The sequence below is a fragment of the Anguilla rostrata genome, chromosome 16, assembly GCF_018555375.3.
Source record: "Anguilla rostrata isolate EN2019 chromosome 16, ASM1855537v3, whole genome shotgun sequence".
Classification (NCBI taxonomy): Eukaryota; Metazoa; Chordata; class Actinopteri; order Anguilliformes; family Anguillidae; genus Anguilla; species Anguilla rostrata.
The window spans coordinates 12,225,500-12,297,588 of NC_057948.1; the positions used below are offsets into that span (position 1 = coordinate 12,225,500).

At 41.9% G+C, this 72,089-nt stretch overlaps 1 protein-coding gene and 2 long non-coding RNA genes across 6 annotated transcripts; 2 read left to right on the forward strand and 1 right to left on the reverse strand.

Moving 5' to 3' along the window:
• Nucleotides 1–3,857: 3,857 nt before the first annotated feature.
• On the reverse strand, nt 3,858–15,174 carry nr2f2 (nuclear receptor subfamily 2, group F, member 2). 3 transcript variants are annotated; one of them, XM_064313718.1, is made up of 3 exons: nt 14,543–15,174; nt 8,901–9,428; nt 3,858–6,455 (listed from the first exon to the last, which is right to left on the reverse strand). In XM_064313718.1, exons 1-3 carry the CDS (start codon nt 14,580–14,582, stop codon nt 6,181–6,183), a joined length of 843 nt encoding a protein of 280 aa, XP_064169788.1. In that variant the 5' UTR covers nt 14,583–15,174; the 3' UTR covers nt 3,858–6,180. The 3 variants fall into 3 exon arrangements, with proteins under 3 accessions (XP_064169788.1, XP_064169786.1, XP_064169787.1); XM_064313716.1 differs by lacking the exon at nt 14,543–15,174 and adding an exon at nt 10,448–11,748 and having other exon boundaries at nt 8,901–9,446; XM_064313717.1 differs by lacking the exon at nt 14,543–15,174 and adding an exon at nt 10,448–11,746.
• LOC135242580 (uncharacterized) lies at nt 13,288–26,744 on the forward strand. Of its 2 annotated transcripts, XR_010326399.1 has the most exons (3): nt 13,418–14,065; nt 25,543–25,756; nt 26,195–26,744. It is a non-coding gene; the product is annotated as an uncharacterized LOC135242580 (long non-coding RNA). The 2 variants fall into 2 exon arrangements; XR_010326398.1 differs by having other exon boundaries at nt 13,288–14,065; nt 25,543–26,744.
• Nucleotides 26,745–41,933: 15,189 nt separating this feature from the next.
• Nucleotides 41,934–45,228, forward strand: LOC135242087 (uncharacterized). Its single transcript, XR_010326215.1, has 2 exons — nt 41,934–42,439; nt 44,984–45,228. It is a non-coding gene; the product is annotated as an uncharacterized LOC135242087 (long non-coding RNA).
• Nucleotides 45,229–72,089: the final 26,861 nt, after the last annotated feature.

A 72,089-nucleotide genomic window follows, 5' to 3' on the forward strand; every position in this document is an offset into this window, starting at 1 on the left:
CTTAAAATCATGCCATAACCTACTCCAGCTTTTAAAAAAATCATTTTATTTTACACGAGCCTTCTGACAGCCTAGTCATACGGTAATAGGAATCAGAGAAGTTTCAAACACATTTTTTACCACTCCATTTTTGAGACACCTAGAGGAGTTCATAGTGAAGCAAACCCCTGCCCCGCTATACATCCCCTTTGTGTTAAAGTCGGCCGAAGGTGCTGGGAGGTCCGGGAAGTGACAGTTCTGTGAATAGCGGGTAGATGGCACAATTTTCTAACATTTAGAGAGAGCGAGGCACAAACCCTGCGAGCAGCAAGTCCATTTAAAAGCACTTTATTTAAAATAACAAAGATAGCTGACAGTCAGACAGACCAAATGTATACATCTCAATGAAAAGTCTTGAACGGAAGGAGCTGCCGATCAGCCGTGATATGGGTTTCTTGCCCAATGACGGATTCAGCTGAAGTCTTCGTTTGAAACAAGCCAGACGCATAAATACATGCATTTATTGCAAGTAGTGTTACAAATAGACAGAATAATAATAATAATAATAATAATAATAATAATAATAATAATAATAATAATAATAATAATAATAATAATAATAATAAATTGGAGATCGGTTCCGTTGAGTATAGTGTATGGTATGCAACCAGTATTCCATTGCGATATGATGGGACCATGTAGACTTGCTTTGTTCTGCACCGGCTCAACTGTTCGACTTGATGGGAGAGGTCACGACTTCCAATCTCTTCAGTTGCATCTGACAGTTCGTGATTGGCAGAGAACAAGCAACGGTTTTAAAATCTGGGTAGACAGGAGGGGCCGAGCAGCAGCAGCAGCAGAAGCAAAAGCAGGGACATCCCAGGCTTTGCGCCCAATGGTACACCATTTCCTTTTCCCAAAAGGGCCGAAAACTCAGATTTCCTGTGTGAAATCTAGTAAAATGTACTTTTTTCCTGATAACATACTTTTCACACCCCCATTCATTCATTGCCCTAAAGATATATTAGACACATCACATTACATCAAAACGCAGGTAGATAGCCTACTGTATTAAACTTGATAGCCAATGAGACCTGCTGGTCTACCATAATACAGAGAGCACGTGACGCCCGATCAAACCCAACGTGTGTGTGTGTGTGTGTGTGTGTAGGCATAAGTGAGTGCATCAATAAATTAAAAATAGAAAAGAACATTATTTAGAGATTTAAAAATGTGCGGGTGTTGTCAGTTGAAACATATACATCTGTAATATGCATACATTTAAGTCAAATGCGCCCAAACGTCCAAAACATATAGGCTATTTTACAAACAGTCATCGAAATATAGCTATAACAACAGTGGCACTATTGACCACGTTATAAAATCTACAAAGATTGTATTATGGTTTCCCTTTTAATCGGTTATTGTCATCATTGGGGCAACATGAGCGAGTACACCCAACATTTATTGATTTTCTTGATAAATTGTCCATACTGATAAAGGCTGAAACGATACAAACTGAATTATAATTTTTTTTACTTTTTTTGTTTTGTTATTTTTTAAATTTTTTTTACATACAATGGCCTTTCGACCATTGACTAACCAAAGTGAGTCCAATAGCTTCCAAAAATATACCTGATAAAAAGAGAAATGAAGACGCTGTTACATTTATGTACACCGGATTGTCAACGTATACATCTACACACGCTCAGAGACAAATCTCACAGTCCATGACGGTGTGACAAGAAATCCACTTTGCGTGTTCCTTTCACATTGCTCAAATGTGTCCCAGTGTTTATGCCCCCCCCCCCCCCCCCCCTTATAGAAAATAAATAAAAGTGACACGGTACAGAGGGGGGCTCATTAGTTCGATGTCCAACGGTAATAATAAACAGAAGTGCAAAATTATAGTGTTCAGTCTCAGCACACGCTCTGGCAGCTAAAATCAACCCTGCCTAACCGTGATCCAAATTGCAGCGAACTTACACCGGCCGTTTTCTTGCTAAAGGAACGCTTCCTAAAATAAGAACATTAAGTAAACAAACAGAAGTTTCATTCCCCGTTTAAAGGACAGTCAATATGCAGCCAACGGGGATTTTAATATTTTCTTATTAATTCATGTTAAAACTTGCTTGTATTCAAACAGAAAAAATTACACATATGTATTATTATTATTATTATTAGTAGTAGTAGTAGTAGCAGTAGTAGTATTATTGCAGTTTCTAAAACGAATTTCTGACAGTCTTCATGAATGTTACATGAGCGAAAACTTATTTACAGTAGGTCTACCCATTTGGCACTGGGATGAATTGGTGAGTTGATGAATTGCTGAGGAATGTCGCTCAGAAAATCGTCGCTGATGTAAATAAGATAATTCTGTCGTCACGCACAACCATATATCATTTGCTCCTCCCCAACTTGTTACAGCAGCGCTCAGTACAAACTGCTAAAACTCACTGCGGAATTATATTCCGGCGACTTTCACCACTAATTAAACAGACGCATCGCAGGGCGCCTCTGAAATCAGAGAACTGAAGCGGGGGAGGAAACCATCTAAAGCGAGATTTACTTGAATAAATAAATCCTGACACTCTGACTAGAAACGTGCCCAGGAGAACCATCAGATTAATGCTGGCGCTATCGCATTCTTATTTGCAGGAAACAACCTTCGTTGACATGATGACGATGATGATGATGATGATGATGATTATTATTATTATTAAAAACAGAAACAACAATATAATAATAATAATAATAATAATAATAATAATGAAAGGAAAGCAAGATATTATTTTGCGAAGATTACGAAAAGGTAGGAAATTGTGTAGCCATAAACCGTTTGAACTGTTCTCCGGTTGCAAAGGCGACCCAGTCTTGCCTTCATTGACAAAGGCCTGTTGTGTGACAGGTGATGGTTACAAATGCTTATTTAATTACAATAAATATAGACTAAAATACCTGCTCTTGCAGTAATTGTTTTACTCAGGGCCTATTTCTGTGTGGAAGGAGGTGTATGTCTTTAGCAATGTGGTTTCTATTACGAAGAACCGCTTTGCTCCGGGGAACCGTCACTCGCGCTGCAATGGAAGACGCCATATTGACTCAACTAATAGGACGCAAGTCAAAAGCAAGCTTCAAGGCATACACTCACACGCCTGATCTCCCATTACAAACAATTCGGGGTTCACATGCAGGTCTGGATGGGAAACCATAACAGAGAGGTTGTACAGCTGGAGGACCACAGCACGATTATTATTAATTATATTTCCATTCGGTTTGTTGAAACTATGTTTCTCAATGCAAGCTTTCCTTCATAATCAATTTCTTCAACTGCAAAAACGAGGTATAGCTATAGGCCTATCAGCTAACAACAGTAAACAGCGACACATTCGAAAACTACACAAACCAAAGGCTCGGTGTTGTAGCCTACCTCTTGAATTCGTGCGTCACTAACACAACACAATGTAGCTTGCATTCGGGAAATCACCAGTAGCATAGCAGTCAATGCATATGACTGTTTTTAATCATTTTAGCAAAAACGCGAAACCCCAGTTCCAATTCCACTCATTTCCACTACCTAATTTTAAATATGTGCATCTCCCATCACTCTCTCTATCTCTCTCTCTCTCACTCACACACTCACTCACCTCTCTCTCTCTCTCTCTCTCTCTCTCTGACACACACACACACATGCACACACACCATTACCAAGTCCAGGCCCAGAGTCCACATTCTCTGGCACCCCCAATCCACAACACCACCCCCCTCCCCCCACACACATAAACACACTAACACATACAATTCTGTCCTCATTGCAAAGAGGCACAATTGTTTTCAGGATAAACACAGAATAAAAAAAAACGTCAAATACCTTTAGATTTCAAATTCATAAATTATAATTTAATACCAAGAACAAATTTACAGCAGAATGCTTGTTTACAATAAGCTAACACAAACAAACAAGAATTGTTTTCAACTATAAACTTCCACACACACTCACGTATATCACTTGCAATTAATAATAATAATAATAATAATGATAATAACAATAAAAAAGTATCTATACGTTATCAATACCCTGCAGTAATATATTTTTATATATTTATATATAAAAACGTGGGTCAGTTGTTTAAACTGTTCATAATTACAATCATGTATCATTCTCTGGTCCATAAGTGGCTTAGAAACAGCCAAAGATCACGGTTCAATCAGCTATATAATGATCCCTTTTTATCCAATCACAACATGGAGTCTTAAGTGTTGAAGAGAAGCCCCAAATCAAGGCCAAAATTGCAAGCTTTCACGCACACAAGGCGCCTGTCACTGACCGAAAAGGAGCGAAACACTAAAAAAGCTACCCCTTTCCACACCACCTCACCCTGTTACGTCTCCTTATTTAACGCTTTGTTTCTTTTTAAATACAAGGGCTATTGTACTGAATGCACAGATTATATCTATACAGTCAAAAAAAACATTTATATATATACCAAATGTAAAATAGGTTAGCGACCTGTGGCCATGCATTCACAGTCTAAATACATAGGGAAAAAAACAAACAAAACATTTTTGTAATATGTATATACATTAAAAACAACTTTCAGTGCTACTAGCTAAGTCTGTCACTCAGTTTGAAGACATTTTGAATTACCGAAAAAATGGCAACCACAGATTTCCTTAATCACATGTACTCTGTAGAAAATAAAAAATAAAACTCATTGAAAAGAATTGACCTATATTTACAACAATACTGTTTCTAATTGCTGTCATTTTAAATGTGACACACATAATCATAAAACTGACGTTTCAAACCTAACAGTGTTCCCAAGGTTTTTTTTTTTTTTTCTTTTTTGACATTTTTATTACAAATTGATAATTTCCCGCTTCACAGGCACTTAATGCTCGACATGTACTGGGCATTACTCTACGTAATACACTTTGACATTTCAGGGGACGTAATACTGTTACTAAAAATGTTTTAGCTTTAAAAATGAAAAAGTAAAGTGACCCTTGACGTCAACGCGTTTTTTAGAGATGCAAAATTATATATATATAATTGATGATGGGTGTTGGATCCAAGGGTGTAGGCGAGTATAACAAATAACTAAATAAAACCCGCACTATATCACTCTACTAAAGCGTAATCATTTCTTATTGCAATTCACATTATCCTTCTCACTTACTTCAGTCCTGTTTTCATGAAATTCATGCTAACCGTTGGATATCATCCTTGATAAAATATTTGAAACTAAAACATCTAAAACATCAGTCCTTGACAATAAAATAAAATAAAATAAAATAAAAATAGTTCAGCTGGACTACTCGACGACAGTTAACTGTAAGTGCCAACATTATCTCAAAGTTTTCAAAGGCTACATACTGATCGTAGCCTACGCTACAAACGCATTGCAAGAACAGAATTAGAAATGAACAACGATCAGTCTGCACGGTTGTCACCTGAAAAGTTTGTAGTGGAAGGGTCTCGAGTCTCTTAGACCCAATGCCCGAAAAAGCGAAATTGACGAGGAATCTTTTATAATTATACATATTGTCATATCTACTGTCGCAGTAGCCTGTTTCATTTTTTTGGGTCACAAACGGTCATTTAGAGCTCCCCTAATTTTGCCTTCATCAGAAAATTATGGGTCACCATTAGTTAGTTACGCAGCATTAAGCGTTGTATATCGTTTCTCTATACTGTTTTTGGATTTAGTTTTAATTCTTGAAGAACATATTTTTACATTATTTTACTGTTTCATAAGAATTCATGGTTATATTAAATACTGCATACTACATAATCACATTAGCCGGTTTCGAACCAGAAAAGAGAGAAAAAAATACAAAACAGCTATACATACATGGACACAGGACAATATCATTTGGAAAATAAAACTTTTTTTCCTATATTTCTCCAAATTAGCCTTTTTTAAATGCACTGTATTGTTTAATTTGCCTCGAATGTTTACCAAAAATCTTTTTTTTCTTTTATTAACAAAAATGATAAGTAGCAAGTTGTCCAGAATGATACGGGAGCTTTTTACGTGGATTGCGAAAGTTCACTGAATGTCTATTTTTTAAAATTCACAGTCACTTTTGAAAACGTCTTTCTTCCAATACGTAAACTTCGTGTAACAGTCTTTTCCCTTCTAAGAAAAGCGCTATTCTAACTATTGTAGCCTCGGTCTCCTCGTCCCCTCCTCGTGCTTATTGGATTGACATGTAAGGCCAGTTGAAACTGCTTCCGGAAAGCAACATGTCTCTGATGAGGGTTTCAATAGGGGTTTTACCTACCAAACGGACGAAAAATAATTGCTCTATGACTGAAGACGAGACTGTGCGGAGGGAGGGCAGGCGCAGTAAAAGCTTCCCAAATCGAGTTGGCTGGTTGGGGTACTGGCTCCGGACATACTCCTCGAGCGCACACTGAGACTTCTCCTGCAAACTTTCGACATGGGCCACATCTGAGAGACCACAAGCATCTGGAAACGGGAGAAAAGATGAAAATGTCAGGCCAGACACTGAACTCAATTCTGAAGCAGCAATGACACTAGCACACACACACACACACACACACACACACACACACACACACACACACACACACACACACACACATATATATATATATATATACACACGTGTGTGCGCGCGCCCGCGCCTGTGTGTGTATATGTGTCATACCACGGGTATGCATTTTCAATATTACGTTTAACACTGATACGTAATGCACTATCAATGCATTAAATTACGCATTCAAGTATTGATTGCTGGCGCGCTCGCTACAATTACAATTTCATGTCTATTTAATTACACTGTGGATACCTTCAGTCACCCATATTTATAACTAACGACAAAATGTTTTTTTTTTTCCAATTCATTTTCAAATATTTTTTAATATGCATTAAGAATTTGTATGATTATTCTCTGCACGTGTTGTTTAAAGCAAAGCGCGGGTTATGTTTTAAATAGGTTATTTTTCAAGATGATGATGCAGTGACGATCATATTACCAACGGTACAATTCATATCGTTCAAATAATACCAAAATGGCAGCAGTAGCCTATTCTGAAGTTAGCGACTCGACAATTGAGTTCATTCAGAAACAACCAGGCAGACATCTATCTCTCTCTTTCTGATCTTTGGTCATTATTCTTAAAAGATCTGGAAACAGTGTGTCCAAGATCCAAAATAATAAGAACGTCTTCGATTTTGCCGGAGCAGGACGTATTCGAGGTTGTGACCTGACCTCTGCTCTGCATTTTAATTTCGCTTAAACGACTACGACAAAACCCCAGGCAAGCCCCCTTTGAGAGAGAGTACGTTCAGCGGTGGTCTGGCACACTCATATGAATAGCTGTAATCACCACTAAATATGGCCGACGCATATTTGTAGCAGAGCAAGCCATTTTTCATGTTTTCATTCACATTATTCTCGCAACGCTTAATAGAATAGTTTTATGTCTTAAAACATCTCTCTGTCGTTCTACCCACCCCCCTTCTCTCTCACACACATACACACACACACACGTATATACACGCACACATTTTAGTAGCTTTACCTAAATTTAAAACTAAATAACAAATAAAGCCATTTAGTGCAATGATTAGGTGTTAAATGGAAACATGCAAATGACCCAAAAGTAAAATAAAATAATAAAACCTATGCACATTCGAAGTGAACATAGTAATATAAATGTATAAAATACGAAATACGAAAATAAGTATAAGTTACACTTTGAACTTGAACTTGGAAAGCACACTATCAATTCAGCGTCGATCCTATATGTATACATACACACATACCCATTCGTGCACACGTGTGTCTATATTCTGTAGTATATGTCGTCATTTGCGTTTCTATTTTGAATTATATTCCCATCTTTGATTCTGTAATGTAATAATAAAAGGGGGAAGCTAGGGTCATGACCGATTTCTGGAGTGAGTCCAGGAAACCCCTCAGATCCCCAGATCACCCTAACATAAACAAGGACGGGATTGTAAAACCTTTTCCCACATTTACTGAAAAATTCTGTTTCCTGGTTTCAAACATTGAAGATCTGACGCGTAGTTAGTTAATAAAGCTTCACAAACTTCAATGATATTTGTTTTATATACAATCCGAGGCCCTCCTCGACTGTAGCAAGGCACGCTTTAAATACATAGGAAACCGAGGGAAAGTCCTTTCCTCCCATCCTATCTCTTTCTCCTCCCCCAAACATAGCATCATTTATAACTGTCATTTCGGATAAATACAAATTAATTGATCGCGTATAAAGAAAATACCATGCAATGTGAAAAATGCATTTAATGATAACTCAAATAATTTCCAAGCGCGCAACCGTGAATAAAGTCTGTCGTTGACCCTATATCAGACCAAGTTTGACAGGCCTGGATTATTTTTCGAAACATACACAAAAATATTTTAATTATTGCTCATACAGTTGTAGCATCTGTTAACACTGTCACCATACATCAAGGTTTTCACTGCTCATTTAAAATAATATTTTAACGTCTCATAATATAAACGAGTTGTTACAACCGAAGTAGTGTTGCAGAATATAAGAACAGGTAATCGGTTAATTATTTTATTTTTATAAGGTGCAACACCTGGAAAATTCGCTTTTAAATGTAAATACTTATTATCAGTGCTGCTTATGCTATTTCATTGTGGCACGTTTTTTCAGCACCCACAATGCAAACGCTTGTCAGCACCGTTGGTATCACAAGGCAAAGGTCACTCATTTTTATTTATACGTAGCCTATATGGTATTACATTCTACTGCATTTTTAGCGTGTAATAAATAATACCTACATGCATAAATATCAAACGCTTTTGACAAATTTGTCAACAACAGCACGCCTTGTCAGGACACTGTTCGACCATATTTATTTATTTACTTAAATATTCACAATTCCACTGCTTACCTGAGGTGAAAAGCACAATAGCTTTTAAGCAGCTGTATTCGGCGGAGTCCACGTGCAAAGCTTTCAGCTTTTCCACTTGTTCCTGGAAGATCCTTATGTGGTCCATGAAGGCGACAACTCGATCCGCGGACATGGGGGAGGCGTGTAGGCCCGCCGCCGCCAAGAGTGGAGCCACATGCAGCGGCATGGAGCACTGAGCAGCGTTGAGCACAAACAGCTCGCTCCAGGTCAGCCTCAGAAGGGCCACCTGGTCCGTAATTTGCAGGTCGGGAAAGAAGGGAATATTCCTAGCCCACTCCACGGCGCTAAAGAGCATCCGGGCAGCCAGTTCGCAAATGTTCTCGATGCCCATGATGTTGTTTGGCTGCATACATTGACTGCCATATCGGGACGTCGGGTAGGGCTCCGCTCGCAGAAGAAGAGAGATATATCCGGATAGGTAGGAATGGCAGTGCAGAGGGTCCCCGTTTGTCAAGGCGAACTGACCGTGGTGTGGCTGCGTCGGTGGCATCCGTCCTCTTTGAACAGCTGCAGTAAAAAGAGAGACTGCAGATATTGATGCCTGAATTCTACACATTATTATTATTAATAATAATTACAGTAGCCTATAGCCAATGTGTGCACGTATAGGAATATAGAAGTGCGTGCGTGTATGAAGTTAGAACCTGATTAAAATAGACACCAATTTAGTAGCCAAATAGGAAACGCTGATCAGCGTGTCCTACTTAAGTCATTTTTAATCTGAATAAACATCACGTTCCAAACAAAGGATTGAATTACAAGTTTACTTTTGCATTTTTGCGTGATCTGTTTTTTAGTTTGATACGAGTTTCACACTCATATATACTATTTTATTACGATAAACAATTGCAATCAGTACTCAATATTTAGTAGAATTGCAATTGGTGCTCACTGAACGCTAGCACAAAGAAAGCAAGGCAGTTCCTGCAAGCTAACGCTCAACCCACTTAGCTAGCAAGCTATTCAGGCAATTCTATACTCCAAATCTGCACCTCTGTGACTATTTTATGAAGCTAAAATGCAAGGCATTGTTTATATGTTTTACTCGGGCTCTTTTTTACTTCGGCGACCAAAAAGATGAAAGAAACATGACTCCAAGATCACTAACGTGTGAATTGAAACACGATGTCTCCTAACTGCTTCGCCATAACAGCGCGGCGTATCTGTACTTGTGTTATTCAAATCCAGATGCACGTATCTACGTCCCCATTAACGTGACCGGGAAACTGACTGGACAGTATAATTACATCACATCACTACAGCCGCACGTTCACAATGAATCAGTAACAATAATCGGAAGCAAAATGCCTTTTAAACAAAATACTTCATTCAAACGATTAAAGGCGGCATTTATATGTTCCGTCGTCCGCACATGTATAGGCTAACGAAGGCGGTTCCTCGCGTGTTTCAGCCCGGGCGCCTGGAGTAGAGTCGGGAGAAAAGGGAGACACAGTAGCGGAAATAATACACTAGTTCGGTACGGAACACGGACAAAGACATAAACAAGAAAACAAAAATCCCAATACCTTCCCGTCGCATGCCGACTTTGAGGCATTTTTTCAGGCGACAGTACTGACACTGATTGCGGTGGTGCTGGTCGATAGGACAGTTCCTGTTGGCACGACATGTGTAGGTGAGGTTTCTCCGTACGCTCCGTTTGAAGAAGCTTTTGCACCCTTCGCATGTGAACTGGCCATAATGTTTACCACTCGATTTGTCCCCACAAACCACACATTCGATGTGCTGGGGCTGTTGTTTTTCCACCTGGCTCGTCTGGTTCGTCGGCGTCGACTGTGCGGTATTGCTCGGGGGTCCGCCTTGGACCGGCGTCTGAGGGGTCGGCGGCGCGACCTGCGAGCCTGCAAGGTTCAGCTGGCCTGGTTGAGGAGTAGGGAGGGATAAAGGTCCTACTTGCGGGGCTTGCGAAGAGAGGGCGCCCTGGGTTTCGGCCACATCGTCCTGGGAACCTCTCCACACTACCATTGCCATATCTATCAGTCAACGTTAAGAAACTTTTTGTCTCCCGTTTTTGGATTCGTGGTGCCTTGATTGTTATTCGGAAAGAACAGAGTAGCCGTTGGCAAGAAAAGCGAAGATAAAAAAATCGGTGAACTGTCGCTAGATTGTCGGTTGAAACTTGCGCAAAATAACTGAAAACACCAGTATCTCTGCCTTACGAAATAAAAGTAGCCTAAGTACACGTTTTAAATCTGATGCGATAATGAGCCGAATCGCAGCCGTGCGCTAAGAGGCCAAGCCCAGGGGCGCTTGCAGTCAGCCATTCAGATACCAAACACGAAAAACATAAAGAAAATAATAAAATTATAATAAGATATCACGGCTGGATCACAGTGGACGAAACCGTTCACGTTGAGCGATGAACCAGATGCACAAAAAAGAAACAAAACATAACATGAATAATAAGGGAAACGCTGAAAAGGTACCAGCAACGAGCGATCCCAAATTCCACAAAAAGTCCTGAAGGAAACCATCAACTGTAAAAAATAATATTGCTGCTTCTTCCTTTTCTTCTTATTGAGGTAGCTAGCTTGCACTAGCAGCCGCACGCAGCTGAAGCCAGTGCTGTAGTCAGATATGAAGTCAACTCTCCGGCAAGCAAGAGAAGCGCACTGGTAATAATAATAATAGTAATAATAACAATAAAAGATCACAACCTACAGAACCTCCTTCATGCGCGTAAAAATAATAAGAAATAGAGTACAGAATCAAAGTGATCAAATATGTTAAAAGGGGAGGCTAGGAAATGATTGCGATTTGTAGGAGCTGGGCTGGCGGAATGCTTTCTCTGTGATCAGCTCACTGAGCTCTCTATATAGTGAACTTTGACACGACTGCTGCAACTTAGCACACGTTACCATGGAGATAGGCTGCCATATAAGGAAAGTGACTGTGTTTGACTGGTCAGAGCACACGGACCGCCCCTTGAACCCCATTGGTTGGTCGGCACTTGTGCTACTTGGTGCTTTGCCAAAGCGGGGGAAAGGAGGGAGGGAGGGGGAGGGGGAGGGGGGGCAGTTGGAGGGCGGATTCTGCTTGGTCCTAAAGAGAAATCATTAGGCCGTACAGTAGAAAAAAATCCCTTCCCATATTGTAAGCATTTAACTAACATATCTGTTCAATTAAAGGGAAATAAACACTAGCAACTAGTGTTATATAAACACTCATTTTATTTATTTTTTAAGTTGTACTTTAGTACAGGAACGCTAACTAGAAATGGTAAATAGGAAAATATATAACTGAATGGTGTTGCCATAAATTCAATGTTTTTTTTATTCTCTTAGGCCTACATTTCACATGTAGAACTACTGTAGCTACACGTAAGAATAGATGTATCTTACTAATTATTCTGTTTAGCTGTTGCGCAGTTTATTTGCCACTAAGTTTTCCAATTTCGGGAAGAAGATACTAGAGATGTATTTATGCAAATTTAATATCAGTCTTATTTCGTATTTTATGTTGACGCGTGCCTGTGTTTGGAACTGTGCATATTACGTATTTAAATTCTTAAACAGTGTAATATCCTATATTATGTCCCACTACTGATATGTCATGGTCAAATTACAAACAATAGGCCTACACTTGAACTATAACCTGCACAATATTTGTATGCTTTTATGAAATCATTTACTATTTTATTAATCTCGAATGGTTAATCATTTTATGTTATGGTAAGCAAATCTGAATTGAATTAGGCTGTATAGTATAATAATAATAATAATAATAATAATAATAATAATAATAATAATAATCCTATGCAATTTAGCAATGGAAAATGCACGCGGGCGCTCGCTAATTTGTAATTTATTAACTTAAAAGCCGTTTTGATAAACATATATCCACTGGAAAAAAATAACTTTTATTGGTCAAAGAATTGATTGGTGTATCTTTTGCGTTATCCACAGACAATCCAATGCAACAGTCCGTATATATCATCAATTTACTCTTCTACTTAGTCAATAAGCCTGGAACTGAACATGAAAGGTTGAACTGAAAATAATAATTAATAATAGCATTGAAAGCAGATGCTCACAATGCATCCGCTTGTAAGCTGTGCGGCTTAAAAATATGCATATGCACACACTTAGAACCAAAACGTTAATTTGAGCACACGGAACACAATTATGACACGCATGCAGTGCTTGTACAGTAACATTGACATGGAGTGGCCTACAGTTCTGGGTACAATGCGGAAACTTAAGCTAAAGGAGATACACATGTCCATTGCAAGCACATCGTGTGATATAAAAGTTGGGCAAGACATATATGATATAATTACAATTGTATATCTTTTAAAACTTGTGATATAACTGCAGACTACCACAGACTAACTACAGACTTCATTTGAAGGAAAATAAATATATTATATCCACGGACAAATAAAAATGCTTTGATAAATCTGTTCTAGGCGTGGTGGCCAGGCACATATCCGAAATATCTGTTTCCACAGTTTTATTTTGGCGAATGGGTATTCTTCCTTTCGGAGAGCAAGGATTTCCCCGATGAGGAGCGAGTGTCTCCTCTTGTGCTACTGAAGCTCCAAGTCTGTGCAATTTTCAATCACAGGCTTGCGGTACTTTGAAAATCTCCGGGGGTTGTCAAGAGTTTCGTCCACTGAAAAATTTAGAGGCAAATCCGAGCATATGCTACCAATGAACGGAAAAAATACCGAATGCGGGATCTATTACAGTATCTGGGTGCCCCCTAGCGTATGAATAATTTCTGCCTGGATTCCAGCTATAATAGAAAAGCCATCTTAAGGGCAAACGGGCTTCGATGTCTCGTCGGGCGCCAACACAAAAGTAACGTGTGCCCATTTTATTCTGATTACTGCTTTAGGATTTTCTTGTATTTGGCTCGGACGCCGCTGAATTACTCGGGTGGGTCTTCGCCATACCTTTTCGTCTATGTATTCGGATGCTCACCGGAGTGTTTTTTTGTGTTGTCAGCCTATTGTTCTAGGTAGCCCAACCACTGCCTCGTTCAGCCTGAGCGCTACACTTTTTCATCTGGTCATGTCCCCGTTCCTTCCCCCTTTAACCAAAAACTGGCTGTCAATAGAAACATGTGCTTTCCTTTAATTAAACCTTCTTCATCTGGATTCTAAGTTTGCTATGATACCAGCGGTGAGTACAGAGATTTTGTACCACTTGTTTGATAAATGCAAGCATGCTTATCATCGTTTTCGTACCCGCATGATCATACATAGGTCGTAAATAATGCTACATTTAGCACGGGACGTAGCCTAACCGGAACTGCTGCAATACCAAAGTCGTCGAAAAGTTATAGAATGAACCTAAATAAGTTATGGTTTTGCTAAATGTGGTTTAATACACTTTTCTCCGGCCTTACCTTGTGGAGAGACATCTCGATGGAAAAAAGCGGCGCACAAAACGCACTATCCCCAGTGGAGTCGTTTTCATTTAAGGACTGCAGGTTCAAACATTACTGAACTCTTTACGTTAATGCGTTGCAGTAACAATGTAGAAAAATCACATCGCACCCCACCTGTGTTGGACTCCAACAAAATCGATTGCTTAGAGACATTTTAGGCTATGTGTGTGTGTGTGTGTGTGTAAACTTTGGTTTGATTACAAACGTACCAAAAGCATATGCTGCCGACTCGTCTTCTGCACGATACATCTTCTCTCGTGATAACCAGGCAATATAATGCACGCGGTCCTCTTTTTTAATCGTTTGTTTGGCTGGAGAATCTGAGTTTTTTTCCCACTCGACGTAGGTTATTTATGAAAGAAATCGCTTCATATTTTTTTAAAAAAGAGAAAGAAAATCGAGCAGACACATGTCAACTGTAGGCTACACACACCATCATTTCCAAAACTGAAAAAATATACATCAGCGTAAGGTGTTTTATTGCTCAGATCTCCGCAACTTGTCACAAGCGGTTCATTGGTGTCCTTAAAAGCAGAGATAAAGAAAAAAAAAAAAAAAAAAGAATGTGCATATTCTGCTTAGGGAGACAAAGTCCAGAGGAAAATTTAAAAAAGAAAGAAAAAGAAAGGGATAGCAAAAAGGGTCTGATCACTCTGATACGTTTTCCTGCTCAGCAAATCGCGCTACACCGCGCTACAGCCTCGCATGTGCTAAATATGGGGGGAGACGGAGGGCGTGCAGTCATTGTAGACACTTGTCTGTATGTAAGAAAACCCATCTTGTTAGCTTATATGCTTTATCGCCCGCTGACTTTTTAATAAATAAAAAATCCGAGTAGAGAAGGCTGAATATAGGTTTCCATTACTTTCCAGTGACCGCACATTACTGAGGTGAATCTCGAGTTGTGGGTGTTGAGAGGTATTTTTTTCTGGGAAAGTACATAAAAACGTAAGTAATCAACTTTATTTTATTAATTAGGAAAGGCCTGATTAAATCCACTCCTGGTAATCCCATTACATATTTGTGATAATTAAGCACACACTAGTCCAACGTATTATGAAAATCAGCCGTATTAAAATAATAAAATGAGCAGGTAGAGGTGTAGTAATAATAAAACATATTAGTAAGCAAGATTTGACAGTTTATATTGATAGTGGATTCATTGTGTTTTTTTTTTTTTTCTTGATTGCAGTTTACTCACAATAGTAACTGTGTTTTAAAAGTTCACAAATATGGTGGACTATCTACTTACCTTTACAGTGGTTTGTTTGCACGTGGGTTAAAAAAAGACACCATTAAATCAGTATTTTAATATATAAACATTCATGGATAAGGTCAGAATAGGGGAGTGGTATGGTTACACATACACACACACCATAAACATGAATACATTCAGAATTCCAGGTGTTTCACACGTGGTCTTCGGATTTTTTGTTAAGTAAATGTTCTAACCGCGGCAATATTGCCAAGAGGTCGACTTTTGCCATCGGACCCTTGATGGAGAATGCAGCATAGGGGGGGTCATTAAAAATCGATTTTTATTTGTCCCGCCTTGTCTTTTCGCATCAGCGCCTTTCAAAGGACACCAAGGTGCTCCCTCAACCTAAAATATATCTATTTTTTAAACTGCGCAACACGTTTTCGGCCCCTAATTGATGATAAAAAGTTTGGGACTGCAAATCCACATATGAACAATGAGAAACTAAATTAAATATTAGTGATGACCGCGCACGCATATATGCAGTGCTGTATGTTGAGTAAAGTTGAGGGATATGCAAACATTGGTTGTTTGGACTTAAAGTCTGGATAAACGTGAAGTGAGGACTGGACGCGTGAAAACTCCACGCAATTGTAATTCAATTGCCAAGTAATTAATTGCTTGAAACAAATGGCTATTATGTATTTGCCATATATAAATAGAACATGGTGCTGATCTGATATTATGATCACGGTAATCATAATAATATTAACAAAGAACGAACACTCGAATATAGTGTTCCACGTGAATGATGGAGGTAATCATTTAGTTTGATTTACTTTAACCACAACACTAAACATGTATACACTGTACAATTCGGGCGTTTTGGAAATGTTTTCTCGAGTGAGAAAATAACTTTCTCATCTCATTTTCCCTGGGCCCGTGTAAGGGTTATATAGAGAGCTCTGCAAACCGCCACACACAAAAGCGCACACCCATTGATGTCTCCATTGATTAGAACTAGAGGCAGACATGTCACTACACTAAATATTTACTGATCACATTCAAATTGCAAGAATTTTAACGATTTTTCCCGTTCAGAGTGCAGAGCAAGGGAAACGCTTTTTATTGTTTGTAAAGCAAAGCGCACACTCAAGAACACGGTGCTCAAAGATGTGTTCTAATCGGGATAAATGGAGTTAGGCGAATCGATGGCCAGTGATTAGGAGAGCCAGTTGTTGACATCAAGGGGGTGCTTCAACAACTAACCGCTTGTACTCGAGGGGTTCCGTTAATATGCAGGTAACGGAATTTAGGAATTTAAGGAAAACGTGGATGAATCTAGAAACATACATGAAAGAAAAATGGATAAAAAGTATCGATTAAGGTACTGACATGAAGCACATTTCTCGCGTCGTGACGCAGGCTATATTCCTAGGAAAGAGGACACAATGCACAACCTGAGGAATTTCACTTGAAATGTAATGAAAATACAGTTATCCAAACGTGTGGGATGGGCGAACTACTTCCAAAACTGGAGATTGCGCATCCCTGTCATCAGTGACAGACGCGCGGGCGAAACAAGTGGCAGGGGCCATGACTGACAGGACTGTAAGGCGTGCCGGAAACTGTGGGTTAATTAAGAACGTCGACCATCTCCAGGGTAGACATTCAGTATCGATTAATTGGGTGTAGGTAGGTGAGTCTCGAGGTATTGGGCGAATGAGAAGAAAGTTCAGTTACACTCACAATGCTCCGTTTGACTCGGTCTTCCAAGCGGAAGATATAGAGACCCGACCGCGAGGCCGCTGAGATCCTGGCCCGATTAACCCTTTCAGACCCACACCAGAGCAAAGGTTAACCAGTCTAATCAACTTTAAGAGACTGATTGAGTCAAAAGACAAGAGAAAAAAAAACAGTAAAAGACGAATGAATTATCCGTTCTACACTCTACATCGCATAACCAATTGGTTTCACTTAATTGACCGTATAAATCTATCGCGTTCTTTCTGTCTGTCCATTCAGGCACACGTATCTAAGACTAGACCCGTTTGAGGATACTGCATTCAAACGGTGCACATTCATTGGAGGCAAAAATTCGTAGGCCTTACTGAAACACAAGACCGCAATCATACACACGCAGGCACACTCTGTCTGTCTGTCTTTCTGTCTGTCTGTCTAATTGCAACTGGAGAATTTTTTATGCAATATGTTGCTTAAATTAATCAGATGTGCGCGCGCACGTGAGGGAGAGAGAGAGAAAGACATAAAGATTCCCATCGATTTAAGTATGCTAGTACAACTTCTGTCATTGCTAATTAGTAGAATGTTTTAAATACAGTAATACCAGTATGGACACCAAATGGAATTTTAATAATGGTGAACGTTTTGTAGGCTTGTACATATTTTAAATGTGCAGTCACACTATGAACAATGCATTTTGTGCATTCCAATAATCCATAATTCGAATACGCACTTCCTACTTCTTCTTCTGATTTTTATATATATACATTTTTAATCAAGGTTACAACAATGCCAACCTCATAAAGTAGCCTATAGCTGTAGGTTATAATGGAACAATGCCATTCTTAATCCCTGGGAAGCCACATAAATGAGACATAAGGAATGCGAACTGCGGTGAAGTATAATTATAGATCCAAGGTAATTCTATTTTAGAACCGTTGAAAAGGGACTGGTCCCAGAGGACAAAGGAAGAACGTATCTACACATCATTAATGCCACCGCGTTCCTTTCGAGTCTTGGTGTACATTTAATAGTTCGATTGGTGTGCAGAAATAATCACCAAAAACTGAGGATCTCAAAGTAATCGGCAACTAGCTATCTGCTCTCTGTGTTAAGCGCCGTTACGATGATCAGACGGTGCGCTTTTAAAACTGCCGGTCGGGACTGTCCAGGAATATTTAAGCACGTCTACGGCGATCTCTCGGTCCCTGGCAAATACTGAAATGCAATTGAAGTGTCCCCTGAGTATTACACAACTAAACTCGCGTCGTGAGTAGACTAATGAGAAAAGCCGGGCTGAGAATCATGTTTGAACACAATGAACCCATAATTCTTAAAACGGACTACATAAAGCCTAAATAATAATACTATGACAGCCTAACTCATATCGACCAACATATGCATTACATATTCGTGTCCATCGCCTTTCGCGTAAAAAACAACTCTAAATGCAATGTAGCCTATCATAGGTTTGTCAAAAAACGGTCTTCAATAGCTGACCTTCGAGTGTGTAACATGGCACAATATTGCTACGCGATAAGTAACTTCATTAAATAACGAAACGCATGCAATGTACATCGGCTATAGATTGGAAGAAACGTAGGCCATATATGGGGTAGCCAATCAATTAATATTTTCTTACGCTTTATTTTCACGCTCGGCACAAGACATGTCAAGTTGAGGAGTGAAAGATCATTTGAAAAGGTCGCTCGGAGGTGCAGTTTACCCTTATTGTCTCCGCTGTCAACGCAGGCCATGTCAGTCGTAGCGCTCGCAGAGTTTTGAATTCTAAATTCAACATGTAACAGAGGTGTAAACATATATTACATATTAAGTTGCTTAAAGGGGGAAAAAGATGCACTTGCGCACTGAGCTATTGAAACACTTGTCAAATTCAATCCAGGAGCCAAACTCATATCCTTTGAAGAAATTTCAAGTTGACGTACTCATTTCTGAGGAATCACATCGTATGCCACCAGTTCACACGGTTATTGGGCAAAATAAAATGAGAATAATTAATAGAGCTTTACCTGCATCATTATATCAGTTGTGAAAGTCAGGCATATACTATATTATATTATATGCACTCACATATTACAATGGGATGTTTGCATTTAAGGCAATGATTAGCCTGTATAGCTGCTGCATTGATGACGTTTTAACACAGCATTACAAAAGTCACCTGTAATTTGAAGACTTACTCAGAATTAAGCTTTAACAACATTTAACTGGCAACACAACGCCTTCACATGTCAAAAGACTAAAAAGAAAAAAAGAAAAATACAAATAAAAAAACACAAGGAAACAGATTCAGATCTTGTGTATTATACAACAAAATGGTGCACACACATATACTGCATATTGCTACTGCTTCTGCTATTATTATTATTATTATTATTATCAATAATAATAATAATAATAACCAACTACTACAATGACAATAATAATAATAATAATAATAATAGTAATAATTCCTGAGAGGAAAGTATTTAATCAGCTATGTTAAGAAAATATGTTCTCCATTGTGGTTTTAAACTGATCTTTGAAAGTTGGATTCAAGCAGTTCCTTTCAAAGTAAGGCAAAGGTATTTGTAGAAATATTAAAAGCTGGCTGCTAATTATAGAGGGTTTTTTTTTGTTAAACCACCCCCCCCCCCCCACACACACACAAACACACACACACACACATAGTGAACTTTCTAAAAAAAAAAAAAAGATCCCTCAACTGAAATCTCTAGGCTATGCTTAGAGTCTCCGATATCATTTACAAGCAAATTGAACAGGATTATGGTTTTATTCCACACAGAACCCTGGCGGTTTGCCCAAATATGTTGTAATTTGTTCGACATTACTTGCAGCCTTTTTAAAAAAAGGTGGCTGGGTGTGTTCTTTTGAGGCTGCACAACACTTGAGGAGATGTCTCCCTGACAGAGTGGTACGGCCTGACGAGTACCACAGGACTGTTACTGAGGAGAACCGCAGGCGTTTCACTCAGGAGAACCCCGGGTCTTTTGTGAGTTCATCAAGAGAGTCCCTGTCAAAAGATTAGGTGTCTCGCTGCTGTCAGTATAACAATAATGTATTCATTACCCCATATAGCATAACCTCCTCAGTTCACTTTACCTTTTCCCCTTTAAAATCATCGCTTTGTGACACCACACATATGCACACTGATATACACGTAAGCCTATCAGCCATTAATGGCATGTGGCTGGAGCCCCTACTGCAACATTTCACCACTTTTAACTTTTAATTTACGTTCAATGAGAATTAGTCCAGTGCAAATTGTTACAGCAGGAATATCTGATATTTGAATGTGATTTGCTAGTGCTGGCTACAACAATAAAGTTAAAAATTTTTTTTACATAGTCAGCATAAACAAACAAGAAACTATGCGACACCGCGGTCCATTTATTTAGGATAATAATAATATACCAAATTTCCTTGACTCCATTTTCCATATATATATATATAGCTGTAGTAAATTTTCCTTGCCAGCTGTATCACTTTTCTGAAATTAGCAGTAGTGAAGTAGATAGATATATGTGTACTTTGGTGAAGCTCCATGCGTGTTTGTGTCCAGAATGAATCCAGAAAAATATTAATTCTAAACCTGACTGGTGTAGCACACCAGAGAATTAAGTGATGTTTATTACAGAGGATAAGTTGTTGATACTTGGATTTCCATTTCAATCTCTGGGTGTAATGAGATGCGATGTGTTGTGTTTACCTTCAAATGGGACTTGTTTTGGAATAAGATTAAAAAGAAGTACCTCATTTGTTTTTTGAAATGGTCAAGATCTTTACATATTAACCCCTTTATGAAACGGTACGCGGTGAGTGGGTCGGGGCCGTCCATGATGCAGAAAGCTGGTTGGTTATTATTTCATTATTTGAGGAATAAAACGTTTGCTCAAAGCAAATTGGCAATGCACACAGTAATTTTAGCCGTTATTTATGTTTCCTGTTAAAACAAAAATCCCAACAGATAGGGGCTGTGAGTGTGAATATGTGCGTGCGATAATGCCCTTACTTCTGCCGTGCTTTCAGCTACGCAGTGTCTAGGTTGTCCTTTTTAATGACACGCACAAGGGGACTGCGACAGTGTTTCTGTCCTACTGTGCGAAGGGTTTACATTTTTTACACAGTAAACTAAAGAAAGAAACTATTTTTCGACTATCCTTTTTTTGTGCTTTTTTGTTTAAATAAAACGCTGGCTACCGCAGTTGGGCACTTACAAAATAAGCACAAAATGTGCCAAAAAATCTTCCCTGCCTACCATGTTGAAAGGCAAATCTCAATGGGGAAAAATGAGCAAAGTCAAACTCACGGTAAACTTTTTTTTTTCTATAGCTCAGTACAGCCTATGATTATTTTAATACAATAAAGGCCCCCATTTGCATGTTAACAATTAATATTTTTTGTGATCCATTTATGTTAAGGTCCACGACCGTGCTATATTTTGAATATCCATACGCTATACTGCATAGTGCCGTGTTGAATTGTTTATTACCCTAATGTATCAAACTACATACCAGAGCTAGCTATCACAAACCACCTAGGGAACATTTAGTTTTTGTTGTTCAGCTAGGATAACATTAACCAGATGCTGAAAACTAAAGTGGTACATGGTTCCAGAGTGCTAAAACACTATTGCTACATCACAATTCAGCACACACACATACTGGATCATGCCACAGATTCTGTGAATAGACTCTTTAATAAATTCTGAGTGAAAAAGTGTTTTTTCAAAAATAGCCTGAATATGGCATATCAATTCCACTTGGTCATAAGCGGATTAATCTCACTGATATAGCAAATGTCTTGTGGGAAATCCATGCCATAACAATCTGATTTCCTTCCAAAAGCCTTAGCAAACCTCACGTTTGAACAAACAGTTTAACTCTTAACACAGTCGCTTCATCTGTTCATCAAATTTTAAATGATAAAGCTCAGATAAGGAAATGTTACAGGGTACACTTCACAAAAAAACTGTTTCAGTCACAGCAAAAGTAGCTGTTAACGATAGCCGAAGCTCACTGCGAAATGATGAATCTATATTCAGTGAAAGTCAGAGAATTGTCCAGGAGAATTAGCTACACTCCTATTTGGTAAGGAATCATGTAAGCCGTCTATTTCTGAGGGCAGGAAAACTCACCAAAACAATTCTCAAACTTTACTGAAGCTGGAAAAAAAAAACAGGAAATATTTCCCCTCTACCTCATAAGGGTGACTGAAAATAAACCCAAACAGAAAATCCAATTTGTCTGGTTGGGTAGATTGTAGAGTTAACTTGAAAATAACTTAAGCTGCAACAGACTCAGAGGTTCACAGAGGGCTTTTACTTTTAGGATGTTTATCCAATGAAAACTAGGAAATCTGCTCACATAACTATGAATTCATATATATATAAACATGAACAGCGATGTGGTAGAACAACGCATATCACGATTTTTTCAGGCAGTGATGTCTGGGAGTTTTTCAGTGAGAAAATATGTGTTCTGTGAGAGGGCCAAACCTCAGCGAGATAGACTTGGTTCCGTGAGAAATAAGAACTTTTAACGGACCGCGAGTATGCAGATCTGCTGTCGTCGTTCTGGCAATGGTCTGAACTGTGTTATTTTTCAAAAGTTCAGATGTCCTTCCTGCTCCCTCGGTGAGCGGGTGACATCAGCGCAGTGCCGAGCGGCATGTCGTTCTAAACCCCGTCAAGCGGTCGTAATCGCGTGCTCATTTGGCGCGTTCTGTGATTCGTTTTTAATCGAAATGCGAAAACCTCATTTGTGGTTTGTGCACATGGTTCCTCTTCGTACGATGTGCATGTATGGAAAATGCGCGCGTCCGTTTGCGTGTATCCACATCCAGTATGTGTGTACACAGGATGTTTGTGTGTATGTGTATCTGTGTGCGAGCTTGTGTGTGTATTTACAGCATAAATGTCTATGTGTGTGAGTGCGTGTGTATGTGTGTGTGCGTGTATGTTTGTGAGTGAGCGTGTGTGCATGCGTGTGTGTGAGCTTGTGTGCGTGTGTGTGAGTGAGTGTGTGTGCGTGTGTGTGAGCGTGTGTGTGTGTGTGTGTTTGCGTGCATGCATGCGTGTGTGTGAGCGTGTGTGTGTGTGAGCCCGTGTTCATTCAGCAATGTGGGTTTCCCTCTCCGCTCTGAGTGTCTGTGTGCCCCCAGGCCTTCTCTCGGAAGGCAACAGATCTGAGATAGCTCAGAGTTCGATTCAGCCATGATGGATTATGGTGTCAATTTAAACAGCAAAGGATTAATTTGTTTCAATGATTTCTCTTCAGGCTGAGTGCCAAGCTCTCTTCTGCAGTCTTCAAACTCTGTGTTTCTTTTATACTGCGGCTTGCGCTCTACATTGATGATAACGGAGAGAGAGAGAGAGAGTGTGAGAGGCAGGACAGGTGTACAGGTGCACGCTTAAAGTTCCTGCGGGTTTTCATCCCGAATATATAGCTCCTTTGAAGTTTATGACGGACCCAGCGTGCTAAGTAGAAACCCGCTGTAAGCTGGGGTACGTTCAGTCATTTTTGTTAATGAGCGATATGCCACACGCATCACCGGAACAGATGCAGGCTAAAGAGCCAACACAAGGAACTCGATTCAACCCGTGAGCACACACCGATTGGCCACCAGATATATATGGCCGTTGCTTTTCGTTGTGGCTGCTTACCATTTTTATGCTTTTTTTTCTGTTCAAGTCGTGCTAAAATAAGAGATACGGATGCAATAGCCGCAACACAAATGTAATTTAGAAACTCAGAAGAAAAAGGCAAGAAGGCTCACAACACTTAGGAAGTCACCGCTGATCTGAGAGGCGATTGGAAAGACAGAACTGGGTCATGAGACTTACTTGCCACCCAGGATGACAATTGCCGAATATAAGAACTTGCTCTTGACATGAAGCCTCTTCGGCTTTATTTCTTTGGAAAAGTATGTAAGCCACTCTGCATAAGAGAGGCCTGCTAACTGTAATGTGAATGTAAAAGTCTGCAGAAATTTCCTTTGTCCATTGTTCTGTTTCTGGTATACATGGCAGTAGTACAAAATGTTTTTTTTTTTGAAGAGAGAAACAGATTTGCCACTTAGGATCTATTAAACAACGGACTGAAATGAATCTAATTCGCTGTCAGCTAATGCTGACTGCTGCTTTGTCTGTGTCTGCTTCCTGTTTGGTTATGTATGCTGAAATTATTTTAGGAGAATGTCGTCAGGATGTCAGTGCACGATTCCCTGTTTTGACAGAAATGTTTGTGCGAATTGGTGTGGAATACAGTCAGTCTGTACACATTACAGGACAGAAAGTAGCAGTGTTCGAAGTACAGATTTTTGTCAGAACTCAGTCTCTTTGTTTCTTAAACTGCTGCCATAATATAATATGAAACTGGTTAAAATATGAGAACAACTTCAACATAAGCAATATTTCTTCAGATACAAAAAAAAAGAAATATTGTTTAATAAGGTTTGGAAAGTTTTGTATTGGAAGTAACAAAGAGAAAATACATATATTTCCAAAAAATCTGGCTTGTGTTTTTTTTTTTTTTGCAGGTCCACTGTTTATGTTAAGCTTTCATAATGAGGATTCCTAATTATGCAGCATGGAGTACAGCATCTCGTGCAGCAGCTCATAACATAATCTAATTCCTTTGATTTAGCAGAGTAATAAAACTGTCAAATAGACATTATTGGCTCCCTGTGACCAGACAGGTACTGTATGTATGGCTTACTTGTGCAACTCATTCATATCCCTTAATATTAAAAGATAAATTAATTTAAAAATCCAAGGGTTTCCACAAAAATTCAACTCAAGTACAGTGCAGTCGATAACAATTTTATTCAGGCTTGATGCAAATGCAGATCTGTAACAAGCGAATCACACGTAAATATGCAGCAAGTGAGTTATCTACTTACTGTCAGCACTCTCGAATGGAATCCAGTGTTCGAGTACAAGCAGGGCAGGGGGAGTGAGTGAGTGAGTGCGAGAGAGAGAAAGAGAGAGAGAGAGAGACCTTTGACACTCCTTTATTGCAACCAATCAGAGTATCTGCAAGGTCTATACATACACTTAAAAGCTAAATAAGAACAAAATAAACAGGACAAGCAAAATCAAAGAAAAGAAATAGGGAGAAAGAAAGAGCGACTACTAGCACTAACTGAGTGAACTAGCACTAATATATTGTATTCCCTGCCAATTAGCTACCTACCTCGCTAGCATTCTCACCAACTGTAACTGTCGTTTGAAAATCTGTTTTGCAGAGCGGCAAAACCTTCCGATGGATCTGACGAGAGGAATGCGCTTGGCTTATGGCTGATACCACGGAGCGGGGCATGCGAAGTTTAAAAAGCCCAAGAGCCTGTGGGCTTGGACAGCGGGGAGGCAGAAGAACATGTCTCTAGGCTCCTGGAGATCATTCTCTGTTCCTTCTCTTTCTCACCCTGCTGCTGTCACACTCATAGCGGCTCTTCAGATGTAAAAGCTTCCCTTTCAATTAATCAAACGTCTTCAGTACTTATGAAGCTGTGATTCAATCTAGGCATTTGCTATAATATTTTGATATTTCAGATTTGTACCTTTTATCAAATCCTACAGCCACACACTCACACCCACCCACACAATACACCCCCCCCCCTCACACACACACACACAATACACCCCCCCACCTCACACACACACACACACACACCTAGTGAACATGCAAAATACCTTACAATCAAATCAATACTTGAATAAATATAAAACACATTTTGTGCACGTAAATTAAGGATTTTAGTTACACATAAAAATGTAATTATCATGTTTTGCAGTGCTGCTTCTGTGTGTGCGGTGGACCATGCATGTGTTTTGCACTCATTATAATTGTGTTTAGATTGTCTCTGTCTGTCTGTCCGTCTTCTTCTTTCTCGGCAGTTGGTCGGGAGACTCCGCCCCCACTGTGCGTAACGCTGGCAGCGGAGCGCAGGCCCCGCCTCTGTCTCTCGGACGTCTGGGGCGTCCAGACAGGAGGCGTCGCGCGGGGCGGGCGGAGTCACCCGCTGAAATATGCACGCGGCGAAGATTGATGGGCCGCGTCCGCGCTCGGAGAAGCTCCACTTGGCCGTAAATCCGTCCTCTGACACCGGGGCGAATGACGTCGCTCGCGCTCGGGCGTCTCTCTTCGGATCGGCAGCTTCAGACGGCGCGTCAGACAAAAGCGAGTTCTTTTTGCTCAAATTAATAAATGCTAAATATGGAATCAGGGCATTACTGTATGACATATTAAATCACTGTGCTGGTTATATACTCGATTTAAAATCACTTTATCGACATGATTATGTTCAACCAGGTTTTACAGAGAAAGACAAATCCCTTTTTATGACTCTGAAGAGGGTTCATAAACAATGATTTAGCATAGTGGACTCTTGATTTAGAACAATGAACTCATAGTTTCTTAGCATTTAATAAAGCATGCGGTTATGCATTTTGTGTTTGTGTGTTTTTTGTGTCTTGTTTTCTTTTTCATTAATTGATAGCTACATAAACGTTGCAAGCTAATTTTCAGACCATGGTGCTTAGTGATCAATAATATTTTCATAATAAATCCTTGAGCTATCATACATTTTAAGACAATTATGTCTGTCAAATATAGACCAGCAACAAACCAGAAATTGTATTGTCTCTTTAAAAGAAAAATGAACAGTTGCTCTGAATCATTGGCATGAAGTAACAAAAATATGAAATTCATTTTACTTGGAAACTCTAAATCTTTGCATAAATCTTTGTATTTATTACAAAATTAAATCTGACATTTTTACGGCTATGGGTGGCCAGGGTTTCCATTTGTCTGCAACAGTGGGGTACAATGAAAGGCATTATTTTCCACAACCCCCCTCCCCCCAAGCACAGTTTTGTCTGGGTTTAATCAGGGGCCTCTGGACTACATTCGAGTTATTAGGAAATATAAATATTTTCAAAGGTAATCAAAGAGCGGAGCATGCAATTGATTCGGCCTTAGGATCAGATCTAATTGGAGGCAGTTTGTTGCTAATGACGACCAGAAGGAAACAGGTTGCCTCTTGGTGTGTCTTGTTATTAAGTTGTCTGCATACTTACCTCATATTTAAATAATAATAATAATAATAATAATAATAATAATATTTTGTAATGCAAACTACTCTGGAACTCTTGGCCACTGGTAGACTAATGCATCTGAATCAGAGACGTTAACAATCATTGTAAAACCACAGGCAGAGCAAAAGCACTTGTCAGGCTCCCATGGCTACCCAGGGTGCTAAAGTGGTAAAAAGGTTTTTTCCCCCGCTGACCTCTGACCTTTCTCTGATCGTCAACTTGGCGTGTATCTCTGTATAGACCACGTGCACTGCAGAAAGCTACTGACAAATACATATTTACAGGTCTTCAGTCCGGCACACCAAATGCTAGGCTATCCAGTACCTTTCTCCATCACTTGAGTAAGTAATGAACTACTTACAGTGCCGGCAACCGATTCGGATTGGCAGACAATCCATCGCACATTGACATCGATCTATGGATCATTACTATTTTCCAATACGTATGGAGAACAAATTAATCAGTTTAAAGTGAAACGTAGTTCCAATATGTATGTATGTAGGCATGCGTATATATAATATCATAAGTATGTATATATATATATATACATATACTTCTGATATTCTGATTGCATTATAATGAAAATATTGAATTATTTTATACTAAATTCTAAGGTTATTATCTCTACTGCATGGGTTTATAAAATTCTCAGTGAACTCAGGTCACTGCAGGCAATCTTTCATTCAGTTCCCTGGTTTACAAATCATCATCTCTCTGTGAAGGATCGCTTGCATTAGCCCTGCATCAGAGAGAGTGCTTCCACTTTCCTGAAATACACCTGAGTGCATCTGAAAGTTAGGGCTGCCTACCTTAAACTCACTCAGGCTAACTATGCTACCAGCGTTCTTTGCACTTTCCTCTTAAGTATTAAAGATGCAACTATTGTTGTTCAACTTACTGGACAATGCTGCCCGGGGCAACGTAACTTTTACCGCAGTGAAGTAATTGAGGTGGACAGCCATTCTAGGATTTGATCCACCAACCTTCAGGGCACAAGGCCAGTTCTATCTCATCTCTGGTCTCCACCATGGATCAAAGGTTGAGGAAAGTTCCCAGTTCTTGACCACTAGAGTATGGCATCCACCACTAACTCCGAAACATTTTCTTTACAAGGCATCCCTGTGTTGACTCTGGGTTCAGAAAGAAAGGCCCTGCATTTCAATATTAATGATGCATGTTCACAACGTGCGTGTATTTCTTCTCCCTCAACCCACAGCCAGTGAGTTATGAGCTTTTCACAGTTTGCATGAAGTAAGTGTCTTGGCTATGCAGGTAAGTTTTGTGATGCTGGTAGAGAGTTCATAAACCTGCTGAGCACACAGTCAGACAGCTGACATGAAGGAAATCATCTCCTAACTTCATTTCCCATAACCCCTCAGGGGACAGAATAGTTAGCTACCATATACTAATTGTATTGATTTATAGAAAAAAATACAATATTCAAACATAAATCCACAATGATATACAGAAGTGCTGCCCAACCCTGTTCCTGGAGATCTACCGTCCTTGTCGATTTTCACTCCTACCCTAACAAAGCACATCTCATTCAACAGCTACAGATCTAATCGAGCTGCTAATTAGTAGAATCAGCTGTGCTAAAGTAGGGGTGAAATAAAAACCGACAGGATGGTAGATCTCCAGAAACATGGCTGGGCAGCCTTGATACACAGTATACACCTAACAGTGTATATATAAGTACACAAGGTTTGTTCCGGGGACTACTACAACTTAAGCTTATTTATATGTAACTTGGAAATTAATGTATAACTGAAAACATTTTCAGTCGGGAGAAACCGTGAACCTTATGTAAAAGGCAAACACAACTCAATATTCAAGGACATCGACAAACACAACTTAAGTGTAGTTAAACACTGGACATAATTTCTATCATATATTGAATAATATTATTACAGCATACATACTGCATGCGTTGCGAGTCCCTTCCAAGTCCCCACTCATCTCCTGTTATATGTACAGTAGGAGGAGTGTATGAGGAACATAACAAGCGCGAGACATAATGAAGTCTGAGCTGTTGCGATATCTGAACTCAACATTGTTCAGTTCACATGTGAACCGTCATCCCTGAAAACCATTGTCAAACAAGATTTGGGATCAATTCCCAGATGGGGAGTAGTGTTTACAAGATCCTTCCAAAAACCCACCTGCAAAGCACTGACTACCGTCCGACACAAACCCCCCCCCCCCCCTCCAGGTCATTACTCTCTTTACGACTGCTTTCATAACCCATCCAAATGTCTCCCAGTACAGAGATTGTATCGGGCCTGTCAATCAGAGGGGTGGTTGCATCACCATTTCTGTTCAGACAGAACCCAGACGGCTATCCACCTACTACATTCCTTAATTACACTCACATTCCTGTCAATACACACGACACTTCTATGACTTTGACAAATGAATGCAATTGTTAATTTTGGGGACTGCTTACATTTATAGTGTTGATATCTGGCTGCTAATCCCCCCCCCCCCCCGCTCTCTTAAAGTGCCATTGCTTTGTATATATGTTTCCCCAGGATCTGATTCATTTATGAGTTTTTTAATGCAACTGTTTACATGTTAAATGTTTCTTATTAACATATAAAGATTCAGCTAATGATGACTGCAATAATTTCCTTCAGTCAATGCACAGGTAATCACACAGTCACCATTTGTGCACAAGGTTGACCTTCACTGACTGGCTGGGATAGTAAGTAAGTGGGTGTGGCGTGGGTTGATGTGCACATAAGTCATGAGCTAAATTAATTTGTATTAAGTCTTAACGGGCTTGAGTAAAGGAAATATTCCAACGTTTATTTTTATAATTGTCAGAAATTAGACTTAAAGATCCTCTGGTGAGCTGTCACCTGGCTCCTGTTTGAAAAACAAACCCGTTGCATAGACAGAGGACCCATTGGGTAGTCATCGTTGGGTTGGATGGTGGTAATATGCAAACTGTTTCCCTCCTCATTATTCTTGATTGGTTGTATGACTGGCTTGATTTTTAGCGTTAGTTTTTTCAATTTCCTGGACAATATTAAAAACAAGGAAAACATAATATAATTATCATAATCATAATTATAATAATTACAACTCCACCTCTCTCCCAGTACCCAGAAATGGTGTATTTAATTTGAATGTGCTCCAATTTATGAAACATTGTCACACTGGCAATACATAGTTTCCATGAGCACAACTGCAGAATAAAAGGGAAATAAGAAGCATTCACACAAAAATAAAAAAAACCAACAGACCGTTTTGGGGGGTTGATTGCTGGCCAATATTGACCAATAAAGAGGAACAAAACTCAAGTGCCCCATCTGACTGATGTATACCACTGCAATAAAACTCAAACCATGTTCTCTGTCATATTCGGCACATGAATATTCCATGAAAGCTAATGGCGATTTCATTATTGATTTTGAATCTCATCGAAAACGTGCACAATACCATCCACATTTCCACAAAAGGCAAAATGTTTTCAAATGTCTTTTTCCAGCAAAATAAAACAAGCAGCAGACGCGTTCAATGGCCAGAAAGTGTGACTGAACACCTTGGGTTTAATCTCCTACATGTATGTGTGTAATGTTTCTTAACACGCTGATATCCCTTAGTGCTCATTGCTTGGAGGCTGTCCAGCAGTTCATTAAAAATGCTTACAGGCTTAATTTGACTTTATCCTGCTAAGGAGATTAATGATATCAGGTGCAGTCTTAAACCTCTGCTGAAAAGCTCTTATTGCATGTCTGATTTTGCACTTAACTTTCACTTCAAAGGCAACAGTCACATTAAAAGAAGATAATTATATATATATAATTTATTCCATAATTATTCCAGCATTTGTAATAGCAGAGAGAAAGAGAGAGAGAGATGCTTTAAGGCATAAAACCTTTCCATTAATCTTTGCAAAAAAAAGTGAAATGTGAATAAAAACATGAAACGTTACATGCAGAAATGACTGATCTGCTGAAGTCAGTCTGTTTTTGATCTGGTCCTCCTTTAAAAGTCTCTCTCTCTCTCCCTCTCATGATCATGTTCCAATTCAAATGTGCTTTATTTGCATGCTCACACCACATTGGACTAGTATTGACAAAGAAATATATATATACTGTATATATATATATATATATTGTCACGGTTTCTGTGCAGGTAGATCATTTTTCTGTGCCTGCACCGGCTCAGTGGTTAGCATTCCGATTAGCCACTCGGCTAATCGTTATTTTGGGGTGTGGGGACGATTCGTTCGAGCTTGCAGATTAGCCACTCGGCTAATCGTTATTTTTGGTTCCTGTGGGAGGATTGTTCCTGCTTGAACATTCCATGCATTCCTGCAGGGTTACCTCTGATCGGTTTCACCTGTGGGTTGCTCACATCTTCCGCTGATTACCAGCCACACCTGTGGCTGGGTATTTAAAGCGTCAGTAGGCAGTGGAACGGTGCTTGAGTGTAACGTGTTTTGCTCTAGCCAGTTCCCTGTCGTATTTCTGAGCAAGGTGTAAGGAATATAAGAACAAAGAAATTTAAAAAGAGTTCTGACTTCAGTTTGTTTGTTTTTTCTTTTGAGAAAAAGGTATTAGGACGGTATAGGTCCAGATTCTGAGGCTGGCGGTTTTAAGGGGTTATTGTGTCACCGTTGGGGCACAAACCTTTCTGCCCCTTACTAACTAGTTTCCCCCTGGTTTTAGTGGGCCTCAGATCGTCTTTTGTTTGTTTTTTTGAAAAGACATTTTCTTATTCTCTGCTTCGGGTCGAAGTTGTTTTTTCTTCTTTTCTTTTCCCTGTTCCTTTATTTTCTTTATATACTCCTTCTTCCTCAGTTACCCGTTTAGGGGTTTATTCATTTTTTGGGATACGTCCCTTAGGAGTATAGCACCCCCTTCTCATTTCGTCTCTCACGAGACTCAGTGGTTACTGGAGTGCCCCTTTGGTAACTTATAGATCCCGTTTGGTCGCGTCTGGTCTTCACACTTCCCCTCCCTCACATATATATATATATATATATATATATATATGTGTGTGTGTGTGTGTGTGTGCACATGTAATCTATTACACCTTATCAATTACCCATCTATTAAGTTGAAAATTCCACTTGACACACAACTAAGTTTAAAAGACGCTCCCAGACAGTTCACACTGCATGCAATATGGTAGGGGTCCTGGCATGGACTCCCAAAAAATCTATGTACTGTCAATAGGTCAAAAAACACAGATCAAAAGACACAAAAATACATTTTATGAAAACATCTGTCATGTTTCTGCATACGCCTCCTTTATCTGTCCTATGACTGACATGCAAGGAAAAAAATAAATACATCTGGGACTCTTCAAGACACGTTCCTTTAAAATAAATAAATAAATAAATACTTACATTAATACATAATTTTTGGGTTGTGACTTCATTAGCTTTCACAATCTGAATGCTCTAAATTCAGGAACCTTAAGGACTTAAGGCTACCATGTTATGTCACTGGATAATGTTATAACTTGCCATAATGTAATATGATTAATATTCATAATGTAATAAAGGCAGGAACTGCAATTACTTGCTGGACAATGGAATAAACTTGTTGAATGGATAATGTAATAACTTTCTGGATAGTGTAATACTTTAATCTGGAATCTTTAATTGAAATTATCATCTGTGTAAGAATTATTCAATGAATAATGAAATATGTGTAAGAGTTATTACATCATTAGTTTAACAGGTTTATAATGACCTTATCTGTCATAAAATGACATCTGGTTTTATTACATTATAAAATGCTAAATATACTACATCATAACAAGTTATTATATTAGTTGGTGTTATTATATTATCAATTGTTACAAGAAGCAATGGTACTCAAGACTGGAAAATGCAACTTGAGTATACTTGAGTTTGTAGTAACTCCAGTATAACCAGACACCGAAAGAGATTTATTATATTCTGTACAAAATACTTGAAGATGTGTGTCTGCCTCCCATATTGCAGAACCCATACAGGCTCATTCTCCAGTGACAAAAAAAGAACAAAAAGAAACTCATACTGCTCATGTCATCCTACAAATAATTCCTGTCTTCCATTTACTTTTTTTCCCCAAGAGAACCACAGTTTTCTCTCGGAATTTTCCCTCTGGTGACAAACCTAACCAAGCGAATGATTCATCTGTGTATGGCGCTCGCAAAATCCTGGCAGAGAACCACCCTCCCGCTACCGCGGTAAACCGTGCCACCCAGCGCCGCAGCCCGGGGTCCAGAACGAGGCACAGCCGCTTCCTTAAACATGGGCGTCGAACTCTGCCCGGGTGGGTTCCGTCCGTGTGCTATCAACGGGTCCACGCCTCAGACGGAAAAAACAGCGCCCGCGCGAACGTTCCGCAGTCTTAGCCTTCCTCGTTCTTCTGCTGAGCTCAATCTTGTTCCCTGAGAAGAGCTTTATTATTATTTTTTAATGTTGGCACGTTCATTGAACATGACTAATATTTAATCATATTCATCACTCACTTGAGATTAAATAGAGCAGTTAAGATACTCTCCCGGTTACGTTCATAGAGAACTTCTTCAACACTTGATAAAAACATTTCTCAGCAGGTGGTAGTCTGAACAGACCTAAGTTACACTGTTCCTTAATCCACTTTTGCAACTTTATAATTGCATGCTTACAACCTTCGGATTACGAGGGCAAGTTCTGCATATTTGTATTTGGTTGAAGTGACACCCCGCACACCAATACCCCTTAACCCTAACCCCCCCCCCCCCCCCCCCCCAAACCAAACACTAAACTTGTGCTTACATTTATTTGAAAGTTGATGGTGTAGACAAATAATGACGGAACCCAGGCCTCGGCACAGTATGGACAACTAAGCGCTTTCCCTGGGTTTTTTAAATCAGGAGAAGCCACAGTTTTGACCCAGGTTTTGACGCTACCTACGCTAGTGTGAGAGCGGCACTAGGAGCCGAGACCCAGGCCGTTGCGAACAGGTGTGAACATGTCCAAACAAGGTCACGGGCCTTGTGAAAACAAAGCAGCGAGGAAGAAACACGATTGGGTTTCAGGATGTAAGATGACACACACTATCCATGCTATCACAAAAATGTTTTTTTTTTTTTTTTTTGCTTCTGCTGTACGGTCCCAATCCTCAAACTACTCGTTGACCTGAATCAGCGAGGGCCGGCCACCCATCAGCTCGCCATCGCTAAGATCTCATCTCGAAAGCCCATTACCCCGCCGCGATCAGATCAGGCCCCGCACCGCGGACCTGACGATGTGCGATCGGTAAGAGACCGTTACAGTAAACCTCGAGCCGTGCGTTACTTCACGCCACGGGCCTAATCCTTAAATCCTCAATCGCCGGCCAAACCGCTTGCACCCGAAACGTTAGCGGACGCAGACAGCGAGCAAACGGCTCCCCGCCGGGCTTTTCCTCTCCGCGCTTCACTTCTCCAGCGTGCAAAAAACAATCCCTTATGTAACCCACGTTTGCGGAGCCTGTTTTTAAAAAAAAAAAAAAAAAAAAGAAGGAGAAAAGATCTTTTCATGACATCTGCAGACAGTTCACAAGTGTTAACTAATACCACCACTTGGAATTCTGCGGTCTAGACTTTCCATCAGAGGTGAAATGTTAGAGGCGGCGAGGGCGGCGGGGGTGGGGTGCGGCTGCGGCAGGTCCCTCCGAGAGGAGGTGGGTGGATGGGTGGGTGGCTGGGGGGGGGGGGGGGGGGGGGCGCGCCCTTTGTAAGCGGAGAGGTTTCGGGTGACGTCTGTGCTCCCGGGCCTGTGGTTCGACAGGTTACGGCCTGTTTTAGCTCCCGCCCAAGTTCATGTCAAGGTGCAGATCGGGCACTGGGAGACTGCTGAGAACTACAGCTCAGCTTTGCGATGGCCGCTCTCCCACTGCTGCCCAGGTCACTGTTAATGAAACCCCACTGCCCGTAATGAGCACCGAGACAGTCAGCAATGTCTTTGGAGGTAAGCAAAACAGAAAGAAAAATCACGGTGACCTTATTATACCACGTTTAAGGTTGGATTTATTCATGCATAATCACCCGTTTTCCTTCCGTTGTTTCAACTTTGTCAGCATCTGTATCTAATGAACTTTGGTGTCAGTGGTTAATATGCATTTTATTCTCAGTTAACAGAAGCAGACTACAGCACAATGCCGCAAAATTAAGCACAGCAGCTTTTCCCAACGCACAGAACACGCAACCGAACACAAAACTTTTCGATGCGCTTTTCTGTTCGTTTATGAAATCTGATGACATTTTCTTACAAAACTGATGACACCAAAAGAGAGAGGACCGTGAGAGAAGCAGAAAGTGCAAACTCATGCCAGGAAATGCCTGTGTTTGTACAAGAATACTGCCTGTACCGTCCATGGTATGATCTGTTGCAACAAAGGTTGACCTGCAAATGAGAAACACGGTACAGAATGCCAAAATTATGAGTCACAGACTGCCGGGTAATTGCTTCCACATTAGAGGTCTCCCCCCGAAGTGCCCTCAAACAGCCCCCCTTCCCCCCATTTTTAAAGTACAGAGGTTGTGACATCAAACATAATATTGCCACATGTTGTCAATAGGTTTGTTTTAACATTGTAATTTGCCCATTATATTGCGGTTCACCACAGGTTCTTCAAAACAAACTTCCACTGCACTGTCTCTCACATGAGGCAGCAAATCTGTGTCTTACCACCACAGCAGAGACCCTGCCTCGCAGTGCTCTCTCTCTGCATGCACAGTTTCCCAGGCTAGGTTTGAATTCCACCTCAGTCACCACTTAGGGAGGAGTTCAAATGGATGGCTGGAGCTTTTTAAGAACAGGTCGACCAATCACCTTCGATACTGTCACTTTTAACAATAGCTCTCATCAGAGGTGAGAAGCACAGGACTTTTGTATGTGTGTGTGTGTGTGTGTGTGTAAGAGAGAGAGAGAGAGAGATAGTGTCAGAGAAAAATGTGTGAATCTGTCAATAGGTATATGCATACATTTATGTGTGTGTAGGTGTCGGTGCCTGTGCGTATGTGTGGGTCTGTGCATTGCTGTGTGTGTAAGTATAAGGGCGTGTTTGTGTCAGAGGTGCTGGCAGAAAATATTTAGGGTGACAGATCTGAGAGCTACAGTACGTTCTTATCCCAGTCAAACCAGCTTTCTCTGCCAGGCTGGCACCGCACACCCCTGTGTCTCCACCTCTGCCGCATAATAGGCCCGGCTTTGTCTCGTCCGACGTCCCTGTTCGCTATTGTGCTCCGAGTCTCGTCATATCAGCCAAGGTGCCGGAGTCAGCCGGTGCCACAATGCAGAACAAAGCCCCCATACAGTTCGCTGCCACTTCCTGTGCGGCTCAAGGTGAAAATAATAGCGCAAACAATCAGACACTTCATTATAATATCGGTTTACAGATCCCAGACGCAAAAAAAAAAAGGGGGCCGTTTCATCAAGCTAATTGCCTGGCGAGGAAGAAGGAGCAAACTTTCCGCCTTGGGTCCATTATGAGGCTTTTTTCTTAATCACAAAGAGAGCTTGCGTTTCCCAAAGGGGACCTGCGTTCTAATTTACAATTGAACCGCACACCAAAGCTATCAATCTCACGCAGCACTTTCCCCCCTTTCTTCTCTTTCCCCAACAGTGTAATTGCAGCGAGGTTACAGAAAAAAAACAGCATGGAGAGAGAGAGAGAGAGAGAGATTTTTAAAAGTCGAAAAAGAGAGAGAAGGAAATATAATTATTGAAAGATTCTTTGTCGGATCTGAAGAAAGACAGTTCTGGCTAATAGCATCACGAAGCTGCTGAGCGCAGCGCTCGGACGGTGGAGGGAGCAGGGCGTGGGGGGGGAGCCGGGTACAAGGAGTGCCTCCTTTCCCGCTGCCAAATTTAAGAACAGAGGAAACATGCAGGATTTAATTAACTCACAGCTGCACCCATCCCGCCAAAGGCTACCCAAGACATCGCCCCGTCCCAGGAAAGGGGTGTTGGGAGCTGGAATATTCTCCTTGTGGGCCCAGGGGCGGAGGTAGATGGGTGGAAAGCTTGTTTTAACAACACTGGGCTAATGTTCTCTTTAAGTACATGATTATGGGTGCCATTGATTCCAGTCTGAAACGGTTAACAAGTTCTACCCACTCATTCATTAAAATATCCAGAAATAAAATAAGATGCTTCTGAAAAGGCTCTAAAGACAAAACAATCATTTCAGGAGTGAGCGTGAATGCAGGGACTTCACGGCGAACATTACATAACCGTGATACTTTTATTACATACATTTTATTTGGAAAGCACACTGGCAGCCACATACTTCTGATCGTTTATTTCACCTGGAGCTTTTCGAAACAGCTAAATTCTACAGTGGGATCTGGCTGCGTCACAGGTCTCCACACAGGTCTCCCTCAGGCCTGTGGCTGCGGGGGGCTTGACATGGTATTTCCATGGAATCCCCCGCCCTTCCCCCAGGGTGTCACCACCCCACCACCACAGCCTAGAGCTCCCCTCCTTGAAGCCTCAAACGATGATATTTTTTGGTCATTAACGAGTTCATACAAAAAACTCTCAATGTCATCGGTGCAGATAAGGCCGGAATAAAGGGCCGCTTTGTCCGCGTAATGACAGGGTCTCCGCCCGCACCCCGCCCCCCTCCCCCCTTCCCCGAGATGTCACGGGTCAGCCCCGGTAAGAATGCATGCGACCGATCATCTGGCGATCCTTATCTCACTGGCCCCTGAGCTACCCGCGACAGGGGCCCCCCCCTTTTTTTTTTCGGGGTCCCGGCCCGTGAATGAACAATGGCGGTCTGGGACCGACGCGCCCGCCGCATGCCGGCCCCCTATATACGAACGCGCGATGACACGAGCGATCAATACACCAATTACCCGACAAGTTATTGGAGCTAGCGCACAAAAACACGGCAGAAGCTCTGGAGGTCTCCGCGCGCTCGATCTCCGCCGTCCGCGCGGGCCGGGGTCTCAAAGCCAGGCTGCTCGCAGCGCCCTCTCTGACGATGGACGAATCCATTTCATCCCCTTTTTTCCCCCCGCCCTGTTAATTCTCATTCCCTGACAGAAGTGAACTACGTGAACTCTCCTTCACCTCAGGGCTACAAGCCACTGTAACTGATGTGCAGTGATATCAACATGCCACACATCAGTGCCTGCGCACTACTTATCCTGGCTCCGGTTTCCTCCCCCCCGCGCTGAGGATCTCAACCGAAGGCAGATTCACGCAGTGAGCACGGCACCGGGGGCGCTAACGAAGCGAACGTGCTGCCCGTTTCAGCCTGAAGAATGAAAGAATGAGTTTTCACATAGAGGTACACTCACACACACACACAAAGCTAGCGTGCGTTATCTAGCATATGTGACAGTCTGTTTGTACTCTTAAACGATACATAACACACGGCATTAAGAAGCCCTCCCTCCGCGCGCTTGTTCTTGCAGAGCGGAACATTGGCCGCTGGCAATAGCGAGGGCGACGTGCCATGCAGGGTGACAAATTACGTTCTTTAGTGACTGTGCCCCGTCTAATAGGGCGGGATTTCAAAGGTTAAGGGGATGAATTTCAGCCGCCGCGGACATCATAAAAACCGGACAAATTGTGATATAACGAGTTATGAAACCCGAACCTGACCCGCGCCGCTCGACCAAGCACCACAATCGCCACCCCCCCCCCCCCACCCCCGAACTTCCCCTCCCCCCCTTCGTCCCGATGGACTCAGATTTAGGTCTTGTCCCGGCTTGCGGACAAAGGCCCGGATGCCCTCCCCTGTGCCCTCGTCCTGGTACCGTTTGTCTCGCTGCACTATGAAATCGAAACTTCCCCCTCCCCCGGCCTTCCTGAGCCACGCGGGACAATCGGCCATGACGCGGGAAGGGCCGCCGTCCGCAAAAAAAAAAAAAGAACCACAAAGCGCAGTGACATTCACGCCCTCCAGAGAGGTGCTTTGGAATGAATGGCGGGCTGCGGGGTTTTTTTTCCCCCGCTGCTTTTGTGCAAGGTACGCTGGACCGACGGGTCAGACGAAACGACACCTCGCTCCCGGGAAGCGAACGCGGGTGACTCCTCGCATGGCTAGAGGAACAAGCCGCATAAACATGCGCAGAACAGCAGACAACAAACAGGGGGAAAAAAAAGTACACCAAGCCACAGATTAGGCAGTGGGTGCGGCGTCTTGTGGGTGGGGCTCTGATGAGGTCGCAACCTTGGAGACGGGACATGCCGCTTCAAAAGACTCACATTAAAGGGATTTCTACCTCTCCGCAGGTCTGCAGTCCACTCCCTCAACGCAGCATGTGGGAGGGGTGAGCAAACCGGGGCTGAGCCATTAGTTCTGGTGACTGATACGGTTTCCTGTGGGTAGATAGCCTGTACTACAAATAGCCAGGATTTTTCTTCGGAACTGTCTGTTACCTCCATAAGTTCAGTCTAGGCTTTGGCAAATCCTATAATGCAAGATTAGCCCTTTTGACCTCACAGGCATACTACTGACATTAGCTAATGAAGATGCCAAGAATTAGTGCCTCAAAAGCTCCTCCATCTTTAATTCCACGGCTAACTTACTCATCCACTCTGTTGCCAAACCGTCATTGTTCTAGTCTACTCTAGTGTCTACATAGTCAGGCTGGAAACTTTGTACCTATGGGAGGTATTAGGCTAAAGGTTTTGTGATGATACTTCCGTAGTGTAATAACACACCACTGAACTCTCAAATGTGCATTTGTCTTTGTAAATGTCCTACTATAATATCCCTCTCAATGTAGTTGTCAATGGACTGTTCTTGCTGACAGCCTAATGTCCTGCATTAACAATCAAAGTCACCTGAGGAAGAGTTGCTCCTCTGTTTATCCTTCCATATCGCACTAATACACGAGCATCACAATCATCGAATGTGAATTTTGTCCCCTACTTTCCCATAGATCTAAATGCATATAGTCTGTATTAAAAGGAAATAGTGGTTGGTTTTTATTTTGGATTGAAAAGAATTGTCCCAATCAGTGGTATTCAGTGAAAACGTACCTTTATTCGATTGTCATCACAATCGTGCTAACGTGCTAAATAAGCGCCACACTGTTAACAGTGATATAGCTAATCTGTAAACCACAGATACTACTGACACTTGTAACCATGTGAAAAAAGGTGGAGCAGAAGAAAATTACAATAAGTACATAAACTGAAATAGCCCTGAAAAATGCTTGTGGTCTGTATTAATAGGAAAGAGTGGCTGGTTTTTCTTTCTTTTGGACTGAAAGGAATTCGCAATTCAATGATGTTCACAGGCACGCAATAGTCAGTTTATTGCCAATATCCTGAATAAGACATGGCTACAGAGATATAACACTACATTTACACCGCCTGGTAAAAGTGACCCAATTCCGATTTTTTGCTCACATGTGGCACAGGTCCAGATATGTATTATGAACATGGGACTGGATATTTTCAGATCCGTTTTGGGCCACATTCATATGTGGAAATAAATCCGATAGGAATGCGACTGGTCATTGCGATCCACGCGTAATTCAAAATGGGATATTCTCATACTTTTTCACATTTGAGTGTATCGTAATTTACAAGCACAACCACTCATGCTGGTTACATAAAATGCTTAAAGAAATTTAATGGAGGATGAAGGCTCATTTCAGTGGAGGAATAAAGCCTTATTCAGGATATTTCCTTATGCTGAATAATATCAGATTATGAATGAGCATGTAAACGTACCCAGTGACAACTTTCCTTTATTTGACTGTGATCATAATTATGCTAAGGTGCTAAATAAGCATCACTCTGTTAGCAGCCAACAGACACAATTTAGAGTACTTCATATGGAACTGGTTTTAAGTATAATAAAGTTGAAGATAAAAATCAATCTCGCAGTCTCTTTGTTATTATGAAAACAATTTAGTGTGACAACCCCTTCATTTTAATTTCCTGCGCAATGTTCAAAGGCACAGTTATGTTACCACATTAGTTGCAATTAAGTTAAAAGGAATGTGTTACAGAAGGGTTGTTGATCCTTACTAAAATTGCCCAACCTCGTTAATCCAGAAAAAAAGAAAAGAAAAAACAGATCCAGGCCATTATCTGGCCGAAGCAAAGTCCTCCACTGCTGGTATGTGTCACTTACTGGCCAGCACCGGTACACTAAGTGGAACACTTGGTCAGTAAAAGCAAAAAAGTGACCCTGATTGGACTTTAGTCACTTCTTCAGTGATGGTCAGCATAACTGCATGTGTGATGGTCACAACCACATGTGTGATTTGTGCCCGTACGATGCAGCTAAGTTTTTCCCTCTTCAATTTCTGAAGTGTTTTTCTTCTTTTGAAAAAAAAAAACAAAACAAAAAAAAAACAGCCTTGAGTGCTTTCACATATGCCAACCGCCAAATGATCGGTGCTGTCGAGCGCAACTTTGGAGCTTCAGTGCATCAGGCTTGGCAGGTATGATTTGGCTGCATTACCAGGTTCTGTGGGTGAGAAGACCAGAACCTACTCCCATTCAGGATAACGTCCCAAGTGCTATTTTGGCCCCTATTTGCAATTTAACTCAATAACACGTATCACACAAATGGGTTCATGGCTAGTGTGCACCAAAGAATAATGAAATGAAATGAAACATAGACAGGTGTACTATATTTGTCCATAAAATGATCATTTGTCCAATGGAAAGGACATCTTGATGAGTCTTCAACAGTCTATATATTGCGAACTGCTATCTGTACAAATGAATCCCAGCTGAGACAATGACTCTTCTCATAGAAACATACAGTATTGCGAAGGTTTTTAAGGGAAAATATAAATCCAGTGAGTTTCTTACCTATCGAGCTGGACAGGCCAATTTTGGGTGTGCGTTGTACATTTTCCCCACACGCTCGGCATTGATTGAATAACTGAATGGGAATGACACGAGCGCCCCTCCCATTTCCTGCCCACAGTTCTGCTCCGGAAAAGTGACCAAACAAAAATGGCTTTTGTAAATCAACCGGTATGCCATATGTGTTTGAGCCAGAGTCATATCTCAAATTTATAGCCATGGAGGAAAACCAGGACCCCAGTTCAAGAATCAAAGGTCCTGCAGAAGCTGTCCGAATGGTAAGCTTTTTATATCAAATTGCAAACTATAAGTTACTTTCGCATACCTATAGCTACTTAGCTAGAGAGCTGTAAAGTGCATTGACGACTTATGGCTACGCTCTTACTATTGTAGCTGATTATAGCTACTTGTAGCTGGGAAGATTAAAAATGGCATGACAACACATTTAACATCAGTTTTAATACCAGTTTTGCTAGTCATGTTTGAAATCTTGCTTGCTCATTTGTCATAAATACACACTAGTCTGTGGTTGTGCTGAATCACTTTTGAATCAATTTTGGAAGAAATAAAGTGCCACAATTGCAATTGTCTAGGCAAAAAAACTAAAATGAATTTGCACTTTTTTAGTTTGCAATGAAATACTGGGAGATTTCATATATACAGCAGATTAAAGTATACACGTCCTGGATCAAAAACTTCCTGACCACAAGTTCATAAAATCTAAGGGTGGATATGTAGAACTACTAAAGATCTATGGAGCAAAAACTAAGCAGTGTACCCAGTGTCTCCAAATCTACCAAACATGTCTAAATTATGCATTGCTGTAAATTACAACAAATTCACGTATTTCACTACAAGTCAACTGTTTTTACTCAAGAAACTCACTGTTGCATCATTTTCAAAAGGTAATTACAAGCTTTCTGTAAGTACAGTGGTCTAAAATAGTTAGGGGTCTAGAAATATATCCAAAATCTCTCTAAAAAGGAATATAATGTTTTTTATCCACTGTAAAGCATATAAATGAGCCCCCTATAAAGGTTTAAGATGAAACATTTATATCAGATTTAAACAGAATGCAAAAATATTGTCACACAATGCTGTACAGTACTTACATGTGTAATAATTAACTCTTGTATGTATTTCTATACTCTGTACTCTCGTATGTTTTCTTTTATGGGCATGGGACGATATGAAAACATTTTTTAACCGTCCACCACGGTTTTGGCAGTGTTCCAACACTCTCTGGTCACTGTTGCGTGCATGACAAAAACTATTACACTATTAACTAACAGTTGCATTACAGTGTGAAATATCCACATTATATAATACCAATAACCTATTTAAAGACACTCAATTTCAAAAATAACGTATATAACCGAAATATTTTGAGCAGTAATACTTACATAGCAATGATGAAATGTTATCTGTATTCAGTAGATAGAGACAGAGACAGTAAAACAACAGTTCTATCCGCTTCTGTTTTGCTCCAGAAAACGATGTCAGATAGGTGTATCAGCAAACATATGCCTTAGCTATGCCCAGAAGTCCTCAATAATAACAGGATTTTCCAAGAAATTGACAATGTTTGATTAGGTGCCGCGTCTTTTACTGCTACCACAGAGTGAAAATGTGAGTGAATGCGATGACAAGAAAATCTTCGGTTATGCTGACCTATAAAACGCTATTCCAAAAACAAAATTAGACATGTTATACATCGTTAGAAAGCTTATACTCTCACCTACTGAATAAATGAATTGTCAATCAAGTCAGACTGTACTAAAAAGAGCGACAACGCCGTAAACAACACGTGGTATTATGCACAGCTATTTTGGAAGGTACCCAGGCGTCACACATACGTGTATATTTCCCAAACGGATTGCCCAAGACAATACATGACCACACAGTCTCAAAGGGGACATCTCTGCGCGTAAAACCAATGGTAAGGTTGTATATTTATGCAATATTTAGTCCCAGATATTGACTGTAGAATGACATGGTATATTTTTTTAAAAACTTTGTCTCGTTTATTTCGTTATTCAGTGAGCAGTGTTTTCACTGCTGTATTGCCATATTTTAGGGCTAATGTCGGGTTTATCTGGTTGCTATGATGGAATACGATTTTTTAGTGGTGAAAGAATATTTTTATGAATGACCAGATAGACAATATTGCCCATTATGTCATGGGTGGGGGGTGTAGTTGCAGATGAAACTGCAGGGATGGGGTGTGTGTTAAATGAACGACCAGAACGACATTGGTGGCGCTGCAAAACTCCGTATTCGGCATAGTTATCATTTATCGTCTACTAATGAAACTAAAACAATGCGTTTATGTTTTTAACTCGTACTTTGGTTGCAGTTTGGTTTGGTTGAATGTCTGAGTTCAGTAATCTCGGCATGCCGGCGTGCCGACCACTAGGGGGTTTGCGCTAAAACGTTAACTGGATTGTGCTCTGTGAAAGTGTTTGTATTGACTGCATTGTAACTGGAAGGCTAGAGTTTTTCTGAGTAGCATCAGAATAATTATGTTCACATGTTCGGTTTTTAGAGAATATCATAAAAAGCCGTCTACCCTTGCTTACCACCTAGCTAGCTGACAAACAACAACATTAAAAGAACAGCACAAAACACTTTAAGATAGTCACAGACTTCAGGCTATAATTGCATAGATTATTTGATATACCTGACTACCCCAAACACAGCAATTCTCCATCACATTTGGCCTATCTTAGACACATTCACTAGCTAGTAGTAACTTGCTCTAAAAACAACATGAAAGTATCATCAAATAAAAGGTGGCAGATGTTTTATTGTTCTGTTCCAAGGTGTGGAAACACAGCCGTCGGATTAATCTCCCCTTGTTGAGTCACAAAGCCGCTGAAAGCTGTCTGCCCGGGACCGGAGTGCTCATTGAAAAGCAGAAGAGCATACGAAAGGGAAGACGACCGTGAGGATGCCAGGCGATCCCAAACGTCAGGAAATGCCTCATTCTTCAAGCACCGTCGCATCCCCCTGAAACAACCAGAAAAAAGTCTAACACAGACTTGAATACACAACCCTTGAACTTTGAGCTTTGACCTGTTTTTTTTTTTAGTTAAAAAAAAAAAAGACTCCGTAAATGAGAAAATGGGTCTTGGGAGGTAATTTGAATCAAGCGTTGTAGCATTCAGCCGGAGAAGCGAGGATCACCTGGAGCGGAAGGGGAGGGGGGAGTGGGGGCCTTGATGCAGGCAGGTATAGTGGGTGATGGCGGGGTTATCACAGGCGAGCAGAAGCAGGGAGCTGCAGGTGCGAGGCCGATGCTGCGGCAGACTTTACGGGCGATCGCTGAAGGGACTTCCACCGCCGCCGGCGTTTCATCAGGCCCGGGCGCGCTAAACGGGCCCGTGGCTCTTTGATGGAGCGCACCGTTATGAAGATGGACGGTCACTTTGCTCTCTAAGTGAAACCATCGTTTAGCCTCACTTCCTGGAGAAAGGCCCCCATTCCTTATCAGAGAGGCAGGAGAAGAGTGGGGGCAGGGCAGGGCACTGTGGAGCGTGCATCATGGGGGGGAGGAGCGTTTCTCACGGACTTTCCTCTGAATTGTTCAGGCAAATTCAGGCACGCATTACAGCTTCAACCTCTTACTCAATTTAAGCACGTTTGTCGCACACATGCATTTCATTATGGCTCGAATGTGGAAATACATCCAGGGCTCCATGAAGGACAGGTGGGCTGCAGAGCAGATGCTATGCTCCGATTTGGGAGTGTTCGGCTTAACTTTGAAAGTATATCATTTTTTAAAGTGAGGTACTCTTTCAAAAATCTGTTTTCAACATCATGCTACTGCGGCTATATATTTAATCATAAAGCAAGGCATAGATGCTGTTAATATTTTAAGCTGATTTGCATCCAAACTTAATGACTGTGGACATTACATTGAGTATGACATTGTCACCTTTTATCACATTTTCAAAATGCTTAGTGATATTTCTTTCCTTCTATGTGTACGTGATCACCATGCAGAAAATAACATGGATCTGTCTTGAAAAATTTGAAAAATATACAGGCTAATATTCCTAGTAAATATCAGTAGAAGCTGCCCTAATGGACATGCATGCACACATGCACATTCATGATGTCTGCGCGCACACAGACACGCACACACATTCCTCGCTAGCTTAAATTCCGCTATTATCGCACGACTTAATTTACGAACCGGCCGCCTGCCCGCCGAACATCGCCCGGCGATAGCGCGGTCGTAATTCTGCCGCGGTCCCGGACAGCGTTATTTCACTTTTTTTCGGATGATTTCATTTAAAGGTTGCTGGACTGACCGCGTGCGGAACGGGAGGGGCGCAGTCGCGCCAGACAGGTGTACCTGTGCTCCCCACTCCCGGCTCAATCATGGGATGGGATCTGGGATTACACCATGTATCATCCTGACAGGCCAGCCCGCCCCTGCTTAGGACTTGAATTTAGACAGGGATTCCAATATGCTAAACGGGGGACATGTCACACAGGTTAATATACAGGAGAAAAACAACCTCCTTAAACCTCTAATCTGTCTTGGTGGCCCGCTTTGTTAATGACAACGACTAATAAAAATGCGACGGAGCCAATTAGTTTAATTAAATCTCGTGATATTTTAATACCTTTAATTTGTGCGAGTAGGATAGCTGACTGAAGACACTGAATAATCCCTCATCATTGCATCTCACAGCCCCCCATAAATACACACTCTCACAGACACACAAACATCCATAAATGCATGCTCGCATATGCAAACATCTATAGTTTTGCACACACATACGTCCAACACAAACACACACATGCACACACATCCATCACATAAACATCTGTAAAGATGTTCTCTCTATTTCACACACACACACACACACACACGCACATTTATGCACCATTTACAGGACACGCTGTACAGTTTGCTGTGTTGGTGTTAGGAGTGCCTCCCTGGGCTGTTGCCTTTATCTAAGTTCATCTCCCATCCCTGATCAGTGTTTATTTATTAAGTCATACACCTCACCTTACAGAGCTGTGACCACAAGCATCATTTCCTCTGACTCACTGGAGTTACACTTGTAACGGTAAGTGCACTCTTGTCTGTTTGCATACAAACAGTACAGAGCAGCATGCCGTGGTCAAATAACATGCCATAAAAAACAAAACAATCCAGGAAAATCAATTATGTAACAAGCTGAAAAGAGATCAAATCTGAGAACCAGCTCTATCTGGACTCACAGAATAGGAAATGGAAGTATGGTTGTTGTTTCAATTGCACAGAGAAGGAAAGAACACAGAGAACACAAGTGTTTGTTTTGCTGTGCTGACTGCATTGAAGACTCTTGGATTTGGTTCAATGACCACGTTCACTGGCCGTGCTTTCTTTGCGACAGCTTTCCAAGTTTAATTCGCACCCCGAACACCAACAAAGTGCCAGGTATTCACGGCTAGGGGCCATTCGTGCAATTCAAATCAAAATTAGCTGTGCTATTAAAATTACAAATAAAGTATTCATTTGTGATGTTTGATGTCCTCATTTAAGGGGATGTATTGAACAGAATTCTTGTGGAGTGAAGTATGGGCCTTGGAATTCTGACGTATCTCAATGCAAAAACATTTACCCATATATGGATTTCTGGAATGAAGGAGAATTTCTCTACGGAGAAAATGAATGGGAGATTCACATAACTGTCCCCGTCACAGTCTGAGATTTAAACTGGCATTTAAAACTTGGATCTTTTTTCTCCACACACATTTCTCTCTTAAATGGCCCTGGATCCACTGAATCCTAATGCTGCTTTCCAACCAAAATAATTATTTTGCTAACAGGAAGCTAACACTGCTGCAAACGTTATTTACGTCACAGCTAGCGGTTTCGGCAACAAGGTGTTTCAAGCTAGTCAAAGCTACCATTAGCTAGCAAAGAAATTTAAAGAAAGTACTTGATTAACTTAAGGAAATTACAAATAACCACAAATAACAACAATAGTAAATATATTTACAGCGATATGTACAACTGTTCAAAATTTATAAATGTAACATTTTATACATGAACGAGTGACAGCAAACAGCTTACGCACATGAACAGTAGCTGGAAATACAGCCCTGTGTGTGATGTAAATGGATCTCTGGCCACTTAGCCGTTAGCAGGAAGTGACTGGAAAATACATAAAATAGGTTTTTCAAACTCAATTTCACTCATATTGAACTTGTTGGTCTTTAAAAGCTTCAAAAAATCTTTTCTTAATGAACGCTTTTTTTTTAGAGTTCATTGTTTTAAAAAAAGAAAACTTTTTATGTTAAACCCTTGAGAAAACGAAAACTTTTCTCAAGATCACACAACGAAATTAAATTTAAATTGATTGAACTCAAATTTTCAAATGACTATGGTGAGTGACAATGGCTGAGTTGGGCTCTGATATATCCAAGCTTATTCCTTTTTACTTTGATCAAGGCCTGGCAGGTAGGGATACCTTATGTCTGATGATTATGAATGATTAGCTCATCAGCGACCGCCATTTGAGACAGAAACTGGCGAGGACATGGGCAGGCTACTTTTTTTTTTTTTTTTACTTAGTTTTTTTCGTGATCACAAAATAATTAGGCTGAAACAGTTTGTCTTATTTTGTGATCTTGATGTAACAAACTTGTTTATATTTATTTTATGATCGCGCTTGTTATGTGGAGATCACAAAAGAACAGTTCTGTGAAAACTAGAATTAGAAGTAAAAAATATAGGGTATACGTAGCCATGTCCTCTCTACAGAAGCCTTCTGTCTATTTAAATAATGCAGAAAATAAAGCTGGGTCCTCTTTTGGAGTGGCTCAGCGTGTGTCTATCAGTGTGACAAGCTATTCGTACTGATTCATACACAGGCCTGGATCGAGCCAGCATTTCCATTATATTTGACCTGAGATTCATAAACACACTTTGGGGGGTTTGTTTTAGGGGATTGCATAATAAGCATGTTTAAGAAAAAAAAAAAAAAAAGTATTTTCAGTAGGCGGGGTAAAGATGAGTGACACCTGCGATCAGTCCTTTGGTCTGCAGTGCATTCAGATCTAAAAGCCCGTGATCGCACCTATTAGCAAAATCAGGACAAACAGAACTAGGGCAATCCCATAATGCATTGCTTCATCGTCTGAAAGACTAATGAAGGCCTGGGTCATCTGTGACTTTAATCAAGCGGCATTTATTTCTCCGCAGCTGTCCTCATACACCAGGTAAAATAATCATAATGGATCATCATATCTCTGTAATCATATCTCTGTACAGGACAAAGGTAAGGAGACACTGGCTCTTTACTTATGTGATCACTTAGCTTTATAAAAAGAATATTCACCTGACTTCTGTGGCAAAATGTAATCTCACTTTGAACGAGGTGTTCTTCCCCTGTAATGAGTCCTAACCCAACATTATGACCCAGTCCTTTTTTTTCACTCCCCTACATATTGGGAATTACAGGTGACCAGTTGAATAGAAGTGTTTCTGTTGAGCCTTTTAGTTTAATTCCTGGGAATACTTGGGGCTGGCACGGGTATCGTGATAGGTGCTGGAGCATTGTCTCTTATTGTCTCATTGTCTCTTTAAAAGGTACCAAAAACATTTCCTTTGAAGATGTTAGTGGTTTCCTTTTCCCCCCACTTCCAAAGAAACACTTGCCAGGCACAGCTATTCTGAAGTACTACAGTCATGTTTAAAACTTGCTTAGGTCCTGAATAATGTGGTAAGCCACCCGAGCATCCTGCTGTGGACACCAGCTTAGTATTGATCACACTGGAGATGAATTACTGGAGAATTTAGTAACCGACAGGAAACACAGCGTGGTTTTTGACCTGCAAAAATTGCTGAGTACATCTGGAAGAACTCACAGCTATTAAATTGACCATTTTTTGAGACTATTTTTAATACATTTAAAAAAAATACTTAAAAAAATTTATTGTATAGTTTTTCCCTAATACATTAAATTAGGAATCATGTCAGATCTATGCTTAGTGGGTGCGTTTAGAGCAGGTGAAGGCACAACTCTGGCTTAAAACAATATTTCCGCTCCACCTCCTTTGCGGCAAGACTGGTTCAGTCCAGTTGACATTTACTTCCAGTTCTGGGCATGCTCGCTCCTGCCCTGATTAAAACACTTTAGTGTTTTGTTTTCAAATTCCTTCTTGCCGCTAACTAACACAGGCTGACAGGCGGCGGTAAACTACTCTCCGGGAGAGTGGTGCAAGACCTCCTGGTCCTTCTCAGCCTGGCGCGGCGGTTCGCGCCCCCCGCCCGTCCCCGCCCGCGGAGCCGGGCCTCGGGGGTTAGCGTTATCTCCGGCGCGCGCTAAGCCCCCCACGGGCCCCGTCGAGAGTGGGGCCCGGCGTTAGCACTCCCGGTATCTATTACAATTAGTTTTTGATTAAGGGACGCGGCGCGACCGTTTCCAAGCCTTTAATGCCGTGTCAACTGGGCGATGATGAAGTGAGTGGTGCGGACACCTCCCAGCAACAAAGAGAGCGGTAAAAGGTTTCAACCCAGCCGTTTTATCTTCTTAATGGAAACCAGACGACCCTCCTTCTCTCCCCGCTTTTCCAATGTTTTTTTTTCTTCTTCTTCAGAGTGAGTGTGCTCGTGTGTGTGTGTGTGTGTGTGTGTGTGTGTGTAACAACTTTGCGGGGGTTGAACTAGACTCGTACTGCCCTTGCGCTCGTTATTTATACCTTAGTTGCGGCAGATCTATTCCTGTGAGCCCTCAAGGTATGCAACATCCCTGCCACCCTCACCCCCCCCCGCCCCCAACCGCCCCACCCCCAACCCCACAGCCACCGGCCCAATACGTTTTTTTTTTTTTTTTCCCCTATGTGTCTAACACTGAGTTTAATCATCTTCAGGGTGTGAAACAATTAAAACATCTCTTTTTTTTTCTTTTTTTTGTACTTTTAATTAAGAACGACTTTGGGTGTGGAGGTTCAGGCCGTAAACCACCGGAATTAGCATAAGCCAGCGTGATTTGTGCTCCGTTCCGTGGCTGTCCGACCCCGAGCATTCCGGCGGTGCGGACGCATACCTTCGAGCGTCGGGCGCGGACGACGCCGTTCTGTAAAGTCATGTGGTCATGCCAGGCTCCGCCGTGGCCCGGGGTTATGTGTCCTCATATTCAGCGTGATTAATTATTCCATGAATGTAAATTGTGCCTCAACAAATCACTGCAGTGTATGACTTGGGCATTATGCTCTGATATTTAAATAGGGGGGGATGAGAAATATCCTAAGCACAAAAAACCTGGATTAGTTTGGGGCTGTCACCGTAATGAAATGGAAAGCCTGTGAAACAGAAGAACTAGACAGATTTTTGACTTTGAAAATCAGAAAGAAAAAAAAAAACAATTGGTAGGGCATTACTTCAAATCCCAGGTTTATCTTGCATGTAAAGACCCTTTAAGTAATGTGTTTCATTAATTAAGCTTCAGCTAGCCACTCACCTAATCGCTCGTTGGATCTCGCAGGAATTTCCAGATGTTTTTAGCTCGCTCCCAGATTTAAGAACTAAATGACAGCGAGGGTCAAAGGTTAAATCTTGAAATTTTAGAAGAGCGTAAACACATGGCGCAAGTGCGGAGTGAGGGAGAGAGAGAGTGGGGGGGGGGAGAGTTGAGCCAGAGAGAGAGAGTGAGGGGGAGAGAGAGAGAGAGAGAGTTGAGCGAGAGAGAGAGTGAGGGGGAGAGAGAGTTGAGCCAGAGAGGGAGTTGAGTGAAGGAGAGAGAGAGAGAGAGAGTGAGGGGGAGAGAGAGTTGAACGAGAGAGAGAGGCCAAACTTGATCAGAAACAACAGATAATGAGGCACAATAATAAATTGGAATGTGAAGACGGGCCAAGGAAAACAAGCGAGGGATGGACGTGGGAAAAGCGAGCGGAAACGTAGTGTAAACAACGCCGGGGTTAAGCTCTTCACTGGAAATTTAATTCCAAACCACTTTGTTTCATGGGATCATTTCCTCTAGCTTCTCCTATGCGCACTGAAGTGGGAACTCGCGCTGAAACTTATACTGGCCAGATATGAGCCTGGATTCAATCAAAACTAGCCTTTAGCTTTGACTTGACAAATAAAAGCAATGCTACTTTTTCTTTGTATTTTTTGGGGGGGAGGTGGGGGGTGTTCTTGAAGTTCCTGCACTGTCCTCTGGCTGAGCTGCTGCAGTTACTCTGCCGCATGTGTGGTTTGGAGCATGCGCAGCTGACGCAGACCGGCTGCCGGCGTCCAATCGGTGAGCCAGGGGGGCTGGAGCCCGCCCTCCCTCCCTGGGCAAGTCTCCGGGCCAATCACACGTCGACCCACGTGACTCCTGGGCCAAGGTTGGCACAAGATGCTTTTGAATGGATCTGGCCTGATTTTCCATCTTTAAGAAATGGGGCCTTTTTGGGATGCAACATACATCAGGCCAAATATCATGCAATGCTACTTTTTCCTCCATATTTTGCTGACAAAAAAATGTTTACTAATGAGACAAAGTTATTGAATCTCCAGGCCATATTCAAAAGGCACACTACATTTGCCAATATTTCCCAACATAAAAAAAATAATGTGTATCTAATACACTCTATGCAATATATCATATGGACTGGATATCAAAGATTAAGAAAAAAACAAAAAACAATCCAATGACATTTACTACCCTCACTAAAACGAGCCCCTCCCTCTGTGCACACCGTATCACCCTTTCCATCATCGAAGGCTTCTAATTATCGCTGAGCTGTCGGCTGCCCTGCTCGCGTCACTCTTCCCCTGGTAGGCTTGTTTAAATGTAAGACTGTTACCATTAGTCAAAACACTGCTGGAACTGCGCACCGAGTGAACCCTTATCTCTCAAAATAAAGCCCCCTACTGTGATCTCAAGGGCTCCCCCCCCCAACCCCGACACTCACACCCACACCCACTGAACATATACTCATGCCTGCACGTGGACACACACGCACACACATGAATGCACATACACATACATGCACAGACACACACGCACACACATGAATGCACACACTAAACAAACTCCAATATGAAATGAGGAAATTCGATCCCTGGGTTGTCAGTGAAATGAATAATGTCGCTAAAATTGAATAACCTAATTTTGGTTCCCGAATGGCCCACCAAAATAACTTTGTTATCACACTTCTTTTCATGTTCAGCTGGCCACTCTAAAAGTCTTTCCACCCCAAACTTCGAATAGAGGTCCCAGACCGCTCGTATCGCTGCAGGTGCAATGTACATCGCAGCGTAAAAAGCGCTCTTCTGCTATAGCTTCAGTCAAACTGGGAAGAGCGGGCATGTGCGTTTTTATTTTTCTAAAACCCACAGATGTTGCGCACGGCCGTTTGGAGGATCTCAGGAGTTTGAGGGTGGAGGTGGGGGGTGGGGGTGGCGGGTTGGGTGTGTGTGTGTGTGGGGGGGGGGGTTCCGCACCACTGGCCACTGAAACGGCTCACGCAGCACGGCGGGCTCAGACAGCCTCACACATCACTCACATGTCAGGGGCATGGGGGCGAACAATGGGAACACCGCCTCGCATTTCCACAAAATCAACAGCACATTTCCAAGAGGGCCCCGACGCCAGGATCCATTCATCCTCAGCAGCGGCCTCCTGCTTCTGCAAGACCTCCGAGGTCTGAGGAATGCCTTCCGCTCGGAGGAAAGGCCCCATACACGCACACGTACAGCCACACACACAGACAGGCACACACACACATACACGCACACACACAACCGCACACATACGCACCGCTGTCTGCACCCACATACAGAGGTCGGAACACATGCATAACTGTCAATACTCCCAACAGAAGTGAACCATATGCACAGAACTGTCTAAGGACAGACAGAGAGGCGAGAACACACACAGACACAGAGGAAGAGCAGGAGGGACACACACACTCCCCTATTTACGCACAAATAACGAGGCAACAACTTTGGAATCATCTTATTAGTGGCTGGGATTTTATCAGTCATGGAAGAAATATTAAAACTATTTCAAGCTTTTGTCTAGCTTAAGAAAATGTCAAAATTCAATTATGACCTTAAAAAGTGTTTTTTTTTTTTTTAGCTCAGTGGCTTTTAGCTCAACCCTTCTATAGTCTTCTTCAACGCAGACCTAATGATCTGACTCTTTTATACACTCTTATTTTGAAATACTGGACTTTTTTGTGGAAAATGGTCTGACGAGTTTAAGTTTAGTGTGGTCACAGTCGGTTTGCATCTTCCTGAGGCTGGGGGTGACCCGATAAACTTGAAACTTTTTTTTTTTGGATGGTGTTTAGGCATTGGACGGGAGGGAATGTATTTAACACGAGCAGTCATGAACCCGCCCAGTCGTACCTGCATGAAATGTTCAAAACACCTGTCAGCAGCTTTTGTTTCGTTGTGGTCTGCTTGGTCTGTTTGGCAAGGCTTAGCAGTTAAAAAAAAAAAAAAAGAGTCCTCCACGAATTCTGCGCCTTCTGGAATCACAGCTTTCACGCAACGCGGGATCAAAGGTCAATGGTCCCGGAGCTGGCCCCCTGACGCGCCTCGCCCGGGGTGCAGGCGGTCCGCCGAAAGCTCGCGCCGCTCGGCTTAATGATTACCGCGACCCGGTTGGCCGCCGGCCGGCCGAGTCACCATTAACAGGCGTTTGCGCTCTGACCTCTGCAGAGCCGCGCCCAGTGTTTGCCCCGTGAGCGATGGCCCTTTCGTGAGGGACGGGCTGGGGGCGGGACGGGGCGTGGCTGGGCGGGGCCGCGACTCCAGCTGCGGTCGTGACCCGTGCGAATCGACATTTTTTCCTGATAGCAGTCGTGACTCCTGCCGAGGGGGTCACATAAAAGCAAGCAAAAAATTCCCCCTGTCAGAACAGCAACAAAAAAAACAAAACAAGACCTAACTTGGTTGCGGAGGGTGGACAGGTAGGCCGGCGATGTCGTTCGCTGACGGCAATTATCTCCGCGGAGCATTTGAAGTATACGTGACTCAAGGACATAGGCTCAAGTGAGACGCGCCGACGAATCCTTTGACGGGGAGAGCCCGTTAGCTTATTCCTGGATGTCTGCGTGCGCGGGACACGCGTCGAGGACACGCAGCCCAATTTTGAAAAAGGCAGCCCCCCGGGCCCAGCGCGCCGCTGATCCGACGGCATTAAGCGCGTCCCCTCTCGCGTCTGCGAAGACCGATGCCTCCGTACCGCCCCCCCCCCCCCAGCATCCAGCCGGGCCGGGGGGCTCCCGCAGATGCGCCGTCCTCTTCCCATTTAGCTGACGGGGAATAATGGCTCCCTGCCTCCTCTTCCTCGCCGGGGTTGGTAATATATGGCGGCGAGGCGTCTCGACGTAGTTATATCTGCCGGTGTCCTAGAAAAGACAAGGGGACTCAATTACCGGGGCGGCTACCCGCTACCCGCTAATGTCAGGAGCGGAGCCAGACGCACCGTGATGAATAACGTCTGACCCCCACGCCACGCAATTCCTCACCGAACCCCCCCCAGCCCCCCAGCAAGCGGGGAAGGGGAATCGAGAGGTGAAGATGGGACGGGTGGCTGTGGGTGGGTGCATTTCCACTGTGTGTGTCTGTGTGCGAGTGTGGGTGTACATGTACGTTAGCATGTTTGTATGCTTTTTTGATTGCATGTGTGCGAGTGTGGGGGTGTGTGTCCGTTTGCATGTGTTTGGGCATGTTTGTGTGTGTGTGTGTAACTTTATGAGCCTGACCGCATTCATGATCTCATGTTGGTGGAGCTATGAGCTGTAAATGAATGCTGGCTAATCCTAAAACAGTCCAATCCCAATCAGATTGAAGGATTTTTAGGGGAATCCAATCTCATGACCTGCAACTTTCCTACCTACTGCACATGCTCTTGAAATAAAGACTCTGGGGTCGAGACTAGCCCTAGATAAGTATAACTAGCCAATGGAACGAGACCACTGACTAGTTACATGTTGTTTGTAATATAAGGTCTTTTCCCCGCTCTTATTCCTCTCGCCAAACATAAAGCAGGCCGTGGGATCAGGGTCACATGCTGAGTGGGAGCGAATGAGCAGCAGACAGGCATGGGGGGGTGGGGGGGGGCAGGCAGATGTACAGAGTGATAGATAGGGACATGAATCACTCCCTGTCTGAACCCTCAGCCATTTGCATACCTGAAACGTGGCTGCGGGGAAACTCTAAGATCAGCTCGCGCTGCACGAGTGTCTGGAGCAAGTTTGACATTCCTCCCCCTGACTGTGGTGCCCTCACCAGCAGACTGTGCTTTTCAAACCAACAGATTTACATCCAAATTAACTAATTAAACTGAATATTGATCTCAGACTTAAAATCAAACTTTCTGCCTTCCTAAAGTTGAATTTTAAGAGTGCATTGACAAGCATTATGCCATCGTGAAAGACATAAAAAAAAATTGGAACATGTGACTACTCACCTGGAACGTGTAACTGCTCAGAAATGTATGGCCAGACCTTTGGCTGCAAAAGGATATGCTAACCGTGTTGCCTATTATAACCCACATTGTGTTGTGTCTGACTATGATGAATGTGGGGATTTGGTCGCTGATATGATACAACTTGTATTTTTTAAGGGGGCTTTACTTGTGAAGTGACTCTTTTTTTCAATCCATACTGGTTTGTGCATTTGATTTTCAGCGTTTTTTGTGTTTTAAGGGTGTTCGTTGTCTGTGAGTCCGGCTCTTTCCTCCTTTGAACTTTCCCTGGCTTGTGTTTGTTTTTATTCCTGCTCAAGATCGTTACCTTTGACACCTTTTCACAAGTAACCATGGTGACCAGTACTTAAGCAAACAAGTTGGTAGACATCCACTCCCATTGATTTATCAGTGATTGATCAAACAATTAGAGGCTATCTATTGCTAATTGAGTGATCACTACTTTTAAGTGGCTTGAACAATCATAATTACGCTTGTGACTGATTCGATGTTGGGGAGTGGAGAGTACAGCTTACTTATGGTGGTTGCTTAGATACTTCAATGTGGTCTAACTTTGAACCCCATCACAATATTCCCTATTTCCTACTTATGGCCTGCTTCAACAGGGTTGCTCTGGCATTTCTATTGGGGATATATGGTACCAAACTGAAGGGTTCCCAACCTCCCCTAGGTTTTGTGTTTGTGTGTGTGTGTGCGTGTGCCTGTTTGTGTGTGTGTGTCTGTGTGGCAGAGTTTGTGTATTAATGGCACATACAACATTGCAATTTCCCTCTAAATCAGTCATACAAAAAAGCAGCAAAAAGAGAGTAGTTTCTGAAAACTTGTTTTCTAACGTTCACCACAAGACCAGACCTAGAACTAGAGCTAGTATTAAGGGGAAAGGCTAAAAACTTTAAGTAATTCAAAGCACAAAAGCTCAGACTGTTCAATTTAAATTTCCCAGCTGATAAAAAACACCACTTTTCCGAGCACGGTTTTACATCTTGATGTGTCTGCCCTTACCAAAAACTTTTCCACACAAACATACCACTTCATGTATTCACTTATAAAGACTGTAATATTAGCAAAACGCCAGAGAATTAAGAATGTACAACATTTTATTAGTTTTGGTGTGTCTTTCAGGGATTAGGGCACATGTATAAATGTGTATGAGTATGTATAATTCTGTGTTAACATGAAGAAGTTCCACACGGTATGATCTGAGAGTGAAGAAGTAATAAGAGTCTCCTGTTCATTTTCGTCCGGTTGACGAAGTTCCGCGCAGATTTTCAGTTATCAGTTGTAATCCTCTGTTGAGCAACAAACGTTACCCCTGGGGCCGCTCGACGAAAGTGAAGTCAGCGTCACCCTCATTAACCTCGGTAAAGTAAGCCGTGATTTCTGCACGATGGGGAAAATTGTGGAGAAAGAGGGAACGTTCACTGTGAAGGATCTAGCGAGACGTCCTGAGAGACGTTGCACTAGAGACACCGAGCGGGCGCACTCCAAGAGAGAACAGGACACCACTCCCAAGAGACTGACACACTCCCCAAAGACGCCGACACACTCCCCAAAGAGACCGACACACTCCCCAAAGAGACCGACACACTCCCCAAAGACGCCGACACACTCCCCAAAGACGCCGACACACTCCCCCAGAGAGACCGACACGTTCCTTTCCAGAGAGACCAGCCCATGCTTCTGAAAGAGCGCGCACACGTCTGAACCACACAGTTAAACAAGGAAATAAAAACACGGCGCGGGTAGCCAGAGGATGAAAATAGCGTGAATGTGTCTTGAAATCATGCTGGTAAAGGCAGCATACATGGAAATTCCAAATGAATAAAAACTATTGAAACCTCAGAGTGTTTTTTCCTTTTTTTAAATGAAAATGGCTTTTATTTGTTTGGAATTTCCACATATGCTGCCTTTACCAGTGTGATTTCAAGACAGAAGATGCATCTTTTTTTTTTGTTAGGAAGGGGTTCAGTTTGACCAGCAAGACAGTCAAACTGAAGACAGTGGAAGGGGGAGGAGTGCCCTCACCCACTGACCGGTGTGCACCGGTGAAGCGGTCAACAGCCGTCGGCACGGTGATACCGGCCATACGGAGCGCTTCCTGTGATGTCACAGAAACTCTGCAGATTAGCAGCGAGATTAGCATCTAATTCTTCACTCAAAGCCTCTGACTAAATTTACCCAACTTGTCTGGTAGTGCCTAAAGGTGAAAACAAATCTATTTTCCTCGCTGACAAACCAGACAGGCAGAGTTGGGTCCTGCCAAGGAGAGAGAGACAGAGAGAGAGAGAGAGAGAGAGAGAGACTGGGAGGCTGCCGGGCGGAGGATCTGTCATCAGGAGTTTGGTATCTGAAGGCTGGAGGAGGGCTGTGAGTAACGTGCGTTCCACAGCTGAAGTGCATCCCTTTTGCTGAGGAAATACAGCTGGGATCGCACCCCGGGACTAAAACATTTGTTGTCATAACTGTAATCCGCCCATGCAAGAACACAGCCTTTCCTCTCTCAGATCGCCGTGCGAGTAATAAAGACTTACAGTCTTCAAGGAACAGGAAGCAGCTGGATTTCAACTAACTGTGGGGGGGTGGGGGGGTGGGGGGGCTTTCCAATGTTTGAAGGAGTGTAGAGGTGTGTGTGGTGGGGTGGGGGGAGGGGGGGGGTACTGTGGGGGTTCAGTGACTGGAATTAAACAGAGAGAGAGATAGAGGGAGGGAGAGGAGGAGAGAGAGAGGGAGACTAAACTGGATCAGTAAACCGCAGATAAAAATGAAGCGCAAATAAAGAGCTGGAAAGTGAGGCCGGCCAAGAACAACAGGCGATGGATGGCTGTGGGAAAAAGGGAACGGAAAAGCAGTGGGGAGAGACAGGAAGACGGATGAACGAGTCCGATGTGTGAGGAGGCGAAATGGACAGAATGGAGAGAGAGAGAGAGAGAGAGAGGAGGAGGAGTCACCTGTACAAATAAAACTTGTATTTACTCATAGTGGAGTAATCCTCTGCTGGCTTTCGCTTTATCTCTCCTGCTCAGAACTCTCCGGAAAAGACCAAAGCCAGGAAAACAAACAGATCTGCTGACTGAGGAATCTTCTGGTGCGGTCCCTGGGGTGGCCCATCCAGAGAGGAAGAGTCAACTTTATGGGGGAGAAAGATCAATGTAGTCACATTAGTGACCCCTTCAGTCCCGATACCTTTGTGAAACTTTCATTCATGGAATGACTTTTTATTTCCAGTTTTGAATACCCATTCATGCTCATCCTCAACTGCAGACAGGCAAGCGCTCTCCCACAGCACCTCACTTTGTATCGCACCGTAATTTGCCAATTGGGCTTTCACAAACGTGAGGAACTTCATGTGCAGCTCTGAAGACCAACTTGCGGGTGACCAATCAAACGCTGGTGGTCATTTTTGCTCGAGGAGATGATGTCGCTCGGGCTGACTGGAAACCTCCCATCCCTGGGCAACACTAGTGCCAGTTGTGCCTCACCCTATGGGGCTGCTGACCCCAGTAGCCACAGGCACGGTCAGGGTTCAGTACCAAACCGTGGGGCCCGTCCATTCACAAGAGCAATGTATTGACAGGATGAGTCTCCTAGCAGTCCCCACATAGGATACGTTTATCATTATGCATGAGGGTGAGACATCAGGAGAGACTGAGGACAACCCTCTACATTCTGAATTCTAGAAACTGTAGAAACTCTAGAAACTCCCTAGCTTGGCATGGCGTAAGTTAGGTCAGAATAGTGTTCACTGTGTGAACTGAACTGTGTTCTTGGCTAGAAATAGCTGTACGAAATGAGTATCGTACCTTACTGAATCTGTGTTTTGTAGTTGTCCAATGACCATGATATGCACTTTTGTACGTCGCTTTGGATAAAAGCGTCTGCTAAATAAATGTAATGTAAATGTAATGTAATGAAAGGAACACTGCAGGAAAAGGACAGATTCTTTCCATGGTTCAGGACATGGAAACAGATATCTGTATTTATTACAGGTCATGGCATAGTTAAATGCATATGCTTTTAAATAGAACAATGAGAATATGTTTAATTAACTTGTCAGGTTCATGTTTGTTGACACATAGGTACAAAGGGCTGTCTAAGCAAATACAACTGTTTCTCTGGAACGCAAGATGAACGTTTTTTCGTTCCACCTAAGAGGCTGAATTGGAACTGAGAGGATTTATAATCTGATAGACAATCTGAATAAGTCAGAGAACAAATATTGAGGGAGTTATTCTGATTGTTAGACATTCATTTCCAAACTCCACCTGCAACAAATATTGATGGTACACAGAGACGATGTACTGTATGAAATATTCATTCTCTTTACGCAGTAAATTCCATTACTCTTATTCTTTACAGAAAACCAGCTGAAACTAAACTAAAAACGTTCATAGCGTCTGTTTCCTGTGGACAAAACAATAGCCCTTCAGTTGCAGAAGCAGTTGTAAAATCCAAATCAATGCATCCCCTTTAAATTCAGCGAGTGGCGAGCATGAAACAGTAGCTTTAAAACACAAAAATTATTGTGACAAGTTTCTTTTCCCCCCCTCCCCATGACAGCCTGGCAATTTGTCTGCATCGGTTTAGCTGTTGTATTCAATTAAATAGCCGTCTGGCAACAAACAGTAACATGTGTCAAGATGTTCGGCTGCAGCCAAGTTAACGTTTCGTATGAAAACTCCTGCGCTTGTTAACCAGGTCTGAGCTCATGCTGTTTAATATATTTTCCTCCAAAAAAAGTCTATTCATAAGTCATTTTAGGTGCCAGTTTTCTGTTGGCCTTTAGAAACGAGGGGAATAACGACAGAAAATGAGCATGTAAAAGTCCCTTAGAAACAGAAAGAGAAAAATGCTACAATTTCAAGATTTGCCAAAATTACTCGTTCTCAAATAAAACTTTTATACAATATATTATATGTTTCATCATAAAAAAACACAAGTCTATATAAAACCTGCTTTTTTTTTCAATCATTAACATCCAAAATAACCATTTATAGGGGTGTTTAGGACCACAAACTAAATGTGATTGCAGCTTATTAATCTGTACAATGTGCACAACTGAAGAGGCAGGGAGGTCAGTCTGTGGCCGTTTGTGAGTGGATTCCTTTTGTATAACTGGACCAATGAACTCATGGAATATATTTAGGGAGTCTGTTTTTTTTTTGGTGTAAGCTGGGAGTCAATTGGTTTGTATTTTTTAAAAGAAAAAAAAACTATCATAAGAAAGGAGTATATTTTGAAGGAAGTTGCTTGTTATTAATTGGCTTCTTGTGACTGACTTCCTTAAGGTTAAAAAAAAAAAATGGTTCAGTCGGACTTATCTATTTACGAGTGGCCTGCACTCTGGTATGTGCTAACTGCTTTTTAAGTCTCTCTCTCTCTCTAGGTCCAGGTCGTCTTCCTTTTAAACCTTTGGTATCTTTCCAGGAAAGGCTGATGGACAGGAGCTGAGGGATCAGGAACATCCGCAAAGCGGTCGGGAAATTCCATCTCATCCTGCCGCGCGCTCAAGCGGCACTTTATTGACGCTAGAAAACCCGCGGCGTCCTCTGGCAGCGATTTAGGCCCCGCCCCCTCCCCAGACCAGCGGCCGCGTCCACAGAAACAATTACCGGACGCCCTGTCCGTCGATTCCTGGAACTCTCTCTCTCACTCTACCTCTCTCTCTGTTTCATTATTTCTCGTTCTCTCTCTCTCTCTCTCGGTCCTCCTCTCTCTCATGATCTTTCTCTCTCTGTCTCCCTGTCTCTCCTTCACCTGTCTCTCTTTCTCCTTCTCTATCGCTGTGAACCCCCATCACTTGCTCGTACAGAAGTCGGACGTAGTCACGTAGGTGCAGAGGACTTAATGTTCACTCATCGCCCGAATACAGGCTTCCACGGCTGGTTTGTGTTCAGTGCTGAATGGGGTGAAAAAATTATAGCGGATTAATCCTTTAAGCCGTCCAGTGGCGACCTCTGACCCGTCCTTATGATATCCACTAGACCTGGACCCTTCTAATCGGCTCTGAACTGTGATGAACACGGAGAGCGTGGCTCTTGCGTTTAACAAACCACACCGCTGGATTATCCCGAGAAGTTCAGAGTCCCCACAATGTAATGCATGTAATCTCTGTGTCTTGATGACATACGACACAGAAATCCATGCTTTTTGTAAACATGGGCTCCTGTGGTGAGTTGTGCTTTTTTGTCTTCATCTTGATCAGTAGATGGTAAATGGTAAATGGACTGCATTTATATAGCGCTTTTATCCAAAGCGCTTTACAATTGATGCCTCTCATTCGCCAGAGCAGTTAGGAGTTAGGGGTTAGGTGTCTTGCTCAAGGACACTTCGACATGCCCAGGGCGGGGTTTGAACCGGCAACCCTCCGACTGCCAGACAATCGGTCTTACCTCCTGAGCTATGTCGCCCCTACAGTAGACCACGGGTGGAAACTCTTGTCCATGACTCCTTGAAGCAGACACAACAAAATGTAAAAAGTCAAGTTATGATACACAAATCATACGCTATCTATACATGTGTAACCCAACACAATTCATGAATATCAGTGTGCCGACTAAATTAATGGTGTCAAAATGCAAGCTATAGCTAAATGTTCAGCAATGTTTCACAGAAACTAAACAAGCCATATTTCAAACCAGTGTTACCCACGTTCTCCTACATTTGGCATGCATAGTATCAATTTGGAATGTAGCTTAATGATGAGCTTTTCTCTCCAAAGTTTTCACTTTTTCCATTGAATTGCTTTCTGTATGACGGAAATGCTATATACAATAGCAAGTGATAATTGTTTTTGTATGGAATGTCCATTCCCAATTCAGCCATAATCCAATCACTGTCACTTCCACTCTGCAGCCACCCAGCTGAGCTATGCATCCTCCACTTCCTGCCCAGCAGGCAGACGTCAAATGCACTTCCTGTCCAGCAGGCAGAGGTCAACTTCAGGCCCCTAGTCAACTACTGCAATGATTCTCAAACTTTGCAAGCATATTGCCTTCTTAAAAAGCAAACACGTTTTGTTCTGTGATCCACCCTCCATTCAAATATAGCCTAAAACGTGCATATTTAGATTAGTTTTTATATGTCCAATAGAAAGAAAACTTGCATAAACATTTTGTTTATGTAACTAATGTATAAACTGACCGCTGTTACTGTCCTTCAGAAGGCTATGCCAGTGTACATGTATCCTTCTTGACTGTGGGGATGATGAGTGACACCACGAACCCGTGTTTTACCTGGGTGCACCGCCTGAGAGCTCTCCAACGATATATTTGTGAGCAGGTCATATGAAGTTCATGTCTGTGCCACAGGGTGGTTGTATCTCAGAGCAAGGAAGCAAACCCAGTGTTCTTGAGCGAAAACACAGTCGCGCCGACGTTCAGCATGTTTGGCCCATGCACAGCACAGTCTGTCAAACACACATGCGGTACAAGACAAAATCATGTTTTCGCAAACGCATCTGGGCGTCCTCCTTTTTTCGAAACACTTAGACACGTGAAGTGAAAAGAGAAACGTGGCGTTGTAAATCTCGGAAGAGACAGATTCCACGCATTCCGGTCACCCGTAATCTTGCATTCCTCCAAGACCGTAAAGATAAACGGAACTGAACGCGGCGGCCGCTCCGGGCTAGGGGGAGTTGACCCGTGTCACGGCTGTTGACAGAGGCGTGCCGCACGAACCTCCCCCCCACCCCCCCCCACCGCAATACGCGATGACCTCGCTTTCCAGCTGGGGCGGAGGGCACGAGGATGGAAAAGTTGATCAATCCGATATGCCCGGGGGTCAAAGGTCGGTACGTCGTTTACCTTGCACGGAAGGCCCTGAACTGAGTTTTTCAAGAGTTTACGACTTTATTATGTTAACCTGTGGCTGACGAGTTTCTGTACTAGCGTGGCTCTGATGACATGACTTTCAGTTACAGCATGTGACACCTTAGACCCAGTGATTGGACGGCTGAGAGGGCTCAGTACTGTGCTGTCGATAATAAAGCCGTGTTTCCACTCACCTTAGCTGTAGGTCAGATATATACCCAGGTTGTTTCCAGACTCACCTTTGCTGTAGGTCAGATATATACCCAGGTTGTTTCCAGACTCACCTTTGCTGTAGGTCAGATATATACCCAGGTTGTTTCCACTCACCTTAGCTGTAGATCAGATATATACCCAGGTTGTTTCCAGACTCACCTTTGCTGTAGGTCAGATATATACCCAGGTTGTTTCCAGACTCACCTTTGCTGTAGGTCAGATATATACCCAGGTTGTTTCCACTCACCTTAGCTGTAGATCAGATATATACCCAGGTTGTTTCCAGACTCACCTTAGCTGCAGGTCAATTAAACCGGAGACGATCTGTGACCGATTCTGCTGCGAATTGAACAGGCCCCCATTTCCCAGCAACAAAAACAACTTCAGTTTTTATGATGGTTCTTATGCTGTAGCATTATAGCTCACATAGTGTAACAAAATTTTCGTGCAGATGTCCCAAAACATGTAAATGTAGAGAACATCATAGGAAGTTGGAGCTAAGTGTGTTGTTAGTGGTTGTGCCCTGCCTCTAGGTGCTGAAAACGCTCAGAAATTGATTGTTTGATGAGGCAATCTGTGCAAAAGTGTGTTTATCAAGGTAGTTATTTTTAGCAGTGCATCTAAAATCCAATAAAACAATGCTTAAAGACAAGAATATTTTTTTTACAAATATTACACTGAGCTACTGTGTGAAGAAATCACAGCACTCACTCATTGGCCTACAATGAAAAAAAATGTATTTTATACATTATATATATATATATATATATATATATATATAATATATATATATATATTTTTTTTTTAACAATAACAAAAATAATATTAATTATACTAATAATAGCTTTACAAAAATAATTCTTCATTGTACAAGTGAGTGTGTCAATTTGTTCACTCTCCACTACTTGTATATTTGCTTCATCTCATTTATTTCAGAATTTTCCTCTTCTGTTTCAACCAACCTTGCACTGTGGCATTCAGTCCACCAGAGAAGTAGATTGGTCTCGGTTGCACCTGCTGGTGGAGAGAGCACACACACCTGGGTCACATTAACTAATCAGCCCAGGTGCTTAAAGGTGGGTTGCTCGCCACAGTTTGGGGCAGAGACTGGGAGCGCATGGTTTGATTTTTGTTTCGTTTTATTTAGGATTTTTTTGGGTTGTGAAAGCACGAAAGACTGAAAAAGTAATCCACCGTTTGAAAGCTGGCCAACTACAAGCTGGAAACTGAAATAGTTGTTGCTCTGTTTAATTTGTTGTTTTAGTTTAGAACCCGTGAGAGGGGAAGAGTGGAGATGTTAGTTTATTTATTTTTGTCTTTGTGTGGGTGCGCTCTCTGTCTCTCTCAATGTGGCAGTCAGCGATCAGCAGTCAGTTTCCCAGAACTGCTGCATCTGCCTCCTGGGGTTGTCATGCTGGTGTGTGACATGCACCAATGCATGTGTTTCTGTTCTGGAAATCTTAGTAACTGCCACAAAACATCCGTTTATGTGACATTGTCAAATTCAATGAAATCCAATTGCACTTAGCCTTTTTTAAAAAAAAAAAAAGGTTATGGAAATAATGTTATATAAACTTAAATATTATGGAAAGGGGAAATAAGAGAAGGGAAAACTGAAATTCAAGTGTCATTTAAATATCAAATTCCTTCATCAGTGGGTACAAGCTATGGTTTTGGCCACCATGTGCGGATAAATGCATTCTTTGGTCATTTTCCCACCTGTTAATGGACTTGGGAGGCCAGGCAATAAGCTAATGATGTGCTTAGCTGCTCTACGAGTGGTCTGGGCCGCTCGCTAAGCTACAACAGTCTAAGTGCAACGTCAGTGAAGAGGGTTTTGGGAACAAGCATGAATATTGAACGGTTCATGTTACAAGGGTTCTTAGCCCAATGATGGTTTAGGGGAAATGTGGCCCAGGTCAGTTTTATGTTGACTAAACCCAGACTGTACCAAGCCCATATGAGTAGAGTAACTGTAAGTGTGATTATCACATAAGGTATGCTGACATGTGTTCATGGACTGATAGCTTTTGACACACAAAACACCTCATTGTACTATAGGTGCTTCACTGAGCAACTGTCCTGTGTGTACCTATTGGATTTCAGACCTCAGAAGATTTAACAAAAAGAGTGCTTCTATCACAGGCAGTTGTTTTATTAATTGGCTAGAGCAATGCTCCTCTATTCTGTATGTTTTTTACACCTTTTATTTTTCATCTCTTTATTTGCACCAGTGCTGCCCATTCATTTATACCTTTTCATTTGACGATTATGAGCTGCTTCTCTATTCCAAGAGAGCAGTAAGTACCCTCAATAGACTGGCCGCTTTTATTTTAACTAAATGGTTTGTAGACCGCTACTGCATTTGTAGTGAAAAAGCTGTACAATAATACACTCTTAAATGGCTTTAAAAGAGAGTTCCTTGGTGGACTCAGGAGACCGCCTGGTGAGCAGTCTTAATTTGCCTTATCTGTCTTTAAATATAAGTAAATGCCTTCATGCATACAGGCACAAACAATACAATGTGATGGCCCCTAAATGCACTGTCATCTGGTGTCTCTTCCAGCCTGTAAAACAGAATGTTCTTCAGGCTGGCACGGACTCGGTATTTTTCTTTTGCAAACTGGAGCTTTGTTACTAAATATTCTTTGACACTTTTTTATTGCTGTCATCAAGGTTACACGTTTAGGCTGAGGTTGCCTGAGTGTGAACCGGATTTCATTTTGGGAACTAAATGAGACCAACCTGCTCTCTCTCTCTTGCTCATGTTCAAATGGATCAGTACCTCAGTTGACTCTTCATCATGGATCGCAGGTCCAGGGCTCAGGAAGCCAGGCCTAAGGTTCAAGGCCCTGCATCTCATCAGAGCCCCTTGTATATGTATGACTCCATGTTGCTACTTTTAGAGGGTCCCTAAGATAGCTCTCTAAAAAAAAAAAAAAAAAGAAAAGATAACTTGGGGTATATTTTTATTTATTTTTGATTGAATAAGCCTGCCAGCCAATCTCCCTTGTGAAAATTGTATGTTCATACTTTGGTTGGATTTTATTTGCCAGTATTTAATGCTGAATTACAAAAAAAGTGACGACTGGTGATTACTACCTGGGTCTTTGTGATATCTGAACACTGATTTCCATTTTTTTCTTAATGATGTTGCAAATGGTTGATTTTGCTTAACCAAAGGGTTGGCCTATGTCTTTGAACTCCTATTGACTTCCTTGACTTTCACTGGCAGAGATTGTTCCTCATGTTGACAAACGCCAATAACAGGCTCCAAAAGCAATCAAAAGGCTAGAATGAAGACTAGACACCGAAAGCTCTCTTATACCGATACTAAGGAAGCAGTTGAGCACACCTGACTAATCAGAAACACCTGTGATGCCATTGTTCCAAAAATTATGGTGCCCTGAAATGGGGGACTATTTATAAAAAGTGCTGTAATTTCTTCATAGTAAAATAATAGTTGGGAATGAAGTACTGAGCCAAATCAATAAAAATGTCTGCCTCAAACATTATGGCATTCACTGCTTTGTTTTTCCTGCTGTGCTGTCGGTGATCTGCTAACACAAGGCATCAGGATTATTCACTGTTGTCCCCTGTAGAAACCGTTGATTTAAATGTTCCCCGTAACACCCTCAGCGGTAATGATTATATAAACACGGCGCTTTCTGGATCCTCCTCTAAACCTGTAATAGTCACCTTTGTTGGTGGCCTCCTGAATGAGCACTCTGCCATTTGCATAGATCTTCTGTTCTGAAAAGTTCACCTCTGCCAAAGCTCCCCCCGCCCTCCCCATTTCACAAAGGAAGACATTGCAGCTTTGAACTAAGGGGGCGATGGCATTAGCTTAATCTTGATTGCTCATATAAATGAAAATCCTTTTATTATAATATCATTTCATATTTATAGATTTTTTTTGTTCTGCTTATAATGTATGTCCTATCCATTGGACCCCCCCCCCACCACACACACACACACACACACACAGTACACCCATCTTCAGTCATAAATCTCATCTGATTGGGTCTAAATGACAAACAACTGATTTCCCTAATGGAACAATTGATCTAGACATCAGCTGACATTTACATTAAGTGTCAAAGGCCACATTTATGTGACTCATTCATTGGTTTCTCATTTGGACGAGGTGAACAAATCTGCCCTGTGAAGCCATTCTGAGGATAACCCAATCAAACGTTTTCTTAAGACCTGGATTTTACAGCATATGACATTATTTTGATTGGATTTCACGAGGGCCCAACAGATGTCCAACTCATTCTGATTCATTGATAGGTTTCAGTCTAACTTTGATGCAGATATTTACTGTGATTTAATAATGGCAAATGGGCCAGTGGGAGCCCATAGGAAAGAAAATCCAAGAAGAGATCTCATAGTTGTTTCTTTCATTTCTCCTAGACACAACTGAGCTATTTTTAATACTAAGGTGAGACCAAAGGCTTTTTCTCCTACTTCTCAAATTCAACTCAGGAGAGACAACCACATATAATCTCATTTATGTCTTACTCTGATCAAAACAAGAGATCTCGAAATGATCTTAAATAAGTCTTAAAGTCTCATGAACATGGGACCATGAGGTCAGAGAAAGAGCTCAAAGAAAACTCAGCTATGACTCCTAGGATCTCATGATTCTTTTTAAATATGTCTCAGTTTTCTCATAGTGACCTCATGAGAAACAACCGCATCTCAATTCAATATCCATTCATCTTACTGAAGTCTCAAATTCATCCTCTCATCTTGTCTCATCTTTTCTCCTAAGGGGGTTTTAGGAGCAACAATTCAGATTGAAATGATATCAATTGTACATATTTTTGAGATCTTATTACTTTCTTAAGAGTTAAAGAAAAGACTATCCTGAGCAAAAGATTTTTCCTCTGGGAGCCTACCCTTGGTAGGCAGCGATTAGCATTACCTGCCTAGACAATGTCTGCACAAGAGAATTCTCAGTCAAACATCATAAAGAAGAGCTTTTGTTTATTTATTAATGTTTTTTTTCCCCACTGGTTTGGTGAACTTCTAGTCAGAACGTACAACCTGAAAAACAATGAGTTTCTGGATTCACATTGGTGCCCAGTTTCACCAATCTGTTCTTCCTATATTTGCCGCCAAGAACAGAAATTCAGCTGCCATTGGCTACTCAGAATCCCGTCAGTAGCAACGGGTGCGAATTGTGTTAGTGAATGCACATGTACTGGGAATTATCAATGGAAGAGCTAGGCCTTGTAGGACCCCAAACGGGAGGAAGAACCGCGTGCTGTCAATCACATGCACGTATGAGCCAAACAAAACTGTCTGAACACCCAAAGACAAAGGTTTTTTTTTTTTTTTTTCTGGCACAGATGTAGGATAACTCCGCCCATTTTTCAGCTGATGTGGAGGTTGCCTCTCTTTCTCTCCCATCACAGCTCTTCTGGGGTTTTTTTTGTTGTCCACATTTTCTTTTCTTTCACAATCATTTCCCTCGTTAGAGTGTGAAAAGGTAATTGACAGTTGAAAGAGGAATGCCAGAGCAGAGAGAACAGGTCCTTTCTCCCTTTTTTTGTCTGGATGTGCATCGGGAAGGCATCGCGGGGTTTTCTTTAGCGAAATATCGAGATCGACATGAGCTTATGTGAGTACAGCACGCAGGAGCCAATGGTATGATGTGACGGCCTCTAAATGCACTGTCATCTGGGGTCTCTCCCAGCCTGTGAAACAGAAATACGATGTTCTTTAGGGTGGTACAGATGCATGCATTTTTACAAACAGGAGCTTTGTGACTAAGTATGTTTTCACACTTTCTTGAAATGATGAACTTCAATAATGTGCACTGAAGTTGTTGTAAACTGCAGACATCACTGAGCAAAAAAAAATGCCCCCCTAAAAATGTATTTTTTTATTTATTATGGTCAGCTTTTTCTGGACTTCCATATATGCTGTATTAAGTATCTGTCTTTCAGCTACACACACAGTGCTTAATTAGTGAAATTTCATGTGACTGGGCATGTAATCTTAAAAGACAAGGCTTTTTGTATGTCAAACTCCCATCTCCCCACCACCCCCCTGCGCGCGCACACACACACACACCCACACACACACACAAACCCTTAGTGTACCACAGGTTGGCAAGGGACCAGACTTCACGGGCGGAAAAATCTCGCTATCGCTCTTTACCCCGATAGAGACCATTGAGAGAGAGACCCCACACAAAGACAAACAGCGCTGGGATTCAGCCGAAAATATGTGACATAATCACATTAGTGTCTTAAAGAACACAAAGCGCTTAGTCAACTTCCTTGATCTCGGCACATCTGGAGAAGAGGGGGACCTGCTTTTCCCCCTTCTGTAACGAAAACAAGCTGCGGTTAAAAAACACTGGGCCCGGGGGGGTTCAGCCGAACAAGGAGCCGGACACACACAAACACGGACGAATCTGGTGCGTCCATGTCAGCGAGAAGAGCAGCACCCCCCCACCCCCACAACCCACCCCCCAAAAAAAAAAAAAACAATAGAAAAGGTTGCATTGGGACCAACGCCTACGGCTTTCCCAGGGAATCTAAACTCTGATCTGGAAAAGCAAAGCATCTGAAAGATGTAAATTCACTGGATATATCTGAGAGAATTCAGTCAAGGGCTACTGACTGCACAATACTGTGTGCAGTGCTGAGAGTCGGATAACCGGCTTCATCAGTGACATAAGCAAAAAGCGAATGAAGATAAGCCCTGCGTATTGCTGCTTATTACCCCAAGAATAAAAGGCCTTATTCAGTTGTAATTGCTGGTTGGGAATCCCATACAGCCTTTAAATGGTGGAAAGTGAGAACTGTCTTAAGCTGATGGATTTATTCCCCCCTCTCAAACCACTCATTGAACATGAAAAAAAAAACTTTGAAATTTGATAAAGGTGATGATTCCTAACTGTCTTGAAGAAAAGTAAGTATAATCTTTGTGTGTTCATTTAAAAAGGCAGGATGACATAATGCGTTTAGAATTTTAAATGGTACCACACTTCATTTTGTGCATTTAAAAAATATAATATTTTTTCAATTGTTTAACAATTCTGTTATAATACCTGACACTTCCAGTACCTGCATTAAATCATAATAACCATAAATGAATATAGCTGCATAGTTTTGAGCATACTCCACTTTTTTAACAAAAAAAAAGAAAAAGAGGTGTCTGCAATTTTTCTCCAGGACCTCAAATTGTTAAGATCTGCTGGAAAAAAAGAAAAGCGATTTCCAACTCCACACGTTGGGAAGGTGACAATCAGCCTCACTGCCTTTTGTTGCCAGGCCTATTTAAGCCTTCTTTAAATAAAAAATAAAAAGCTGCGAGCGCCTGGTAATATTTTCCAGCGGCTCCTCTGCACGTTTTCACACTTTTTTTGTGTCCTCTCTGTCCGAAGAACAAAGCGTCGTTTCTGTTTCTGTTCCCGTCCCGCTGAGAGAGAGGGGGCCCGATCGCCCCAT

What these genes read in the sequence shown, in the direction of transcription:
- nr2f2 (XM_064313716.1), bottom strand. Translation starts at nt 10,910, where the DNA reads ATGGCAATGGTAGTGTGGAGAGGTTCCCAGGACGATGTGGCCGAAACC. An exon ending in AGTCGGCATGCGACGGGAAG is followed by an intron (nt 9,447 to 10,447) that starts GTATTGGGATTT and finishes CAATATCTGCAG; the next exon opens with TCTCTCTTTTTACTGCAGCT. An exon ending in TATTGTGCTTTTCACCTCAG is followed by an intron (nt 6,456 to 8,900) that starts GTAAGCAGTGGA and finishes TCCCGTTTCCAG; the next exon opens with ATGCTTGTGGTCTCTCAGAT.